This window comes from Mirounga leonina, unplaced genomic scaffold (assembly GCF_011800145.1).
Source record: "Mirounga leonina isolate KUSES-001 unplaced genomic scaffold, KU_Mleo_1.0 Mir_353, whole genome shotgun sequence".
Lineage (NCBI taxonomy): Eukaryota > Metazoa > Chordata > Mammalia > Carnivora > Phocidae > Mirounga > Mirounga leonina.
In genome coordinates, this window is record NW_023270699.1 from 1603221 (window position 1) to 1673053 (window position 69833).

Genomic DNA, 69833 nt, shown 5'->3' on the forward strand with positions numbered 1-69833 from the left:
CGGAGCTCAGAGAGAGCTCGGGAGAAGGATGGGCATGCGTTCCCGGGTTCGGGGCCTGTGGCGTCGAGGTGGCCATGCCACACTGGCCTGGAGCCACACGCGGGCCTGCCCCCCCCACGTCTGCGGGACCGGCATGGGTGAGCAGGACGGACACGGCTCCTGCTTTCTCTGTGGCATCGCAAGGAAGCAGCTGGGGCCGCTGGGGGGGGCGAAATACCTGGAAAACACAGACCTGCTCGGTGCTGTGGAGTCTGCAAACATCACGGTGGAACCAGAGATGATCCCGGCCTGGAAAACACTTGGCACCACAGACCCACTAGCCAAGAGGTGTGGAGCGAGGACAGCAGGTGCAAGTCCGGCCGGGTGCTCTCAAACCCTCAGAACCACGAGGCAGACGTGGCCCGACTCCTGCGGGTGGAAAGCACAGGTGGCTCTGGGCCGGGCCGCTAACGGGCAGTCCCCGGTCTGCCAGTGGCCCCTCTCCACACACCCCTGCCTGCTGGCTGGCGGGGGCGTCGCCCAGGACCGGGGGCAGAGCAGGCCTGCCGCACACGGGGCAACGGGAGACAGAAGCTGGGGGCCCTTCACTGTCACCGGGGCTCCCAGCGCTCTGCCCAGGGTGACACACTCGCTCCCCATCTCAGCAGCCAAGCCAGGCCCCCGGCCGCACCCTGGCAGCAGATGCAGCCCGTCCGCGTGCCCAGGAGGAGGGACGCTGGGTGGCCGTGTAGACCGCTACTAGCCCTACTCGCTCCCCGTGGAGACCTCGGGGGGGCGGGCAGCAGGGTCTGGACTCTGCCCGGCGGGACCGCACGGAGTGGCAGAGGTGGGGGCCCACAGGCCCGTGGGTGCCTGGAAACCGCTGCAGGTGCCACGGGGCACCTGGCCCCCCCCCGGGCGCTGTCCTGGCCCTTGCCCTCCCTGGAAAGCCTGGGCCTCCCCCGCCACCCACAGGGCAGGGGAGTCTTGAAAGTGAGGTCGCCGGGGACCCCGAGTGCCCGGACTGTCCCGTTCTGCCTTTTTACCTCCTGCCATCTGCAGCTTCCGGCGAAGGGAGACAAGCCTGGCCCACCTCCTGCCCGCGGGGACACGGCTCCCGTACCCACAGCAGGGTGAGGTCTCCACCGAGCAGCCTGGCGCTCACAGCGCCCTGAGCACAGCCCAGCCCTGAAGCTGGCGCCGGCCAACGTCCGGAGACCCCCCTGCCCACCGGCCTGCAAAGGGCCCACACGGAACCCCAGCACGCGAGGCCCACGCACAGTGGTCTACACCCACACGGACTCCACCAGCCCAGCTCGGGACACGCCCACGATCCGACCAGTAAGGAAACTGGGTGAAATCTGACTTTTTAAAAGAAAAAAGGCATTTGAGGTTTTCAGAGTGAAAGGGAGAGTGAACAGCATCCTCACCGGTGGGAAGATAAATCAGAGCCAGTGAGTGACCCGGGAGAGCCTCTAGGACACGGCCCGAGCGCAGGCTGGCCACTTCCCCAGGGGGCAAAGGCCCTCCTGCAGGTGAGAGGTGAGCCCCGAATGAGACTCTCCATGAAAATCGGAACACTGACTGGTTTGGGACCCTCTGCAGCGTCAGAGGTCACACAGCCCATTAGAGGCTCTGGTAAGTCCTGCTGCAAACCAATCTGCAACCCTGCCTAACGCTGCGTCTCCCAGACTGCTTTGCCCAAAGAAGCCCCTTTTCATTTCACGGCTGACCCCGTGCGGGGCTGCTGCAGGGCAGCCGCTCAGAGGGAGGCAGGATCTGGCCTGACGGCAGGGGTCCCTTTGAGGCCCTCCCTCACACGGGGGCTGTGCCTGGGCGAGGCGCCTCAGCTCCAGGGGGGATGGCACCCCGCGCCCGCAGCAGAGGAGGGGCTCGGCGGCAGCGAAGGCCAAGCTCTGAAACGCAGTCAGGGGCGATCAGAGGTGCAGATTCCTGCCCAGCAGCAATGGGCAGCAGGTGGGAGGCAACAGCCTACAGGTGGGCCGCCCGGGGAAGGGGACAGGACGCCGTGGCCCCGCCCCGGGCTGAGGGCCCCAAGGACGTGGCAGCTGTGAGGCCCACAGGGCGGGCAGGGCTCCCAGACGGAGCTGGCCCTACAGAGGACACGGCTCTCCTCACAGACAGGAGGGCGCAGGGACCCAGTGACAGGCCTGCAGGGTCCATGTGGATCCGGCCCAGGACAGGCCCCACAGTCGATGGCCCCACAGCCTGGCCATCTTCAGATCAGAGGCTCGGCCTCCACACAGGTGCGACCCCCCGAGTACCCCCAGAACCCAGAGATGCCAGCAGCCAGATGGGTGAGCAGCCAGGGCACCCTAGACCCAAGGACGCTAATGCCCTGTCCTGGGCTGAGCTGTGCCCCTCAAAGTGTATGCTGAAGCCCTGACCCCAGCACCCCACAATGTGACTACAGAGACGAGTCTACACAGAGGGGATTAAGGTAGAATGAGGTCACTGAGGTGGCCCCCATGCAATCTGACCCGTGTCCCCAGGAGAGGAGGAGATCAGGACACAAACACGCACCGAGGGCGACTGTGTGAGGACACGGGGAGAGCACGGCGTCCACGCGCCCGGGAGACAGGCCTCGGGAGGATCCAGCCCTGCACACACTTGGACCCCGGACGTGCGGCCCCCGGCCCTGGGAGAGCACCTTCCTGTTGACGCCCCCGGGGATGCTATGTGTTACAGTCACAGACCACTCGCCTGAGCAAAAACACTCAGGGGGCCTGATTCTCATCATGACAAACACAGAGCACCCCACCCCCCAGGGAGGCTGAGCCGCGGCTGACGGGAACCGGGCCAGGGGCAGCAGGAGGGGCTGGTGGCCCCCACATCCTGAGAGCACAAGCAGGCTACCCAGGAGCCTTGAAAGATCGGGACAAGGTTAGTCCCCGCCCCGGGTCACGGGGCCCATCTCTGGGGGCTGTGGAGGAGTAGGGCCGTGCCAGCACCTGGGGCCATGCCTCTCTCTGCATGCCAGGACCCTTCCAGCTTGCCAGGAGGTGCCCACCGAGAGGCCAGGCCCCTGCTGCCCGCTAGAGCCGGTCGCCCCTCCCTTCCCAGCTCCCAGGGCCTGCAGACCTCAGGGTAGGCCCTGCGTCCGGGGGGCTTGGGGACAGAGTGTGGCAAGAGGGAGGGGCCCACTTCCTGACGTCTCCTGCCCTGGGCAGGGAATTAGGGTTGCTGGAGAGTCCTGTGGGCGCCTGCCTGCGGCCTCCCAGAGGCAACTGCTGAGCGGGGGGAGACTGCCGGGCCAGGCAGCACCGTCCCGGGGGCCCGGGGTCTCTCCTGTGGGGTTTTGTCTGGTTCCCGTCCCATCATCCACCACGGACTCTGCCACGGACTGCTCACAGCCCACGCCCTGCCCGCCTTGTCCCTTGGGGAGCAGATGGCCCCCCGATTCCCAGGCCTGCAGGGAGGCTCCAGCTCAGGGCCGAGGGGGTTGCAGGGGCTGCCTGCCGCGGCACCTAAGGGGCTTGCCAAAAAGCTCAAAATGCACTGAAGATAAAAGGTGTTTCTCCTGCGGGCACCAAGCTACACAGCAAGCTCCGCCCCTCGGCACAAAGGGCGCCAGGCTGAGGAGCTCCAGGGACAAGGAACCTCGGATCTGACGCTGGGGGTGGGTGGACCCCACTGCCCGCGGGGCCCACAGTCCAGCCTCTGCCAGGCGCACAGCTTGGGGGCCTTTCCCTCCGCCGCACCTTGGCCCTGCTGCACAGAAGAATCACCTGGGAAGAGCAGTTCAGATCTGGATTTCCGTCCCCACTCAAGCCCCAGGGGATCAGGACCTCTGGGCTGGGCCAGGCAGCCTGTGTGCAGCTGGTGGGCCTTGACCCTCTCCTCCTTCCCCACGAGTGCGGGACTCAGCCCAGAGGCCGGGGCAGCGAGGAGACAGGCTGATGCCCAGCACCCCCGCCCCAGACAGGGCAGCCCCTCCCCCTTCCCTCCCTGCTGCGCCAGGAGGTCCCCTCAGCAATGCCCCCCTGGGGACTGTGTGCGTGCAGAACACCCACCGTTTGCAGAGCCTACCCAGGGCCCCCCTGGCTCATTCTTCACGCCTCTGCGGTGCGAGAAGAAGAGCTGCACCTGATGCCAGGCAGGACAGGCAAGGGTCCTAAGCTCACCTCTCTCGCGGGGCCAAACGGACCTCCCTCACTTCTCCCCCGGGGCTGCACGGACACGGACCTCCCTAACCTCTCTCCCGGGGCTGCCCCGCACGGACCTCCCTCACCTCTCCCGTGGGGCTGCCCGGACACGGACCTCCCTCACCTCTCCTGCAGAGCTGAGTACTGAGGAGAAACCTCGTGGTTTTCAAAATATATCCCACGTGAGTCCTTTCAGGGCTCAGGCCAGGATGCTCCTGCTGCCTGCAGGACATCAGCTTCCTCTGGGGGACCACCAGCCCTTCCCCGCAATGAGGCCAGGTCCAGGGAGGGGCCACAGACCCATTTCTGAGGGGCAAAACCACCTCATCCCCCACCCACCCACCAGGGCCTAGGCTTGGAGGGACGATGGAGGCAGAGTCCTCTCTAATGAGCCGGTTTGGGGAGCAGGTGCCTGAGACAGGCTGAGACTCTGGGCAAGTGGAGCCCCAAGTCCACCAGAGCCTGCCTGCAGGCCCCTGGGCACACCCTGTGGCCCCGGCCCTGCCCCGCCAGGCTCCAGGCCCCAGAAGCAGAGCTTGGCACCTGTCTATTTCCAGGGGTCATCTCATGACCCTGCCCTTCCTCCGTCTGGCCCCAGCTGCTCCTAGGCCTGGCCACAGGGAGGCCCTTGGTGCCCAGACAGTCCTGAGCGTGCAGGCTGGTCTCCTGCACAGCAGCTGCCAAGCTCAGCACCCCCACCCCACCCGCACATGGGTGGCCTCCAGCTGTCCCGGTGTGGCCACCAGCAGCTTCTTGTTTCCATTCCCTCCTGGGAGATGGGCTACTCCTGTTGCTTCCAGAAGGCATGTTTGTTACGTGGCTCCTGGAAACACCATCTAAGTAAGGAGACTTGACCCTGGGCTGCCAGTCAGAGGCACCCAGGACCCACCAGCAGGCAGGAGGGGGAGGCCACTCAGCTCTGTCCCCAGGCTGGGACCTGGCCCTAAATGGGGAAAAGGAAGAACTTGGGGAGCTGTCTCTCGGAGCAGATGGCTTCCCCAGCGCCAAGCTGCCGCACGGCTGAACTCCGCAGGGCATCGCCCCTGACGCAGATGGACACATCGAGCGCAGGAGCCCAAGAACAAGAGAGCTGCCTTTCGCACACTCGTGTGCACACACAACCCACGTGCTTGAACACATGCGTGTGTGTACATGTACGCACAAGGCGCACACAGGCACGTGCACGCAGTGTGTCCGCGCACTCCGACACAATGCAGTGCAACGTGTTTGGAAAACACGTGCATTCACACACGAGGCGCACACTCGCACACACACCCAGGACGTGGGTGTACACACATGACGGGCATGTCTGAACACACACACGTGCACAGAGGCACACACATGCAGGCCCTTGTCACGGCACCGTGGTGTGGTTTAGAAATATCGGCTGAACACCTAGTAAATAAAAAGCTGAACAAAAATGTAAATCATTGATAACGTCTCATAAACTAAAGTCCGTGGAATTTAGCTTCCTACGTGCAGGAATGCAGAATACTTTAACAGAACCCCATCACCAACCCTTCTTCCTCCCAGACGCCCTGAGCCCTCCCACTCCGCAGCCCACAGCTTTGGGGACACAGGCCAAGATGGGGACCACCGTGCTGGGGTCGACAAGACTCCTGAGGGAGGGCCCTAGTGCTCCCCGGGGCCAGTGCCGCCCAGCTGGCCAAGGCTCCCGTGGACAGTGCCTGGGGGTCTCCCAGACCCCAGGTCATCACACATGAGGTCATCGGACCTCATCCCGGCCCCAGGGTCCTCCTCCGAAGCACTGCTGTGGGTGGAGTCCAGTGCATGGGCCTCCCTGACAGCACACAACCTCGTGCCTTCTCAGAGGACAGGGCCAGCTCATTCCCCGGTAGCTCTTGGGGCTGCAGTTCCACTCCCACTGTACCTGCCACTCCATCGCCTGCCCCACGGCTCAGGGACACGGACAATTAGGGTTTTGTCACCTGGATGGTAGCTACCGAGGGTAGGCACCTGACATGTTCACTGGGGCTAGGACAGGTGTGTGGGACTAGGTTTGGGGGATGGAACAGTGTCAGAGAAGAGAGAGGTGTGGGGGATGGGACAGGTGTCGGGGATGAGAGAGGTGTGGGGAATGGGGCAGGTGTGGGGAATAGGACAGGTGTCAGGGATGAGACAGGTGTGGGGGATGGGACAGGTGTGGGGGATGAGACAGGTGTGGGGATGGGACAGATGTGGGGATGGGACAGGTGGGGATGGGACAGGTGTGCGGGATGGGACAGGTGTCAGGAATGAATCAGGTGTGGGAGATGGGGCAGGTGTGGGGGATGGGGCAGGTGTGGGGATGGGACAGGTGTCAGGGATGAGACAGGTGTGAACGATGGAACAGGTATGGGGCATGGGACAGGTGTCAGGGATGAGACAGGTGTGGGGATGGGAAGGTCGGAGGGGAGGAGTACACGCAGCCTGCATGGGTTCTGGACACTCCAGGCAGGGCTGGGATTCAGGAAAACTTCCTCCAGTCCCAGGACAGGTGCAGAGGCGGTTGGGGTGGGGTGGGGATGGGGGCAGGGGGACCAGTGAGGGCAGGACGGAGTCCCAGGGACATCAGGGAGGAAAAGATGGGGTGGGGCTAGCTGGGCAGGAGGGGGGCTGGGGCACAGGAGAGAGAGTCCGGCCTGCAGGGACAGCAGGCCCTGGGAAGGGCCAGGCCGGCCTCCACTGCGTGGGCCTGGGGCCTGTGTCCTCAGAGAAGCTCCAAGCCATGTGGGAAGGGTGACCCCGGGAGGTGGAGGCGGCAGCGGGGCCATCTTGGGCCTCAGGCTCTGCTCCATGGGTGAGGAGACCCAGGGTGCCCTGCCTCAATTTCCTCCTCCACACTCCTTGGCGGGGTTGGGAGGGCTCCGTGCGCGGACGCGTGCACTGCCCGAGGCCGGGACTGGCATGCCCTACCATCGTCCTGAACACGCCTAGCCACGGCTGGACAGCGCGGCCATGGAGGACGCCCCAGTCGTGTCCCCCTTTCCAGTAGGGACGGCCTTCGGAATTTGGGGCCCAGGAGCTGTGCTTGTGGAATGTGCTGCTGGGTCGGGCTGCGGCCACGCTCACGTTTCTCTGGGGGAGCACACTGCAGACAAAACCCAGACGCCGCCACAAGGCTCAGCCCTGCGGTGCGGCCGCCTGGGCTGCAGGGCCATCTTGTTCTTTTCTTTTCTTTTTTTTAAAGATCTTATTTATTTATTTGAGACAGAGAGAATGAGAGACAGAGAGCATGAGAGGGAGGAGGGTCAGAGGGAGAAGCAGACTCCCTGCCGAGCAGGGAGCCCGATGCCGGACTCGATCCCGGGACTCCAGGATCATGACCTGAGCCGAAGGCAGTCGCTTAACCGACTGAGCCACCCAGGCGCCCCCATCTTGTTATTTTCATCAAACAGCTCTGCTTCATCTCCAGCGGCTGCTTGTCTTTCTGCTCACAGCCTTGAGCTGGACAGAATGAAGGAGAAGGCGCTCTGAGGCCACCCGTCCAGCTGGGAGAGGGGCCACGTGCACAGACAGGATCCCTCAGCCAGCGTCACCCCAACAACACTTCACAGGGCCCCGCTTTCTCTTGAGGAAGGGGACTTGGCAGAGCAAGCTCAGTTCTTGGGGTTGGGTGGGAGGAGAGGCATGCTGGGGGTCCCCAGGCCGCTCCCCAGGACTCACCCTGGCATGGCTGAGCTGGGTGCTCTTGGGCACCGGCCCCTGGCCTCGGAACCCCCCCCCGTCGGCCCTGGACAGGGGTGCACAGGGCACCTTCCCGGCCCGCAGGCCCCACTGGGGCTCCTTAAGCTCAAGCACTCCAGCACCAGGGGCTCTGGCTCTCTTCCCAGATTGCCACGAGATCGCTTGGGCCATGAGAAACGATCCCTTTGGCAGCCAGAGTCTTTGACCCCCTGTACCATCCTGGGAGCCCAGCTCCCTGTGGCTCAGTCCAGAATCCTTCCCCTTGGTAGGAAGGGCAGGAGGCAAGAAACCAGGGCCCCACTGTCTGCCCCCAAGGGCATCTCAGAGACCAGAGCAGAGAGCTCCTGGCTAGTACACGGTCTGCAGGGAAGGGAGTAGGGGGAGAGGGCAGAGGGGACAGGGGATGGAGGGGAGGGCAGGGCAGGGGCGGGGAGGTAAAGGGGGACAGGGACGGGGGAAGGGAGGCCAGGCCTGTGATCCCGGTGCCATCCTCAGAGGCAACGGCAGACCACGGGGCCTGTCGCTGTCGGTGGGGTGGGGCGGGGCTTGCTGGGTGAGGCACAGGCCAGGCCGAGGGGCACCAGCCCAGGGCTGCCCTGACAGCGCAGGGGGGAGTCTTCCTGATGGCCACCCAACTCCCAAAGCTCATGCCCCCAGATTCCTCCCAGGGGACGTTCGTGGACTTGGTGTCTCTGTTCCGATGTCTGCTGTTGGCCAAACCAGCCACTCCTCTTATCTTTGTTCACATGTTCCTCCCACTTCCTTGGGTTTTATCTTATTTTTCTTTTCTACAGTCTGGAATTGAACGTTTAATTCACATTTTATTTTAGTTCTTTTTTTTAAGGACTCTTCACGCCCTGCATGGAGCCCAACACGGGGCCTGAACTCATGACCCTGAGATCGAGACCTGAGCTGAGATCAGGAGTTGGACACTCAACGGACGGAGCTGCCCAGGCGCCCCTATTTTAATTCTCCCTTGATTATATCAAGGCCCTTTAAGATGGTAAGCTTTCCTCCGAGCGCATTTTTGGCCGCCTTCTAGAAGCCTCACTGGGCAATGTCTTCTGCACTCGGCAGTTGCCGCCTCTTGGACTCAAGTCAGGTGCAGAGCATCGGTGTTGTTTCTCGCTGTCCCGCCACCCTCAGTGGGGCTTTCCTCAGAGGTGGATTTCCGGCCCCACTGCGCTCGAGAGAGAACTCTGCATTCGCGGGAGGGTGTGCGGCTCATTGCTGCAGACACCCGTCGTTTCCCGGTGTTTCTGGCCTGGCTTGGGCAGGGCACCAGCTCCCGACCTCAGGAGCCAGAGTAGCGCTCTCTGTTCACTCCTCGGTCTTCTCGGTGGGAACCAGAAAGCAGGTGCGTCCGTCACAGGAAGGAACATTCCCAAATAGCCAGTGGCTTCCACCCCGCTGTGGGTGGGCCGGAGCTCTGGTCCCTGTGGTGCACACAGTGGGAGCCCAGGCTGCCGGACAGGCCACGGTCTGCAGCCCTGCCGGTCACCACACCAGCACGGTGCACCACGCGCGGACTCCAGAAGCATCCCCCAAAGTGGCACGTGTCCCTCACACCCGAGGCCAGATCAAGTCCACGGCTGTGCCCAAATCCAGAGGAGGGAGTGCAGGCCCAACACAAGCTGGGGACGGTGGGGCAGGGTTAGGACAGGGTCTCCCCGCCCCAGCGGCCTTGACATCGGGGACCCCTGATGCCACTTGGCCCCAAGTGCCCCTGGCAGAGCCAACACAGTCAATACGCACCCAGGCTTCTGAAAATCGGTCACCGGGTCCCTAGGCCTCCCCAGGAGGCGGCCGTGGGCACACGGTCCTCTGTGGGCCCCTCCGGGCTCCCCTCCTGAGGCTGCCCGTCCCCCATGACTCTCACCTTCCACATCCCCTGAGATCAAGCCCCCCACTCCTGAGCGGACACCTCACTTTGAGCGCGTTTACAGTCAAGACCAAGGGAAGGGTCGAGGGTGGCACGGGGGCTGGCCGTGCCTTCTAGTTATTCGGCGCAGACAGGCTGGGAGGCCCCGTGCAGCTGGCTGGGAAGGAGAATGTGACTGACTAATGGAGACGTTCCTTATGCGGCGGGTTTTTGTCACAGATGACAAGGAGACCCCCGCAGGCTTCAGGGGCCAGGGAGGAGGGCGGGCCCTGTCCAGTAGGGACTGTGAGGGGAAGACCCACGGCAAGACCCGAGAGAGGTGCTGACCGCCACACAGTGACCTGCTCCTTCTGGAATGCTGGGAGCAGGACATCCGTGGGGCAGGCCAGGCCAGGGTCCCGCTGGGCCCACAGTGGCCTCTGCAGAACCTCAGGGCTCCCTCCCCAGGAGGAAGGCGGGGATGGAGGCTGCATTGGGCCACCCCACACACACACCGGGGCTTCAGCACGAGGCCTGTGTCCTGACTTCCACCTGGGGGCTGGGCATGGGGCTGGTGAGAGCCCGGCGGGCAGGTGGGCTCCTGCCTCGGGGATCCACGGGCTCCGCGCAGGGCAAAGGCAGGCACATCTGCCTCCTCCCCACCACCCCTCCCCCCTCCAGAGGGTGGCAGCTCAGAGACACCGTGTGGAAAGCTCCCTGGAGACCCGCGGGTTTCAAAGGCGATGCCCAAGCTGCCCCTCTCAGCAGCCCCCGCTCAGGAAACCCCAGCAACCAAAACACAACCCGAGCCAAGCCCGTGACCCCAGGAATGCAAAGCCGAGCAGCATGAGGGAAAGTAATCCCACCATTCGCCCCCCAGCGGGAAAAATAATAACAAAATAACAAAACACATGACTTTCTCAACAGGAACCAAGAAGGAATTCAGTAAAATTCATCTCTTCTTGATACGAGCGCTCCTGAATTGGAATGAGAGCTTTCGCCCCATTCTGATAGGAAGTCATGCGCGTAACGCAAACGCCTACGGAGCATGTCTGAGTTTGCACCTGCAAGCTCGTATACCGTCCGCGCACACACACACACGCTCACAGTCCCACGCGTGTGCCCCACGACAGTTATGTCCTTCCAAGTGGGACCAGGTGTTCCAGAGGTCGGCCGGGCCCCGCGTGGGGCTAGGGTGAGGACTTCCCCAGTTCTCCCAGGCCAGTGTCCTGTCTATTCCCCACCCCCGCCTGGCCCCCCCACAGGGTGTGACCCCAGCCAGCAGCAGCATCTCCTGGGTCAAAAGATGTGCCCCAGTGCTGCCTCCTGTCCAAATCTGGACTCACCAGCGCGCCCCCCCCCCCACAGGGGATAACTGACCGAGGAGTTTAGGGCACCTCATCCTAGGGCGGGAACGGCCAAGGGTCAGCGCTGTTACTGCCCCTCACCCCCAGCCAAGGTCATGCACTCGTCAGGACCCTCAACCAAGCAGGACCAGGGTCACAGGGTCCTCTGAGGGCTTCTGGCCAAGCCCAGGTTAAGTCCGCAGTGCTGACCGCTAAACCCAGAGGCCTTGCAGCTGAGCTGTCCCCAAAGCAGCCCCGAGTGTCCCCAGGCCCTGCGCTCTTCTGGAAGAGGGGGCCCCACCTGCTCCCAGGGTTGGGCCTATCCACAACGTGGGGCCCTAGCCCGCCCTTGGTGCCAAGAGATGGTCCCCACCCGAGCCTGTGCTGTCAGGGACGGCAGCCACCTCAGGCTCCAGGCAGCTCCGAGAGAAGGTGTCCCTTGGCGCTGGGAGAGGGGGACAGCGGGCCGGCCCCTCCCTGCGGCACTGACAACGATGTGGGGCTGCAGCCGACAGCTCCGGCCCTCCGCTCCCCCCTCCAGTAGCAGTCCTCCTGTGTTGTCCAGGCCTGTCCCACCATGGCAGCCGGGGCCTTGGGGCGGGTAAGGCGAACGTCCCAGGCGCGCGGGAGCCAGGCAGCATGGTAGGGATTCCTACAGGCCTCCCCAGAATGTGCATTTATCCACGCGTGTACACCCACGTCCGTCCACACCCGTGTATTCCCGTGTGCGTGCACTTAGCCACACTGTGCTACTCCGTGTGAGACGTCATGGTACACGCGAGTGTCTGAAGACCAGGGGCCTGGACCCTGCATCCGTCTGCACAACCCCTACCCGAACTCAGGCGCTGTCGGCAGGGGCCTGGTCCGCGAGCACCTGAGCCCAGCAGGGCCGCCCCTGTGGCCAAGTTGTGCCGTGTCCGGCCGCCCCCCCCCGCCCCAGGTAAAGCCGGAGCCGAGGCCTGGGACTTGAGGGCCGCCGGGTCTCTAGCAACCCACCAGCCTCAGGCACCAGGAAGGTCCCGCTGCACTGTCAGGACAGGTCTTCTCGTCAGGCAAGACACAAGCAGAGGCAGCGTGACCGCAAACCACCGACGCCCCGTTAAAAGGCCCAGGTCCTGGCTGCCCCCAAACCCAGGCTGGGGCCCCAGAATTTACTTGGATGCAGCTCTGGCCCTCCCTGCCTGCAGAGCACCCCACAGTACTCCTCCCGCTGGTTCTCGGGGCGCCTCCCTCCATCCCTTGCCCCCATCTGAAGGGCCAGAGGGATCTGTGCAGGCTGACCAGCGCAGGACCGCCGGCCACCTCCTTCTCAGGGGGCACCTTCTCGTCCTGCCTTTGGACGTCTGACCTGGGCCCAGGGACGAGGAGTCAGGCGTCCAGGGGCACCTTCCTGATCACCCTGCTGCCACCACCCCCCCACTGGCCCTTCCTCTGCACTGCTGTGCGTCCAGTTATCGACAAAAGTGCTCACCGTGGCCCCAGGTCAGAGGACAGCTTGGACCCCCTGGCAGCAGGGTCAGCAGTACCGAGGACCTGGCGAGAGTTCTCACTGCACACATGATGCTGAGATACAACACCCACCCGGCTCGCTGGGGGCCGTGGTGGACAGTGGTGTGGACGGCTCTGCTGAGGAAGCCCAGGCCTTGCCCTGCCCTACTGCAACAGAAACCACCACCCACCCTTGGCCCTCCCCCTTTTCCCGCCTGGAATGTGGACGTGATGGCTGGGGTGCTAGCAGCTGCTTTAGCAACAGAAGGAATAAGAGACCGGGCTGCTGACAGCAACCTGCATCCAGGCTCTCATTCTGGGAGGGGCAACCCACCCCATTTCAACATAATCAGCCCCCACGACTTGGGTTTTCAGTCACAAGCACTACAGCGAACTGGCAGATGACCAGCGCACCCCTCTCCTCAGGCCTCCCACCAGATGGCATCCCCAGGGTGCTCTGCAGTAATGCTGGGTCAGCCCCAAGCCAACCTCCCGTGTGCCTCTCACCCACCCGCCCAGGGCCTCCACCACCAGTCTGTTTGGGACGGGAGTTCAGCCGGCAGGAGCTGACATCTTCCTAACTCACACTTGCCAGTCCCCTCCCCTAGAGACCTCCTGGTGGGGCCCAGGGCGCCCACTGAGTTTACGGGCTGCACACAGCTGTGCCTGCCTGCCCCACCAGAACGAGCTTTCCTGATGTGCTGGGTGTGGTGTGAGGCCCAGCTACAGACTGGGGCAGAAAGGCTGCCTGGGAATGGGGGGGGGGGGGTGCACCCTGCCAGGTGGCAGGCCAGAGGATGGGGCACATTAGCCTGTCGGGTGGGGGGACGTGGGTTGGCCAGCCAGGGCCAGGTCCATCAGACCCAGGGGCGTGCGTCTGCAGGAGGCAGAAGAAAGGCTGTTCACACAGGCGCCCAGAGCCCGGGGGCTGACCAGGATAGATTCTCTAATTACACACCGTGATGTAATTAGAATCTGCTCCCAACTCAGGAGACTGGAGGCTGGAATAATTACCACTGTGCAAGAACCCTGGGCACCAAAGCAGGGAGAACAACACCCCAACCCTGTACTGTGGCTTCAGGCACTGCCCTGAACCTGAACCTGCAGAGGGCAGAGGCCAGGGCATACATGGGGGTCCCGGGGTACCTGGAAGCTCTGCATTCCTGAGGACCTCAGCCTCAGCAGGAAAGGCACCAGATACTCCAGCTCCAGCCCCAGCCCGGGGGCTGGGGGGGGCTCTCCCCTCTCCAGGCTCTTGGGTTCCCCCGCTGCAGAGAAGGTCCTAGCCAGGGCTCAGCAGGCCCAGCCCCCAGGCCCCCTCTTCTGCCAGCAGAGCCCAGGAGAACAGGAAGGGAAAAGGCTTCAGCCTGGCAGGAGGCCCCGCAGCCTCTGTGGCACCAGAGGACGTGTGAATTCAAAGACACGAGTAATCACTGATTTTTTCCCCAGAATCTGAAAAATAACATTTCCCAATCTTAACAAAGCCTTAAGAAACACAAGCCAACATCGGGAACACGTCTATAATTATCACTGTAACCCGTGTTATTTTAACACCTTTAGAAGAAAATGCAATTTATTGAGTCTGTTTGACCTCAAAATAAGGAAGTCGTCCACACAGGCCGAGGGTCTCAGGTCCCGAAGCAGGGGACCAGCTGGCCCGGGAACAGGACATCAGAGAAAGTCCCGGAAGGCTGGCGTCTTGCTATCTCCAGGAGCCGGCTGGCTCTCCCGATATCCTGGAGACATGCAGTGATAGCAGCACCCTGGAGCCCGGGTCATGGGGTGGTGGCCAAGGACCCACAGGGGCCAGGCGGGGGCTGGGCTCCAGCATCTCAGCCCAAGCAGCGGTCACGGGCCGGTGTGACCACCGCCCGAAGAGCATTCCAGGAGCAGTCTGGACGACACCGGACTTCCAAGCAACACGGGACCAACAGGCACGGCTGCCTGTGCCTGACTCACCACCCAGCTGAGGCTGCCCTCACTGATGTCCGTCTCTGCCCAGAACAAGGGCTCTGAAGCAGCAAGGGAGCCCGAGTCCGCGTGAAGGCCGGCACGCTGAGGCTGTGGGGCTGCATGAGGCTCACGCGTCACCATCCGCCTGGCACCAGGGCCAGGCCCCCGTCGACAAAGCTCCATACAGACAGGGTGCAGCCATCATCAGCCCAATGACCCAGACACCTGAGAGAATAACCCAAACATGGGCCAGCCCTGCCAGCCGGCCTCGAACACCTACGGCCTGCAGGCGCACCCAGAACCAGAACGGACCCCGAGGGCTGTGAGTTCATACCGACTCCTTCCTCCCCTCCAGGCGCCTGAGTCCGCACCCCCAGGAACCCTCTCCCCACTGGACACCGCGTGCAGACACGAGGCCACCCCACCTGGGCCCTGGGCTTGGTCACCTGGGCCCACGCAGCCCACTGTTTCCTGCCTCTGGTTCATTCATTCATTCACTGCCACGTGGGGCTGCTGACCCCCCAGCAGCGCAAAGCACACCCTGCCCTCAATCGTTTCCGTCCTAGGGGAAGCAAGCCAGCCTGGAGAACATGTTAACACCGGGCAGGACAAGGGCAGACGTGCCAGAAAGAAGGGCTGGGGTGCCGTCTGGGGGAGCGCAGGAAGGGGTGGGGCACCAGGAGGCCCTCGTCACCACGAGGGGACCCCAGCCCACCACCCAAAGCCCCAGTGCAGTGCTCTGCTGTCCACGACTGCCCCATGCCTTCCAGTCCTTCGCCTGTGTCAACGTCCCACCCCATGAAGCCTCCCAACACCCAGCGCTTTGCCCTGTAGGCGAGTTCACCTCCTCCCCGCCCCACTTGGCGAGTGGTAGCCGACTCTGGATGTGCATCTTCGGTTCACCTGGGGGCTTCCAAGGATCCCGCTGCCCCGACCGCCCCCCAGACCCAGGGCATCGCCCAAGATGCACATCTACGTGGAACCTCAGAACGCAACTGTACCTGGAAATAGGATCTTTGCAATGGAATTAATTAAGGGGAGGTCGTCCTGCAGGAGAGCGGGCCCTGACCCAATGACTCACAGGAGGCAGGGGGAAGGACAGGAGTGATGCAGCCACCAGCCAGGGGACACGAGAGGGGCTGGCAAACAGGACTGCCCCTGTCTGGAGGCCTCCGGAGACGGCATGGGCCTGCCAGCATGACCAGACTCCATGACAGAATGCATTCCCAGTGTTTGAAGTCACCCCGTCTGCTGATCTGTTACCCAAGAAACAAATTCAGTGGGTGCCTCAAGCAAGAGTCCGGCCTGGCCCAGACTTGTGGGGAGAACACGTGGCTGCACGTTTGGGGGATGTCTGTCACACAGGTACCACGGCAGCTGATAACCGATGCACACGTCCACCAAAAGAATGCGACAGCATTTGTACCAACCAGGGGCTCCAGTAGGGAAGAGGAGGAGAGGGGTGTTTCATGGGGAAGGAGGATCCACGTGGGTTGCTGGAGTACTTTTAAAAAGGGGTCTTGAAGATTTCCGGCTGGGGCAGGGGACCTTCAGAGGTGACCCTGCAGGCAGGTGCCAGAGACACAGACCCACGCACCCCTGCACAGCAGGAGTGCACAGGGTTTAAGAGGCACCAACACCAGGAACTGTTCCACTTCACCACGTACACCTGCCACCAAGGCAGCCACGCCCATGGCACACACATCAGAAACCACACACACGCCCACTCAGCGGCAGGCATCCGGCCGCAGCCAGGGGACACCCAGGGGATGGCCTCTCCTATAAGCTGTCACTGGGGCCCGGCACTCTGCTCTGGCTCGGAGGTCCCCACACGTCTGAGGCTTCTCTGGTGACCCTCCTGGGGTGAGATCTGAGGCCTCAAGAGCAGCCCGCCCCTCCCCCGTGCGGCCCCTCCCTCTCCCACAGCACACATGCTCCCGGGCAGCCGGGACACAAGGGGAGCCCAGCTGGCCGGCCAGGGTCACACTGGAGTCGCTGGAGGCCGGGAAGTACATTTTCCCTCCAGATGACACACACCAGCCTTGCACTCAGTCACCAAACTCATTCGGAAAAACATGACGGAGGAACATCAAGGGGCCTGCATCACCTTCCGGGCAGCCTGTACCCCAGTTTCTCCCAGCACTTATTTATTGCAAAAATGAGTTTGTCACAAATACCACTTTGTAAACAACTCATCTCCCTTATCGAGAACTGGTTTCTGTGCTGAGGACAAGAGTGCACACCGTCACTTAGGGGCTGGCAGTCCTGGCGAGACGGCCGTGCTGACCTCCGGCCCAGGGGACTCAGGCTCCCACCTGCAGCCTCGGTGGTCCCATCTGTCCCTTTCTGTGTCCCATTCCTGGGAGGCGGCCACACCGTGTGCTCTTGTGCAGAGAAGGGGCCCAGGATGCCCAATGGGGGCGGGGCATGGGCTCGGATCCCTTCAGCCACCCACGCCCAGATAGCCTTGGTAGATGCTGCCCAGGTGTCCATGAGTCGCGAGCACACCAGCCAGGGCACCAGAGGTCAGGGACATACCTGGAGCTCACGCCGGCTCAGCCACAAAGCCTAGAGTGCCTGGCGCCTGGACACACTGGTACCCACCCCCACACCACAGCCTGTGAAGGGGTGCTCGGTATCCTGGCCCCGGCCCCAAGAGTGATGGGGCGCTCACTGGGTCCAGAGCTGCTGCCGTGGGTGCCCAGGCCTCCGGGCCACGCATCCACCACCACTGACCCCGCAGGACATGGGCGGTGAGTCCCCACACAGCACACACTCCCAACTCCCACTCCCCAGGCAAGCCCAGGCCCTTAGGGTTGAAGTCTATTCCTGCAGTCTGGCCCCCAAGCCCCAGGTTTCTAACAGTAGACACCATCCTGCTCCCGGGTCAGCTGTGTCACTCCAGGACGGGACCAGGCCTGCTCCCAGTCTCTGGACTGCTAGACTACGGCAGCCCGGCTCACCTCAATCACAAGGGCAGGTGGGGAGCAACCTGGGCTCGGAGCCAAAGGGACACACGGTGGGGAGCGGGTTGGGGAGGAGCACAGGGACCACAACCCAAGAAGGGCAGACAGGAGCCCTGGGAACCGGGAGGGCAGCAAGCGCCCACAGAACCCACCATGACCGCGTCTTGGGGTTGCAGAGGAGCTGGGCATCCCCAGAGCCTGCCGCGTGGTGGCCCGCCTAGAGAAACCCAAGAGCAGTCTGGAAGGAAGCCCAGGGGGCCGCGGGGGCACAGAGGAACTGCCCCCCCATCCCAACGCCTCACAGTGGGCTCTCCTGCCAGGCTCAGGGCAAGGACAGCAAGCGGTGGATCCTTGGAGCTCACGGCACGTCTCCAGGCTGCATCAGAGATCAGAGCTGGCTGCCGCCGTCCAGCTGCATCTGCTGGGCCAGCTGCTGCCCGATGGCCAGCAAGGGGCTGGCCCTGTAGGCTGGACTGGCCAGCAGCTCCCGAAACCGAGCCCTTTCTTCCTCCCTGAAAGAAAGGAGATCAGCACAGGTCAGCAAACCCCACAACCCTGTGTAGGGAGGGGTGGGGATGAGCACCAGCACCGCCCCAGCCCGGCCATCCCATCCCTGGGCACCTCAGGGCGGGCTAGCCACTGGAGTGGGCAGGCCAGGGGTTACACAGGGCAGAGCACCTGGGGCCTAAGGGTCACCAGGGGGCAGTGGGCGGGGGCAGTGGCAGTATGGGGGAGGGATGAGGAAGGCAGCAGGGCAGGGAGCGGGCTTAGGAGTGGCCTTGCTGGGTCAGGCCCAGTGGGGATGAGGGGGGCTATGAGAGCTAACAGGCACTTTGGGCAGGAAGGGACTGGCTGCCCTGGGGCCAGCCTCCTCACGATCACACACAGGCTCTGGAGCCACCAGACCCACCCGTGGGTCTGGGGGACTAGCACCCCTGCCCTCCCCCAGGAAGTGGGCTCTGGGCCCCCCATCCCCAACTCTGATGCGGAGCTGCTATTCAAAGCAGGAAGAAGCGGACACACGTGGGGAGGCAGACACGCGGGCTTACGTAAGAGGCGCCCTCCCGCCAGCGCTGCCAAAGCCGAGCGCTGCCGCCCCACGGGCCCGAGACCGGCCCTGCCCGCAACAGGGTGCCCCGGCCACAGAGGGGCAGCGGCTGCCTCTGATGGGAGCTGGAGGGCTTCCTCCCGGGGGAGGACCTGAGCCCCCAGTCCACAGCGGTGGCTGCCACTCTCTGCACGTGGGTGTCTAAGCCCAGCCAGCCCCGGGGGAGCCGGCACTCATGCCGCGCCTCAGAAGCACGGGGGCCAGCTGGACGTTTGCAGGTGCCTTGGCGAGGCGCCCCTGAGGGAGGAAAGCTCGGGACGGCGGTTCCAGGACACGTGCGGGCAGGGCCACGGTGGCACCCGTGGCACCATGCTGGGGAAGGTGCTGCAGCAGGAGCAGCCCTGGCCCAGGGGCGGTGGAGTGGAGCCGAGCCGGTGCTCTGCCCTGTGTGTGCGTGACAGAGGGCAGGGCCGAACCGCGAGGTGCCCGGCTTTCCTGGCTGTTGACAGGGAGACTGAACCCCTGGACCGACTGCCCAAGCCAGGGGTCCACACCCAAGATGCCTGGGAGCGCAGCGGGCTCTGGGCTCCCAGAGTGATCCCCTAAGAGCCGGCATGTCTTGTTCCGGCAGCTTCTTCTCCCCTCGCTGCCTGGGCAAAGGGGCTCCCCGGCCCGGCTACCAACCGGCTGCTTCATGCCCACGAGAGGCGCCACTGGCCAAGCTGTCCGCGGTGCCCGAGTGGACCAGTGCGGGGGGCGCTCGGCCAGAGGCCGGACGGTACTGGGGTGAGGTGGGAGGAAAGGAGGTGGGCGCACTGGAGTCTCATTTTGGTGGCAGGGCCTACTCACAGGAGCTCGAGCCTCTGCGCGGCGCTCATGCGGCTCAACTCGGTGGGCCGGGGCCTGCTGCTCACCCTGCGAGGGACAGAGAAGCAAGTCAGCACAGGCTCCCCTGTGGGGCCCCACGGTAGCCTGGGGAGCTGTCCCCCGGAGGCACGCGCGTCTACACGCCAGCAGCAGGAAGGGCGAGAAAACCAGAGCCCAGGCCAACACCTAAATTTAGCCTCCGGACCAGGAGACCTCATCCTTTATTCATGGTTTCTGTTAAAATATGAATGAAAGACCTGTCTCGTGCGTCCGAGATGGTTCCCACCGCAGCTCTGCTCCTCTCACTGCTGACCCTCCATGTTCACCCCAGAGCAGGCCCCTCGCAGAACTGACTGGCATGCCCAGGACACTGTGCCGGCAGGTCAGGGAGCCTAAGCCCTGGATCTGATCCAACCTCCACACCCCAACACCCCTGCACCCCCATCTATAAACAGGTAAAATTGGGGCGCCTGGGTGGCTCAGTCAGTTAAGCATCATCTGACTCTTGATTTCAGTTCAGGTCATGATCTCAGGGTCGTGAGATCGAGCCCCACGTCAGACTCCGCACTCGGCAGGAAGTCTGCTTGAGATTCCCTCTCTCTTCCCCTCTCTTAAAAAAAATAAATAAATAAAAGATAAAAAAAATAAAAATAAAAACGTAAAATCCACTGAGGCCACCCACGGCCTTCCAGCTCTGATAGCAGTGCCCGTGTAGACGCATCTGAGAGTCCCCTCGGTGCCCAGGGGCCAGGTGCAGTCTCTTGTGGCTTAAACCCCCCAGCACGGTGGGTGGCCAGGGCGTGCACGGAGCCTCAGGGCGTGGCTAGGACCTGGTGAGCAGCTTCCAGGGGGAGGCTCCCGTCCTGTGGGCAAAGGCAGGCTGTCTGGGTGAGCATAGCCAACCCCTCAGTCCTGTCACCTCCGTCTAGACAGGCCCAGGCTTTGACTTCAAGTCTCTCAGGTGGAGAGCCCCTGGAAGGCGGAGACTCACTTGGTTCTGGCTGCAGGCAGAGCAGGGTCAGTGGTGGGCTGAGACCTCCAGCCAGGAACGATGTGCAGCTCAGAGCCCACAGCCCGCTTGCTGCTTAAGTACCGCAGACGTGACCCCAGCCCCAAAAGCCCTGGAGGGAGTGGCTCTGGACACTGGCTGACCGGGGATGAATCTTGGGAAAACCACTGTACCCTGAAGCCTCAGTTTCCCCGTCAAACAGGCAAATGCTTTCCTGGCAAACTTGCATTAGCGGGCCTGCAGTCCAAGAAAGTGAGTGCGCAGGTGCACCCCGGTAACTCCCAGCTTTGTTGCTCTCCTGCAGGCGGTGGGGCCCAGCCCTGTCACTCACCTGCTGATGGGAGTGAGCCCACATGGCATGTCCCAGCCCCAGGGGCCAAGGAAACCAAGTGGGTGTAAGAAACCCCAAACAATACGGACTCTTGTCCAAATCCAGAGCCCCGGTGGGCGAAGCCCTAAAGTCCACCCAGGGCGGCCCAGTGGGTTCCACGGTGCTATTCCCAGCCCACTATTCCCAGCGCCTGCTGGCCTGTAAGATCCGGGAGGGCTGAGCCGGCAGGAAGCACCCCGACCCTGGCTGCCGCCCAGGGGCTCTCCGAGTATCTGTGGCAGCAGCCTCGAGACGTGGCCAAGGTCACCAGGACCACATGAGGTCCAAGGGGTGGCTGGCCTGGTGGCTCAGCTGCACAAAGCTCAGCAGGAAGGACAAGGCGACCTTCGCCTGACGCTCTTCTGCCAAGTTCCTAGAGACTCTAACCTTCCACCGACGAGCAGCATCACTGTGTACAACCGTGCGGTGTTGTGCCCACCCAGACGGCCAGGGACACAGTACGGGAAGGCGTGTTCCGATGGCTCCGAGACCACCGCCCTGTGAGGCCACATCACGGATGTGGGACGAGCTTGGAAAAGGGCCCAGGGCCTTGGTCAGGGTGTCCTGGTAGGTGACTGGAGACCCTTGCACTCAGGTTCAGGTGCCCAGGGCCACAAGGTTTAAACCCCCCAGCACGGTTTAAGCACATCCTGTCCCACCCCAACCCCAGGACATGCCTAGAGGAGGGGGGGACAACACACACTGATTAGCAGAGCCATCTGTACCGTCTGCATGCTTTCAAGAGTCAGCCCCTGGTGTGACCCCCTCCAGCGCAGAAGCCACCTGAAGGGGCTCCCAGTGGCCAGAGCTGGACCAGTCCCAGCAACAGAGTGAAGTCCTGTTGGATCATAGCCCACAGTATAAAATAAATATCCACGAGTCCATACGGACATCCATAAATGATTCACTCATGCGCTGATACGGAAACGGTATTTATCTCCTCCTCCGAAGGAGAATCCCGCAGTGTCTGCTCAGCCGCTCCGTCCTTGGGGAGCGGAGCGCACCTCCCCACTCCTTAGGTGTGGGCTGGGCGTGGCGACTCCCTTCCCCGGGGGACAGGGCAGGAAAGGGAAGGAGCCACGTGGGGTGGGGACACCGGAGACACACACCTCTGCCAGGTGACCACGGCCAACATGAGCAGTGGGACAAGTCATGTTGACGGTAGGCACCTGGGCCGGATGGGATGAGAGGGACACTTCCCTGTGTGGTCTTCCCCCCGACAAACCCTGACCCCAGTCCACTCATGAGAAACCACATCATGCTAATCCCAATGAGGGGCATCCCCCCAAACGCCTGACTGGTCCTCCTCCCAATGAGGGGCATCCCCCAAACGCCTGACTGATCCTCCTCCCAATGAGGGGCATCCCCCAAACACCTGACTGGTCCTCCTCCCAACGAGGGGCATCCCCCAAATGCCTGACTGGTCCTCCTACCAACAAGGGGTATCCCCCCAAACGCCTGACCGGTCCTCCTCCAAACAAGTGGCATCCCCCAAACGCCTGACTGGTCCTCCTCCCAATGAGAGGCATCCCCCCAAATGCCTGACTGCTCCTCCTCCCAATGGTCAGGGTCATCAGAGAAACTGTCATGGCCAAGAGAAGATGTAAAGGGACATGATCAGTGTCACGTGGTATCCTCACGGTGTCCCCACCCCACGTGGCTCCTTCCCTTTCCTGCCCTGTCCCCTGGGGAAGGGAGTCGCCACGCCCAGCCCACACCTAAGGGATCCTGGGACAGAAGGGGGATGTTAGGGGAAACTGAGGAAATCTGAATAACCCAGGGACTTTATTCAATCACTATTATTTACATATCAATACTGATTCCTTACGGGCCCTGGGGGCCCCACGTTGACAGGGGGAGCTGGATGTGAAGGACGTGGGAACTCTCAGTATCCTCTCATCGCTTTCTGTAAATCTAAAACTGTTCTAAAATAACATTTATTCAAACAAACAGCTCCCCAGTGCCAGACGCACTTGAGGAGGGACGGTGACCCCCCGTCCCTAGGAGACCAGCTAGGTGACGGTGACCGCCCAGCTAGGAGACCAGCTGGGAACCTTCCCGCACCCAGAGAGCCGGAAGCAACCTCAGCTACAGCCCAGCTCAGCAGCCCAGGCCACCCGAGGCCACACACATTCCTCCTCAGACTGCCAACCGGGTGTTTACGCAGCAATTCCCCCCTCAGGGAGCCCTGAGCACATTTTTCAGATGAGAAAACTGAAAGCGGGGAAGGACACTTGACGGGGGTCACATTTTTTATCAAGGATCGGGGGGGAATTTGCATCTCAGGCTCTGGCTCGATCACCAATCTCAACTGTGAAGGCCACTCCTTGATTCTTTGTCCAGACCAAAGGCTCTGGGTGCTCCCACCTGGAGAGCTGGCCTGGGATGTTCTGGCTCTGCAGCCAAGTGGCCCTGAGCAGGTCGCTGGACACCCCCAACCTCCAAGCTGATGAAGGGGCACAGGGAGCGTCAGCAGAGGGACTGGCTTCTCTAGAGCACGCATGTCCCAGGGAGGCAGGAAGGGCTACAAGAACGTGTACTTCTGGGAGAGGGTGCTGAAGGCAGCAGGTACGGTGGCAGGCCGTGTCCCTGGGGGGTGAAGCCCGGCGGCTGGAAGGACCCACCACACCGCAGCCCCCCTGGCTAAGCTGCTCCGAGGCCCACTCTGGAGAGGACCAACAGGTGCCCCTCGTCAACATGCTGGACAGGCCATTTGCCTGCACAGGCCCCAGCGAGGGAGTCAGCACACCACCTGCCTACCTCAAGGCTTGGACCACGGAAGCAAGGGTTTCTGCATCAACAAGGAGGTCGGGGACCTCTGCGGCCTTTGCCTGCCCCCCTCCCCTCCCCTGCTGGTTCCTCTCGGGGCTCCAGACACAGGTCAGCAGCTGCCACTCTGGAAGAGCCGGCCCTTTCCTGGCCTCCCATTCCCAAGGCAGCCACAGACGGACACTCACCCTCTGGCACGTGGCCGCCGACCACCAGCCTCCAGCTCCAGCAGCTCGGGGAGGGCGTCTCTCAGGGGCTGCAGGTCCCCCACCACCACTGTGGCCCTCCGTCTCCGCTCTGCCTTGCGCTTCTGCTCGGCCAGCTTTATGGTTTCGATTTCTGAGGGTGGGTAGGGGAGGGTGGGCGTGGGGGGGAGGACAATGGGTTAGTGAGAGGAGCAGAGAGCAAGGGATGAGCACACAAGCAACCAGCTTCCTTCCTGAGCAGGGCCGGCAGGTGGCACCTACATTCGCCCTGGGAACCCGGGAGGCAGGCCGGCACCCTAATCGCGGGATGCCGAGACTGAGCTGCAGGCGCTGAGGCTTTCTCTTTCTGAAAAGGGACGCTGGCTCGGGGGCCTGTGCACGTGGAGGGCGCGGGCTGCGCAGTCAGTGGGCAAGGGGAGAACGATGTAAACGGTGAGTCACTGAGCGGCAGGGTCATGCTCTCCTGTGCTCCCCAAGTTCCACCTGAGATGCACCAGGAGGGAGAAAGTGGGCCCCCACATACAGCAGTTGATCATGGGGCTCCCAGAAAGCTCTGCACAGTGGTCCAGGCCTCGGAAGGGGCAGCACAGCCACTGGGAAGGGGGCACAGGGGTAGGCCGGGGGCCAGCGCGGCTGAGAGGAGCACAGGGAGCTGGAGGATGAGGGACGGGGGCACGACCTGCGTGGGGGGCACGGCCTTGGGAATTGTTAAGATTTATTTATTCATGTGAGAGCACGTGGGCGCGAGTGGGGGCGCAGCAGAGGAAGAGAGAGTCTCAGGCAGATTCCCCACTGAGCAAGGAGCCCGACACAGGGCCCGATCCCAGGATTCTGAGACCATGACCTGAGCCAAAATTGAAAGGCAGACACTTAAATGACGGAGCCTCCCAGGCGACCCAAAGCCTGGGGATCTGATTTTCACTTAGAAATGTTTTTATTTCACAGTTGTTAATAAAATATGTATTTAAATGCAGTATTTCCAGTGTAGCTGGTGGGCAACGCCAGCTCAGCTCTTACCCGGGGAGACAGCGGGCGGGCCCAGGGCCCGTTGTACGTGAAAGACGCGCAGACTCCACGCTCACAGATTTTGTTCCTTTGCTCGGTCAGGCTCTCACTGAAAAGCTGGGACAGGACAGCGGCTGTGGGACGACCAGACCTGAGCCCATCCTGCCCCACTGGAACGGCCAGCCACACGAGGAATCACACCTCAAAGGCTGCGACACGCCGCTTTCCTGACACAGCGCCCGGTGGGTCCACAGCCAGAGGCGCCACCAGCCAGCGGCCTGCACGTGGCAGGTACGGGACCCCTGACTCCGCGAGCTGGGTCCTTCAGAATGCTGTGGCCGTCCATCACCCCGCAGAAGGGCAGTGACCACAGGCACAGGACAGGCCAGGAGGGGAACCCCACACCAAGCCCCAGGAAGCACACGTGAAAGGGGAGTCATACGTGGTGACCCCAACAGGCATTTTCAAGAGGGGAGTTTCCAGAAACTGCAACTATTCACCTACCGGGGAGAAGCACCGAGGAAGGCTTCCCAGAGGCAAGAGCCGCTCAACAAGCCTGCAGTGCTAGGCCAGGGCCACCCACCCAAACCCCTCGGCTGCCCAGGGCAAGCTCTGAAAAGCCCACCCTGTGTGGCCCAAAGTCAGGGACACCCATGCTGCCCCCAACCACAGCCCCTAAGAGAGTCCCAGAGGGCCCCTGGGGAGTGAGGTTGCCCCCCTTGCCCCAAAGAGTGGAGCTCAAGGGGACGAGGACAGCTCCACTCGTCAGCTCCTTGTGCGTGGAGCAAGCCTTCAAGGCTCTGGATTATCAGGACTTAGAAGGGGACAATTCAGTGCTCTCCCTCCTGCCAATAAGAGGATCAACAACTTACTGAGCATCTCCTCAAACCAGATGCCTCTTCCCTGAGAGCCGAGCATCCTGGGAGGGCGGCAAAGGCCAGGGCAGGTGCTCTGAGACCCCTGCCCCTTCAGTGGCCAGCAGACCGGCACTGGGACCAAGCACAGCAAAGCACAGGCTCCTGGGAGACACAGGAACACGGCCACACAAATGTCCGCAAATCCAAGCTGGAAGTGCTTTAAGTTAGTAACACATGCCACCTAGCGGGAGTGTAACCGAGGCACGTGAGGACAGTTCAACGTGGGGACATCTGCCAGGCACCCCATTGGGGGTCTGTTTAAACACAAAGGCCACCATGGCCACAAGAAGTGCCAAACGGAACACCACAGAATTCACTATCCACTCACCGTAAAAATGACAACACAGCCATGAATGGAGGCCAATTCCTTAATGTGACAAGAGATTATCTACCAGAAACATCATGTTCTCTAGCAAAACATCACAAGACCCCACAGCAACCCAGGGAGGGCAGACGGTGCTGGGCTGGTGACCCTGAGAACCCGCAAAGCTCACACAGCCTCAAACTTCAACAGGATTTTCACCTGAACCTGTGAAGCTAATTCCAAGTTCTACTTTGAAAAAAAGACTCAACGTGTAAGAGTAACCACCAGAACATGTTTAAGAGAACACGCAACAAGGAAGTGGGCCTACTGGACGCTGAAGCAAATAAGGAAGTGACAGAAATCCCAACAGGGCAGCGTCCCGGGCAGGTGTGGAGGGCAGGCTCCCAACATCCTTCTGGGGAGAGGGGCTCCCTGCTGCCTGCCCTAAAAGCGAAGAATTAAACACCACAAATACAACAAATAGCAATCAAAAGCCACAAAACGCAGGCGTGCATGCACGCACACACGCACACCATGAGTTTCTAAAGCTCCACATCCCCAGGAGAAAGGGGAAAGGTCTGCAAGTTCAATCCTGCACAAGCAACCAGCTTGCTAGTGAACAGAGTCTTCAGCTCTGTCCGTCTTACCTAAATAGGTTTATAACTTTTTTTACGTGGGACTGAAACATTAACATGTCCTCAGATTTGGGTGCCTTTCATTCCAGCCTGGAGAGTTGGGGGGACATGCGAACAGTGAATTTAAAGTGGTGTAGTTCTGTGCCACTGGGCTCAGCACGGGGGCTCCAGGCTGGCCACCCTCCGCAGAGGACAACTGCGCCGTCACCACGGGCCCCACCCACTCTCCCCTTTCTGCCCCAGAGCCACTCCAAAGCCTTCTAGCCAGAGACAGGGGCTCAGGGGGAGGGGGTGCCCACCTGGAGTGTCCTCTGAGGCCAGGACCCTGCTACACCGTCTTCTGGCAATGAAGTCTCCCTTCTACCCTCCAGGCCAGATAGAGGTAGGGGGCCTCCCCTCCACATCCTTGTACCTGGGCTGGAAATCACCCCCTTCATCGACTCCTCTCCAGGTAAACCTTTCTTGGGGTGCTAGGACCAGACAGACCACACACCGATGTTTCTCCCCGGGGAGAATCTCATGGCCAGCCCACTTGTAAGCAAGGGGAGGGGCAGTGAAAGGTCCCTTCTACCAACTGTGTGTTCTAGAGCAACAGATTCTGAGCATTTTGGGGGCGGGGAGGCTCCTCCTGCCCCTACCACTCCCCCTCCCCTGGCTCTGGAAGTTTCCCAGGGACTGACACTCCTTCATTCTAAATGGCTTAATTTAAAACTAGCTTGAGGTGTAACCAAGAAAGCATTCCACATGCTAATTGGGCCTCCAACAACAACTTCACCGGCTACCTGGGATGCTGACCGTGGGAGGGTCTTAAGGGCTGGGTTCCCTGAAGGCCAGTCCACATCCCGCTGACAGAAGTCAGGAGGAGGGGGCAAGGCATGTGCCCCCGTCACTGTCCTTACTTCCGTGCCCACATCTGCCCATTGATGAGAAGCCTAAGGGAAGTTCCTCAGAAACGGGGCCTGAAGCGGAGAGCACGTGACGGCTCCTGGTGATGTGCACTGGTGCCGCTGGGTCCCAACCCCTGGCCCCGGGCTGGGAACCCTTCGCACCCCTTCCATCACCGCCCACCAGAGGCTCGAGGCCCTGCCCAACGACAAGAAGACATGAAAACATGAGCTTGGAGAGGAAGATGAAACTGTATCCATTTTAGGTGGCGTGATTTTTTATGTAGAAAGTTCTGAAGAATCTACAGAGTAACTATCAGAATACATGATTTTAGCGCTGTCAAAGGATACAGTATTCTTAAAAATCCATCCTTTATAAACTACTAGAAAAACGAAGCTTTCGAGAATCTCACTTATAACAGCTCCAAAAACTATGAAACTATTAGCAATAGGCGTAACAAAAACAAAAAACCCATGGAAGACCTCTACTCTGAAAACTATACAATGCTGACAAGAGAAATTAAAGAAAATCCACATAAAATGGAGAAATATACCGTATTCATGGACTTGAAGATTCAATACTGTTAACACGGCAATTTTCCCCAAACTGATCACTCAAGGCAACCGCAGTCGTAAGCCTGCCAAGGTTCCGTTGGTGGGAGCGGGCCTCTGGTAAAACCTACACGGAAGCGCCACGGACGTGGCCTTCCCACAGAAGAACCGAGGAGGGGAGGGCGCCCGCTGTGTACCACGGCCTCCTCCGGAGCTGCCGGCACGTGTGAGGACAGTTACAGCAGCCAACAGAAGACGCCCCCAAACAGAACCACACTCAGGAGGCCGTGCGATGTTTCGCCAAGACACCGCAACAAGCAAACGAGGGGAGAAAAGTCTTTAGGACAAACAGTGCCGGAGTAAGCGAACATCCACCCTGAGGGGGAAAGAGCCTCAGCCAGGACCACAAGCCACCGACAAAGACCAACCAAGACGGACCAGAAACCTAACTGACCTAACCACACAGCTCTTAGAAAAGCAGAACAGCACCTTGAGGACTTGAGATGGGGCAAAGTTTTCCTAGACAAGACATAAACGTGTACAAAATAACCATATAAAAAAAGATAAATCGGATGCCTCAAAATCAAACTTCTGCTCGTCAAAAACACATTGTTCAGAAAATGAACAGGCAAGTCACGGTCTGGAAGAAAATGTGCAAGCACGCACGTGACACAGGGCTGGCCTCCGGGACGTCAGAACCATTCTTGGAGCGAGGTTAACGGAAAGGCAGGGCCCCCGCGAAACCACACCCAACTGGGGCACACACACCGTGCTCGGCGGTGGTTGAGAGCCGACGCCACGGGGACCTGCCGACGCCCTGCCCTGCGGGGAGCCGTGGCTGGTGGTAGTGTGAACACAGGACCACTCTAGGGAAACGTCTGGCAGCTGCTTATAAAACTAAACATGAACCTGCCCTATGACCCAGCGCTCCACTCCCAACCATTCCTCCAAAATGACGACATTCTCCACAAAAAGACCTGAAGAGAATGTTTGTAGCAGCCTTTCTCATAGTAGCTAGAAAGAGAAAAAAGACCAGGTGTCCATCAATAGGAAAGGGGGTAGCAGTCGGTCTGTCCACATAAACCCTTCTCAGCGAGAGAAGGGCCCGGGCCACAGCGACACACACAGGGCAGACTTTCAGACTTCCTGCGAAGCAAAGAAATCCAGACACAAACAGAACACATCCTACACGATTCCACTCATAAGACGTCTAGAGCAGTAAAATCTAAACTGTGACTCTGAGGGGAGGAAACAGTGGCCGCGCCTCGGTGCTGGGGCTACTCCGTCCCTCCCAGGGACTCTGGTCGCCCCTGTGTGCAACGGCACCCAGACTGGTACATCGTAGGCCGGCCTTACCTCAAAACGAAGGAGAACCATCTGCAGATGCCGAACTGCAGCAGAATCGTTTGGGAGAAAGCGTCCTGACGTCTGCCACTCACTCGGCAATGGGTGGATGGAACACAGGGTGGTGGACAGACGGACAGGAATGGACAGAGGAACAGATGTGGTAAACAACAGTGTCCACATCAAATCTAGGTGTTCACGGTCAGGTCCTCCCTGCTTTTCCATGGGACACTTTCCATGATAAGATATTAGGTAAGCCCGAGCGGGGCCCTCCATTCCTAAACAAAACTGTAAAAACTATGAGCCAGGTAACTCAAACCTAAAGAAAGCAAGAATAGGGTATTAAAAAAACCAGAAACTAATAATTTAGGGCATAAGAAAGTAGAATTGACAAATACAAGGCTTAATTCTTGGAATGGAAAAGAAAATAAAGAGAAGTTCAAGAAAGGGATGCAAATAAAGGACAACAAACAGGGTATCGATGATGAGAGGCCAGGAGCCCTTTGCCAATGAGGGTGGAGATCTCATCAGAGTAGATGCCTTTATGGGAAAATAGGAGTGGCCACGCCAGGCTCAAGGAGAGACGACGAAAGACCAACCAGCACGGAGCGAGGAGCGAGTTTTAAGTATCTCGGCACACAGCAGCGCAGAGAAGCGCAAGGCCCCAGAGGCCAGTCTGTCTGCTTCCCCAAGTCCAGCTTACAGAGAACGTTCCGCACAACCCCACGCAGGGACTGTGTGAAAGAAAATGCACGAATGAGTCACTTCTGTAAGAAACACCCACAGAGCAACAAAACATAAAATAACTGTGGAAGAAGTTGACAAATTTCTCTAGGAAATTAAAAACATACATTTTCTTTAAAACCTTAAAGGAAATAAAGAATTTTAACCATGACAGAACATACCACATAACACAAATTAATTTTAAAAAGTCAAGAGAACCAGAAAATTATAATAAATAAAAGTGAGCAGAATCACACTAAAATGAGAATAAGAAAAAAATTGCAAAGCAAGCCTCACAGGACAATCCTTAGAAAACCATCAGTGCATATTCAGCATCATGAACACTAACTCTAGGGAGCGAGGCACCGGGCGCGGGGAGGCGTCTGCTGGAGGCCCGGGATGAAGCGCCCCTCAGACAGGCCCTGAGAAGGAAGGAGCAGGGGCCCTGCCGCACCCAGAGCGCCCGGGGAAAGTTCTGCTATAAATCCCTCACAACAGCACGGTTGCCTATGTGCTGATGAGCCAGCCCTGCACACGAGGCGCCCAGAGCCGTGGCGCTCGGGGAAGACAGGGTCAGGGCCCTGCCCCAGGCCACTGCGGGTGTTGGGGGGGCGGTGCACGGGGGCCGAACTTACTCTGCAGCCACCTCTCACGCCGCAGCTTCAGTTTCTCCTTCTTGGGCAAAACAGCCCTGGCCTCCGCACCTGAGGAAGAGAACACATGGGGGTGAGTGGGGCGCTCCGTGCCCACAGGGAGGAGCCGGGAACTGTGCCCCAGGCCAGGCCGCTGCCAGGTGCATGGTGGCCCAGCATCAGGAGGGGTCCCTGAGCACTTCCTACGGGGATGCCCCGGGACACCTGACCCCAGGACGACCTCCAGAACAGGCTGCAGGGTGACCAGGCAGCCCAGAGATGCCACATAACTCACCAGGAGGAAGCGCACGCTCTCTGACTGGGAGAAGCCTGGTGGCACCAAGGGGGAAGGCCCATGCCCCAAGCCTGGGACCTGGGGACCTGGAGCCCTGGAGCCCTGGAGCTGAGGCTCACGGTCCCCACCTGTTGGCAATTTCTCTGCACAGGCGCAGCCCAAAGCCGAGGGTCTCAGGTGAGTCCAGTCGAAGCAAGAGATGGTCCCAGATCTTGTCACTGATTCCACCAAGGCACTAAGAAAAACCTACTTGTCTTCACATGGTGCCTTCCGTGAGGGGCCGCTGTCCAACCTCGCCTGCCAGCATCGGAACGTGTCTCCAACGTTCCCAGCCTAACCCTAACCCAAGGTCAGGGCAAAGAGTGCAACACATGCCCTCTCCTCTGTCTCTAGAACATCTCCGTCATCAGAATGCAGGCCACCGGCTGACCCTCCCACCACCCTCCCTGCTCCCCCCAGCTCAGTGGGTGAGTGGCCTCCCCTCCCTCATAAGCCTGCCCTCACCCCCATTTTACGGACTAAACTGTGTCCCCCAAATGCACATGCTCAAGTCCTAATCACCAGGCCCTCAGAATGCAACTGTATTTGAAGACATGGTCTTTAATGAGGGCACAACGGTGGCCCTGATCCAACGGGACTGGTGTCCTCATAAGAAGAAATCACAACACAGACGTTCACGGGGATGATGATACGAGGACGACAGCCGTCTACACACCCACGAGAGAGGCCTCAGGAGGAACCAAGCCTGCCAGCATCCTGACCTCAGAGGCCTGGCCTCCAGACCGTGAGGGATACAGGACAGGTGTGGTGTTCGTGCCGGCCGCCCGAGTGGGCCCCCACATCCATCTTCTCGGGAATAAGGCAAAGCCCTGTGCTTCTGCCATCAGCCAGACAGCAGGCCAGTGTGGCCCTGCCTGCCCAGCCCCCACGTGGACTGCGGTTACCAGACACCAACATGGCATCACCCATCGCCCACCAAGGAAAGGGCACCCGTTAACACTCATTCACGAATGACCTGAAGAAACCTGCTAACCTTTAGGAGCACTAGGCACCTTTCTGTCAGTGACCCTACGAACTAGCCCAACAGAGGGGGCCGTAACCCCCCCAAGTCATGGGAACTGCTAGGGACCGGGACCGGAAAGGAGCTGCCTTGGGACCACACTGCTGGAGGGGAAACGGAGACACGAGACTTGAAGTAAAGCCTGAACCACGTAGGCACAAAAATCACACACGGCCCTGGCCGCAGGACACGGGGCTTCTCTCCTCAGCGGGCGGACGGGATGGGAGCGAGACAGAGGAGCCCCTGCCCCCAGGAGGCACACAGAGTGGGAGGACTAAGCCTGACGTCACTGACCAGATGCTGACTCCCAGCTGGACAAAGCCGGTCAGCCTGTGTCAGCAGAAGCCATCTACAGCCCCAAGGATGCTCAGGCAGGGCCTGCTGGTGCATCAGATGGCACTGGGCCTCCCCTTCTCCAGGCCCTTCCTTCTCCAAGAGCAGGATGCTGGCACGGGGCCTGAACTACACCCTGGGCAGTGGGACAACCACAAAAGGAGGGACCCCTCACGAGTCACTGAGCCTCTCAGAGCCTCTGCATTCGAGGGTAAACACGTGGGACAGAGAGCAGGGTAACTTTGGGCATGATCTATAAATTTACGATACAAACCCTGGGAGATCGTCGTCACCCCTTCGGAGTTCTTCCAGCTGGGGAGCTACCATGGGTGAAACATGCAGGTGTCCCCTGGGCTCTGTGCACGGGAGCCCGGCCTGACCTGGGGGCAGGGAGCATAGCGTCGCTGCCAGGCTCGGGGAGCACAAAGACGGAGTAGACCGACTGCTATCTGCCCCACGTCAGGGCTGTGGCATGTGGGAACACAGGCTGGGAGGGCGCTGGGCCAGGAGACGCTGGACGCTGCGGACAGTGTCTCTGCCTCCAGTTTGCTCTACAAACAGAGCGGTCTCCAGGCTGGCTCCAATTTCTTGGCCTTAACCGGTTTCCCCAGAGACCAAGTGGCCTAAGCCCAGGGCATAGCCCACCCGAGCACAGGCTACGAGACACTCGCATCTCCCGACGTGTCTTTTCTTCACGCCGATTTTCCCAGCTCCTACGGGAGATCCATGATGTCTACACAACAGAGCGGAAACAAGTTCCATCAAGAGAAAGGGGGTGCGCCTGTTAAACTCTTCAGCTCAGGAACGTGCATAAAACCCTGTAATCCGGGACTCCCAGGAGGATTAATCCCTTATCCAAAAGTAAGACCCTGCAAGCTGTGGCCTCGCGTTGAAACTTCCAGATGTGCTGGAGCTGACCTACTCTCCTCCTCGCGGCCCTGACCTCTCACTGCCCCCCCCCCACCCGCCCAGAGAGCGGAGACCTTGTGTCTTTCCAGTCACCCTCAGCTGCTCAGAACGGGGGCGGGTGTGAGAGGGTGGACAGAAGGGGCTGCAGGGTGCGGGCCCCCAGGGTAACCCTGCTCCTCCAGCTGCTCCAGCTCCCGCCCCCCTGCGCCTGGCACCACACCCACCATGCTATCCGGCCGCCAGGTGCCAGCCTGATACAGGCGGGGAGGGCATCTCTGCAGCCTCGTGCAGGCGCGAGAGGCCTCTGGGGGTTGGGGTGGGGGTGAATGTCCACGTGTCCTGGTGCCATGTCAAGCCACAGCTGGGTGATGACAGTGCCCGCTATGGGGTCAGGGGGCATCTGACTGAGGTGACAGTCTGGGAAATGGAGGCCAGTGACAGGAACACAGCTGACCCACATGTCCAGCAGGTGAATGCAGGAGGGTGCCCTCCCAGGGAAGCATCCGACAGGAGGACGTGAAGGCGGCTCACAAAGTTCAGGGAGACCCCACCCCTGGGGGCCTCTGCCCAGTAGCCTGTCCCCACGGCACTGGGGAAACAGGAACCAAACATGCCGTCCCTGTGAGACAGACGAGCACCCGGAGAGTGAGGTCCCCCAGAAGCTGCCTGGAAGCGTGGGCCCCACAGGCCGCAGGCGGCAAACACGCGGCCCACCCCGGGCACCATAAGCCCTGCTCACCTCAGTGTCCCTGACGGGGGTCCCCAGCACATCTGGAGGGTTCCAAAAGCCCAAACCCCCAAGGACCAGGCAAAGCCCTCACTCTGCACTGAGGCTACAGCCTCGAATGAGACAGACAAGAGGGCAAGAGGGGCGTGGTGGCCAGTGGGCCAGGTGGACAGGCCCTACAGACAAGCCATGTAAACACAGGCTTCAGAGAAGGTGGTCTCTGGGAGTGCCGGGATGGTCTGGGCAGCCAGAGCCTGAGGCTGAGCGAGGCAAGACAGCTGCCCAGGCGCACCTCGCTGTCCCCGGACAGCGTCAGACCCGGAGCGGAGGCAGCCTCGGAAGAAAGAGAAGCACAGATCCCGGCAGGGGGAGGGCTCCATGGCAGCCTTCTATGGGAGATTTTCACGCACGTGCAGGAGAGGGCAGGCGGTCAAGAGCCCTCGAGCGCCTCCAGCTGCACCCACTCCGAGCCCCCACTCCACTCTAGAGCGCCCGTCCGACGCCCGCTCTCGTGACCTCCGCCCCCAGGCCCCTTGCTGCGCCCGTGTCTGCTCACCAGAGTGCCCGGGCTGTCCTGAGCCAAGTCCTGTGAAGGGGGCCCCGCCCTCAGCACTGGCGCCAGGAGCACGGCCTGAGATGGGTCAGGAGATGCTCGGGGGCGCACGGAGGTGGCCTGGCCAGCCGTAGCACCAAGCCTCAGCCCTGGGCAGGCCACCCTCAGGACCCCAAGTGAGGACACCTTCCCAGGTGGACGGGAATCCCAGCAGCACTGCCCGACTGCGGTTTCTCCACCACGGCCGACGGGGCTCTGCCACAGGGGCCAGCAACCGGGCGGCACCAGCTCACATCCTACCCAGGAGCGCCCCCCCGAATCCTGCTCTGGCTCTCAGTTACTCCCACCCCACCTTGTGGGCTTCCCTCCTGTGGCCGCTGGTCCCACAGGCCCTGTTCCTCCTGACGCCCCGCACGTGGCTGTGCCACACCACAAAGGAGGCACGGAGGCCCAGAGCAGAACCTACCCAGAGCCAGGCAGTTCAGCGCAAGCGACACCGCCCGCACGGAGGCCGACAGACCCCCGTGCGGTGTCAGCGCGGGCTGTCCCAGTTCTCGCATGTACAGCAAAGAAGCACACCCAATCTCCAGTCGCCGCCTCCGGGCAGCAAGCTCCACGTGACCCACGACAGCAGAAACGCCGGCCTCGGAAAACCGGGGCCGGGCACCATGACGCTGGCCTCTCTGGTCCCAGGCAGGAGGCTCAAGAGTGCCGCATGCAAACCTGGGTCCTAGTCCCTCCCAGGGACGCTGTCCTGGGTGTGCCCTCACCTCCAGGACCCCCCAAGTCGACACCACAGCCCTGCCGCCTGGGGGAGCGGAACGAGAGGTGTCCAGCAGCATTTCCGACAAGTGACAAAGTGACAGCAACTGCGCACTCCGGGGCGCGTCATCCCAACCCGAGTGCCCAGCCAGAACTCAGGGCAGGTGCCAGGAACGCCAACCTGGGGTGTCCACGTGACCCAGCGAGCAGCGTATTCTCACCTTCAGGATCAGAAAAATTCTCCAGAACCTAAGAACAGTCAACCCAGTGACCACGCTGAGCACAGGAGGCCACGTGGCCTCCCACCCTCGCCGTGCCTGCACCCCACCAACCCACCCACTTCCGAGCCCCACCCTCCAGCCGGCCTGAGGCACCTCCGCAGCCCCGGGGCAGTGACCTCAGCCACAGGCCAACGGGCTCTGGGCATCCCAGGGAGGACGGATGGGCACGAGCTCAGGTATAGGCTGCTCCAACCAGAAAAGCTGACGCTAAGACGCAGCTTCCTGCGGCAAGACAGCAAGCTCTGGGCCTTCGGCGGTAGAGACTCAACAGTCTTCCCAGCCATGTAAGCGGAATGCCGGTGCACAGTGCGAGGTCCAGGGCCCCGCACTGGCACCCCAGCGGCCCGCCTCCCATGCGGTCTACAGCCTGAGCAGGACGTGCAAAGGACAGGACATGAGTAATGCCTCATCACAGGACGTACATCCTAACGAAACTGGAAGAATTAATACGTAATTAGCTTTTCCATAAATGACACCAAGAACCTGCTCTCCTTTCATCAACAAAGATGTGCAAAAACCAAGCACAAGTAACAGAAGGAGGTAGCCTCAGGTTTCAGAGCGGCTTCAGGAGCAGGCTGACGTGATTAAAGCCTCGCACAAAGGCATCCCGGGACACTGACGCTCACACCTCAGCTCCTCAGTAAATGCTACCAAAGACAGAGATTTGCAGGAATAAAGCGAGAGTCCTTCCCATCCCTCTGTGCATCAAAATAAGGTCCCAATGCATAAAATATGTAAAACAAAACCGTAAAAGTACTACAAAAAACACAAACGAGTTGCAAAATAGAAAGAAAACAGCAATTTGACTATGTACGAGAACTGTAGTAAAAAAGTTATGTGAACAAACTCAAAAGGCATCACTGATGGGGACGCCTGCAGGCAACAAAAAAGCGCTTCTGAATCAATAGGAAAGGCAAACATCATAAAGGAATAAGAAAGGCGCAAAAACGGACTGCCTCCAGAGAAACATGGCTAATGGAACTTCTAAGGAAGCGCACGTCTTACGAACCGGCCCGCACTGGCCGCCCCCGACATCAGCAGAGACCTAGGCAGCACCAGCCGGCTCAGACCAGAGGCAGAGGCGGACTCTCACACGCACAGCAAGGGCTCCCACAGGGCAGCATCTTGAGAAGGCAATTAGGCACTGTCTACTGACTTTCGTCGTTGTTTTATGGGCTTCTCGTGTTCGGTCCCCAGTCAGAGGCATGTACTAATACCCTGGGCCACAGGTGGGGACTTGTGATGCAAACCCAGGGCCAAAGGGGCCATCTGGCTCCCAAAACCATCTATGGATTTTTTAAATGTCTGCACATCTGACTCAGCAATTCCACCTCTACATTTCTGTGTACAGAGGTGTTTACTAGCATCCACAAAGATGGGCGGACACGACAAGCCCTGCAGCGTAGGTCCCATCATACGACAAACCCCAAGAGCCTTGCAGAGGAGCGAGGTCACCCTGTGCTGACGGGCAACCATACCCAGCACTCACGGAAGCACGGGGCCAGCACCAGCCAGGTATGCAGACTGTGGAAACGGAGAAGCCTGCAGGGGGGACAGCTGCACCAGAGTCCCTGCACAGAGTCTCCACGCTCGTGTACGCCACGCTAACGAGAGGGCAGTGGTGTGCCACGGGGGGGCGAGCACTGTGGGCTCTCCAGGACGGAGAGGACAGGCCCGATGGCCGGAGATGCAGCTAGAACAAGGAGGGCCCGAGCCCCCTACCTCGGCAAGCCTGAGACAGGTGGTCGCCTACAGGCGGTGCAGCTAGATTTTGTTCCCTTCATTTTTCCATTTAATTATTTATGCTGCACCCTGCAAGCAGACAGCCATTTAGAAATTTTTATAAAAGCAAAGATATAAAAAAACACAGGGACAAACTTCCCTAGTCAGAGACCGTGTCTGGGAAAAAAAATAACAAGATTATTAACCAAAGAAGCCACATCAACATATTCTCAAAAACACCCACCGAGTTCTACTGCTAAAGTACCCTTTTTGTTGATGAAAACCTCTCCCATGATGAACTCCCAGACGCCCCAAACTGTTGCATATGTCAAAAGGACAGACTCAAAACCCTTGGGACCAACTTCTAACATAAAGACGCATGGTGACGTGGCTGTTGGTGCAGCTTTCGGAGCGGAAGGCTGACAGGGCCACCGGTGGTTCTGGTTCTGCAGCCGCAGAGCTGCTCCTCTTTCAGAGGTGGCCCTACAGGCCCAACAGACTGATGGGAGGGAACGAGGAGCAGCACCCATGGGCAGAGGGGAGGGGCTCGTGGGGGGCTCGGGCCAACCTGCGGTGCTCCCCTCGGGACAGACTGGCCTGCCGGCGCCTGGGCCCCCGTCCCCAGCACGACACGAGTAACCCCTGCCTGCTCCTCCTGTAACCCCTCGTCCCACCCCCGCCAACCTGGCCCATCTCCATCGCCTTCTGCAGGCCACTGCCAGGAGAGACCAGGTGGGGGAACCCTCTAGGTAACAAGGCGCCAGAGGGACAGCGAGCAGCACGGCTGCACTCCAAGGATGGAGGCAAAGAGTTCATCCTTACAGGCTCCTTTCTCTCAGGGAAGGAAGCCTGCAGGCGGCGCCTCCACCCGGAGACGCTCAAGCCAAGCTCAGCCTCCCCCCTCCAGGGGCCTCTACATCTGCCAGGGAGAAAGGGGACACTGGGCGAGGTGCCCCGAGGGTCCCCCAAGCAGCATGTACTCAACATGCTCTGGGGGTGTCCCCTCCTCACCTCCTCTCCACAATCTACGGAGCGCCCAGGATGAGCCCACAGGGGGTAAGGCTAAGCCCTGCTCAAGGCTCCTTGCCGGACAGGCCACACACACCCCTCCCTGACCGTGGTGAGCAGCAAGCCGGCAGAGGGAGGGGAAAGTCACAGGCAGACAGGAAAGCGCAGGTGATGCTCAGGTTCAGCGGTCACAGCACCTTCACTGGACAGTGCCTCCCTCTGAGTGGTAGGGATGTGAGGACCCTTCGTCCACAAGAGGCCAGGAGGGCCCCTACCTCACAGATTCTGCCTGAGCATCTTGAGGTGGGCTTTGGAAAACCCACCAGCGTGCAGGTGCCCAAAGGGGGACGGCTGCCAGACCCGCGGGCACCGAGCACCGAGAGGGCCGGACGGCCTGCATGAGCAGAGACCGCACACAGGCCTCCGGCCCCCCTCAGCCACCGGGGACATGAGTGACAGCAGACGGCCTCGGCGGGGTGCAGCTGCCAGGCTCCACAAGCAGCAGAAACGCGCCGAGAACCTGAAATAGCTGCTTGCCGCCAAGTCCAGAGCGCCAGGTTTAGAAATAGCAAGCCGCGTGCCCAGACAGCACCTCCCCACCCCGTCTTCTCCAGCATGTGACACAGTCGTGCCCAAGGAGCAGCACCCCTCGCAAAGGGAATGACCCCCAAACGGCCCTATAACCCCACCTGCCCCCTCGGGTCCAGAGGCCGCTGCTGGTGGATGGCGCTGTAAAGACAGCGTCCCCCCTTGGAAGGAAGGTTCTGGAGCGGCGGGAGAGGGGAGAAGGCTCTCAGGTGGTATCTGGTGACGGAGGAGCACCCGAGGACCTGCCCGCAACCAGACCCAACTCCGCTGACGGAGGAGCTCCGGGAGCTGAGGCGGCGCACCGTCCCTCCACACCGGCCCGCCACCTCTCTGCGTGCCCAGGGAGGCCTCCCGCTCAGGTGTGCAGAAGCAGACAGAGGCACTCCGCGAGCCTTGCAGGAGGCAGCCAGGGCTCTGCCCAGAGGGACATTCCCCCAGGCAGGGCCAGCGGCTCCACCCAGCCCGCCACGGGCTGGGGGCCCGTCTGCACGAAGGGCAGCGAGCCGCGCTGGGCCGAGGAGCCCGCCGGCCGCTTCCAGGAACGGGGCAGGTGGCATCCGCTCTGACCAGGTCAGTCTGTGGGCACAGCCCGGTCACAAATGCAAAATCCCACACAGGGACACAGGGACTGCAGTCTCTGGGTAGAGAAGGAGGCTTTGTCTTTTCTCTACTGTGCACATGCTTTTCCAATTGCCAAGTGTTACCTTTCACAAAAGCGGTTTTAGAGGGAGGCCAGTCCCTGACTTCCGAGCCTCCGCCAGGGCTGAGCCTGGTCGTTCAGGGTTGAGGACTTGGGGCACCCATTCATGCGTCAGCTCAGCTTCATGGAGCCAAGACCTGGAACAGCACAGAGCGAAGGGGCTTCTTCCACAGCCTGGCCCCTCCTGCTCCCCCCAGATTCCAGAGGGAACCCAGATCTTTCTCCCCCTGCCGGCTCTCCACGCCCCCCACCTCCTGTGCATGGAAAGGTCCGCTGCAGCGAGACGCTGGCCCCCCGAATGGCTGCATGTTCTCCCCCATGCATGTGTCAACCATTCCTAAGACAGTCACATCCAACAAGCTACTTCAATCGCAGGGAACACTCAGCCTGCCATGCTGCCAGGAAGGGGGCCGCCGTCACAGGCTCCAGGACAGAGGAGGGGGTCGCCATGAGCCTCCCTGTCACCTGCTTGGGCCACGCTCTGCCATCAGAGCTCTGCAAGGATGACCTCACAGAGCCCCCCAGCAGCCCTTCTTGCAGATGAGGGAGCCAATCACAGAAAGCCTCAGGCCACCAGCAAGAAAACGGTGGGCAGCACATGACCCAGCAGGCTGGCTCCCGACTGCCCGCCAGCACAGCAGAGGGGGTCACTGAAGCGCGTAGGGCCTGGGACAAGCGCAGCAGCACTACAGATGGCTGCCGAGAGGAAGACAGACAGCAGAGCCCGGACTGGGAGCCCGGCCCGCCCGCCCCACTCCAGCGTCTCCATGGCATGTCACTCACGAGAGCACCAGGCTAAAAGGACAGCATCTCACTGCTTCCTGAGCAGAAGAGCTCGGCCTCCCAGGTCCCCAAGGAAGTGAACAGAACATCCGACTACAGGCACATCCTCGCACCAGCCAATGCCCACTGCGGCAGGAGGCGGCTCGGGCACAGGTCGGGGTGGGACGGATGCCCAGAGCTATCTAGCAGCACAAACATGAGCACCCCCAGGGTTTGAGCCTGATCCAGACCTAGACCTGGGGCCTCAGCCAACAGGCACACTGAGGCCCTGCAGTGTGGCACCCCAGCGGCCTGGCTGCAGAGTGGGGTACGGTCCTCCCAGTCCCAATTCTGGTCCTCTTTCCCACTGCCAGGCGGGATCTTGGACCTTAGTCCTGCGGGGTGGCTGCCTGGCTCACCCCGATGGTCCCCTTCATTCTCCTGAGGGTGGACACAGGTAGACACGGACTCCCAAGTCTACCCTGAGCCAAGCCAGGGACCACTGATGGGAGGAAGGAGGGGCCCCTTGCTCAAAGGGGCTGTGACCACTGTGGAGGCCCTGGACCCGGTGAGCATGGGGCCTACACCTTGTTGTGGCTCACACTGATTCTGGGAGCCCCGCTGTGCTGGGCGTGTCCCATCTGTCCCCCACCCCCCACATGGGCTGTGTAGCCCCGCTGGCATCTGGGTCACCAGGGCTGGGCAACAGCGCAGGTACAGGGCTTGGGCTGGGGCTCTCAGAGAGGGGCACCCGAGAGAGAGAGAGAGGGCTTAGAACTGGGCAGGGAGGTCCCGGCCGGAGGGCTGCCCCAGCCACCTGCAGGGTACACCTAGGGGCTGGCCAGGCCCTGCCTGCTGCACACCCTGAGCCCAGGCCTGCAGGCGTGGGTGTTCAGCAGACTTTCACCACACCACACCCTACCCTCTTTGGCCCAGCAAAGACACCTCCTAAAGCCACCAGGCCTCCTCCAGCATGGATTTCAGCCCCCACACCGCACTCAGGGCTGCCGGGATGGGCACAGAGGCTCTGGCTGGTCAGCCTACCACAGGCAGGCCCCCAGCATAAGAGCTCAGTGGGCAGAGGGCAAGCTGCGGCCACTCCGGGGTGCTCCCGCTCCACACCTCATCCCTCTCAGTACAGACTACATATGCCAAGTCCTCCCGCGGCCAGGCTGCAGCGCCCGTGGGCATCAGCCAGGTCCTCCCATGCTTCACCTCCCACAAAGAGCCGTCTAGAGGCTGGAAGAAGGTCCTGGAAATGAAGTGGCCATGGCTTGTTCCAAAGTGGGGAGGAAGGGGAATTCAAGCATGGGACCAAGTACTCCCACATTCCTCCTCCCAAAGCCCTGATGACAGAGGGAGCGGGATGCAGGCCCCATACCCCACAGCCTCACGCCCACACCCTCTCCAAACCATCCAAGCAGGGCTGTTCCAGGCTGCCTCCTTGACCTTGCCCTTCCCTGCTTCCTGTTGTTAAAAAGAACGGGCTGGAGGCAGACCAAGGCGCGAGCAGCCAGGCAGTGGGCCCCTTCCTGCCCTGGCACCGCGCGACCGCGAGGCCAGATGCCATCAGCATTCCAGCTCAGCGGCCCCACGGCTGCCAGCAGGCCCAGAGCAGAAGCCCCCGCCTTCCAACCCTCCGCCTGGTCAGGAGCACAGACCTTCGGGCCCTGCGAGCCAGGCTGCCTCTGGAGGCACTGGGTGCCCCTCCCTGGGGCTGGGCAGAGGCGCTCCTGCCCACGGCCTACCCCCCAGCAAGGAACCAAATAAATGCCCAGGCAGCAGCAGAGGCTGCAGTCACAGGAGACGCGGCCACCTCCAGCGGGCGGGCACTAGGCACCGCAGTGAGGAGGCAGGAAGGCTCTCTGGCTCCCCAGCCTGATAAACACCACCAGCCACTACAGACCTCCGGGAGTTCCCTGCAACAGCCTTCAAGAGGGCCAGAAGGCCACGGGGGGCCTCAAACACTCCCTCAGCCAACGCAGTCCCAGGCAGCTACCGGCAAGGCCCCTGGCCTGGCCCAGAGAGCAGTAATCCCCTCTCCTTGCTCATTTCACACTCGGGGTGGCTTGCGGGTAAGTGCTGAAAACCTTCTGGGTGCGTTGTGTCTCACCCCTACCTCACAGCTGGAGGAAAAGCTGTGAAATGTCTCTGAAGGGGGAGCTTTACAAAATCCCTGAAGACAACCGCCAGAAAGCCCTCAGAATCCGTGCTGCCGAGCTCCTCTCCCTAAGGCGGGGCCGGCCTCTCCAAAGCCAGGCTTGGCCTCCCGGGAGACGCAGCTTTGCCGCCCTCTGCTGAACACACTGCGCACCTGCAGCTGCTCCAGACTGAAGGCGAAGGTCAGAGTCCAGCCCCGGAGCCAGGCCGAGGAGGGCAGGCCCCCACGCTCTGCTCCTGGAGTCCCTGCGGCCTGGAGGCTGGCCTGGGCCGCTCACCACCGCCACCTCCTTACCCTCTCGGCCACAGCCTCATCAGCCCCCAGAGCACCTCCTGGCAGCCTCCACACTGCCCAGCGTGCTGGCCATCCAGTGTGTTGACCATGCTCTTTGGTCATCCCTAGGGACTCCCTCCCTAACCAGGCCTGTCCTCTTCCAGGCCTGCCCTCAGGTGCCTGCTTCTCTGGGCTTGAGTCCGGCGGCCAGCACTGCGCAGCCCAGGCCACAGGAATGAGTACTGGCCCAATGCCCTGCGTGTTTACGTGACAACAGACGGGGCTTGTTATCTGCAACTTTCCGGCACGGACGAGCACGGAACTAGACACCCAGAACTGGCAGAGCGGTGTCCCTTGCAGGGGAAGGACACAGAAGCCACATACTCACCCTGGACCGGCCGTGTGCCCCCCAAGACCGATGCAGAGGAGCTTCAAAGCCACTTCACATGCAGGTCCCCCCACAGACCCTGACCTTCGCGGCAAAGCCGAGTTCTGCTGCTGGGGTGGGGGGGCGTCTGCAGCGGGAACTGGGGGCGACCTTTGTCCCTACACCACAGCCGCGTGCCCCCAGGGTGGGAGGTGAAGCTACAGCATCACAGGAGCCCCACAACCCACCGCACAGAGTCCAGCGGCCCGCACGCACTGGAATCAGAAGGTGGGCCCAAGGAGGCAGACTGGGCTCACCGGCCAGCAGGATTCTCAAAGGCTCTGTGCAGACTCAGGGAAGATGCCAGCAGCAAAGCACCCACAAGGTAAAACAGGCCCCTTGGGCGTGAGCACGAGCTGACACGGGGAGGAGCACGTGTGTGCGTGTTGGGGCAGGGTAGCCACATGCGTGCACGTGGCAGGGACGTACAACGGGCCAGGGCCCCCCCCAACCGTACCCGCTGTGTGGCGCGGTACAGCGGCCAGAGGAAGGCAGTGGTTCTGTGACTCAGCCCAGGGCAAGGACTCTGGGACGGCCATGTCCGCGCTAATCCAGGCCGACAGGCACCCTCGCCTTCATGTCCCAGCGGGTGACTGAGCAGCAGCTGAGTCCTCAGATGCCACCTTCCACAGGACCTGCCCCAGGCCACCAGCCCCCGCTCAAACCTGGGAAGCCACAAAGTGCGACGTCTCCTGTAGGACCCAGGGCACTGGCCCGTCGGGAGATGATGCGGGCCAAGATGGAAGAGCTGCTGGCCGAGAGGGAGGCACAGCATGGGAGGAAGGCTGAAGCCCCAACACCTGAGCTGTCTGGACACGTCAAGCCACCAGGAGAGGGGCCACGGCTTCTGCAGCCCCAGCTGGGTGCTGACGAAAATCAAGCACCGGGTCCAACACTTCCCATCTACTAACCCACCTTCACCAAAACATGCCTCAGACTCAATTCGAAGGCAAGAGGTAACTGAGTTCTGCCCACTGAGCAGAGACACGAGTGTGAGGCCCCAGATCTGCTGGCAGACCGGCTGATGCACCAAGGTGCTGCCACGCCGGGGGCTCCCACAGGACCGCAGTGGCTGCTAGGACCCGATCAGGTCAGGAAGGACGTGGTCATGCAGAGCTAAGAACCCAGAGGTCCGGGCTGGGGTCTAGGATCTTCAAGAGGACCCGAGAAAAGATGGGAGAGGCTTCTGTACTCCTGTAGCTGCCAAACAGGACCCACTAGACTCCTGGCCCGTATCCTGATGTGGCAGCATCAGAGACCACTGGACGGTGGTGGCAACAAGGTTCAGCAGGTCTGGGTGGGGTCCCAGTGATGCTGGTGCTGGCTGGGGACCACCCTAAAGGAGGCGTACAGCCTCAGAGGCTCTCTGCGAAGGAGACGCGGGGAGGGGAGGGGAGATGTGGGGGGAGAGGCGACTGTGACCGTGCTCTGCAGGGAACAGTGGCAGAGGGAGGCCCCGCTGTCACTCCCACTGAGCTCAGCAAAGGGAGGGTCCAACCCCTACACCGCCAGCTGACCTCCATCCGTGAAGGGGGACAAAGTACGCCAGCCCCTCACAGACATGGGAGCGCTGCCTGGCCACCACAGCCAGAGGAGTCCCAAACAACTCCCAGGCAGGCCACATGGCACACCTACCCAGCAGATGTGACGCTCACCTGACAGCCGAAGTTAAACAGATGCTCCAAACTCCAGCAGACCCAACACTGTATCACCAGTGGTCCAACACAGGTCCTATAACTGCACACGAAGGCTCTGTCCCCTCCACTCCCTCCAGACTATCCGGGGACACCAAAGCACAGGCGGCTTCTCCCGCTCTTTGCCCTGGGTCCTCATCTGAAGCCAGCCCCTCACAGAGGCCCCACTACAGGCAGGCCAAAGGCGGGCGCAGGACTAGGGGCCCCGGCGCCCATGGACAGCCCAGCTGACCTCTCCCCTGCAGGGCTCATCCTCTCAGGTAAATGGGAATCTGTGTGCACGTCCACGGACAGGGCTACTACTGAGAGCTGTTTGTCAGCTGCCACAGGAACAAAAGCCACACTCTAGTACCTCCACCACGCCCCTGGATGGAGGGGACAAGTGCCCAGCGCACATCACCGTGGCAACGGGTTTGGATGGGCTCAGTCGCTCCAGGCTGAGCACCCCTGCTGCCTCGGGCCGCACCGCTCCAGCTGTTAGCCACAGACGGGATGCTCACGCAGGACAACCGTGAGGAGCACACGAGAAGGTGAGAGCACGCGCCAAGCAGTCCCATCTCCTGCCTGGCGGCCCGCCAACCCTGCAGATGCCCGCCCTGCGGAGGGCTCAGCCTGTGGGGGCCAGACCGGGGCCAGACCAGTATGCCAGAGCCCGTCCCATGGGCAGAAGGCAAACAGCCCCACAGCCACCAGGGAGGCAGGAGGAGTAGGGGAGAGGCCACAGGGTGGCACGCAGAAGGGGGACACTGTCAGAGACAGCCTCTGACAGCTCTCTGAAGGAGTAACTTACGCGGCAATTTAAAAACCCTAGCAGAGCTGACCTGTACAACACAGAAAGCTCTCATCCAAGGCTGAGAGAAGCGGAAAACCGTCTGCTGGTCAACAAAGAAGCCTGAGTGCCCGTGGCCTCCAGGCACAGCCCTGCCCCGGCCCCTGGGTCCCTGCGGGAGCACAGGGACTCACACCAGGGCAGGACACAGCCCGAGCTGCAATCTGCTTTGCAATGTGCATCCGCAGAAACAGTCGCAGGAGGGTCCATGAGGGACGAGAACACGCTACCCCCAAACATGCCACTCTGGCCACCATGAGGATTCCTCGGAGCTGGAGGCAAATGGGATCAACAGATGCGGAAGGCAGCCCTCCCAGAGCTTCCCTTATCTGACTAAAAGCAGAAAATTCTGAAAATGTCTGCCTGGGTCCCTGTCCTGTGACATCTTCCGGCCTTGAAGACGACGGGAAATCAGCACCTGGATGCACCTGCGCCAGCAAACTTTCCTCCGGTAAGTTCCCCCCAGATTTACCTTGTCTGTGCCCCTGGAAGCCTACAGAACTAGCCTTCTATGTTAGATTCCAGAGAAGCCTCGGTTCCAACAGCTCCTTGGAGTTACCTCTCACTGAGGTTTCTCCCGGAAGATACATTGTTTTTCTCTTGACTGTCTTTTGTTGGTTTACTTAGCAGGCTCCTGGCCAAGAACCCGGGGGGGGGGGGTCCCCCTACAGGTTTCAATGTACTAAGAAGTGCAAGGAGACTGGAATGGGCACATCTCCCCTATGAAACAATAAAAACCCCAAAGCGCCGTGTAAACAACATAACCCCAAGCAAAGGGCTTGATACAAATCACAGCTGTGAAATACTTACAACTTACAACACTTAAGGATGGCTTACAAACAGGAGATGCAACCTGGAACAATATTAAAAACCTGGAAGCCACATAATTACCCAACAAGAGAACAGTTCAGAACAGGTCAACTGGACGGGGTACCGTGGGGCCACAGAGATCAGTGCTTACAGCAGCACGACGACGAGAAGGCCGCTACTTACAACTTTCAAGCCCGAAAGGCAGAGCAGGATTCAAGCAAGGTAAAAAGATGGGCAGGTCTCAGCAGAGCAGGATTGCGGACCGGCACAGACAGCCCGGCCCCGCACAGGCCCACACGCCGCCATCGCCCCAACCTCTCACCTGTGAGCGCGGCTCCCGGGGCAGCAGAGGCCTCCCCTCAGGCGGCGGGCACGGCAGCGGCAGCGTGCCCTGTCCAGGCCAGAGCCCACCGCACACGAGTGCTGGTGACCGGCAGCAGCCCGTCAGAGAAACAACCAGCAGAGTCCCAAGTGGGGGAAGTACACTGGGGAAAATGACCTGCCCCACATCGTAAGACATGAAGGAAAAAGGGGGGCAGGAGCTGCAACGGAACAGGTGGCCCCAAGTGCACCCTGATTTCTACAAAGAAATTTTCAGGTGATCACGAAGATATGAGCACCGTGTGCTTATCTGATGATAAGGACTACTAAATGATTTAGGCGTGACAATGGTATTGCACATTTATGTTTTAAGAACTCCGCACATATGTATTAAAAGAATTTATGAGTAAAACACTTTGCTTCAAAATAATCCAGTGTGTTAAAAGAGGGTGACGGATACATGGGGTACCTTTACACCATTCTTTCTACTTTAGTACACCTTAAAATTTTTCCACTGGATAAAAAAACCTCTGAAACACGTACAGGTTAGCTGAAACTTGCCCTGGCCCGCACATGAGTATGTCAGACCCGGCCTGGGGCCAGGGCTATAAACACCCGGACCTTAGCCGCACATTCTCACCTCTCCTGACAGAAGCAACGCTCCTCGTGTCTGGGTCCAGCTTCTGCACCAAGGCGCTGGGGTCTATCTTAGTCCCAGCAAAAACATCAGTGTTCATGAAAGCCCATTCCTAAAAAGGAAAGAAGACATAAGATTTTTCCATTACTGCAGAGTACAACTCAAGGCCAGTCATGAAGCAGGGAGAGCCCCTGACGGGCCCTCCGGATGAGCCAGGCCGGACCAGCTCCTCCGCGGAGAGCCTGGGGGGGGGGGGTAACCCTCGCCCCCCAGAGCTCAGCCCAGGGCCCCAGGAACCTAAGGCAGCACTCCCTCCCACCTGCCTCAAACCACCAAACAGGCTTTGCTCCTGTTGTGGGGACCATCTTAGACCAGACTCAGGATAGGTAGTGATTATGAACCAGAAACACTGGGACAGGAACAAGATTTCCTCCCGAACCTGCACCATCTTCTTCTTCCCACAGCACTCTGCCGTCTCATGACCACTGTTCCGCCTCAGCAGTGTCTCCCCAGGCCTGCTTCCGACAGTGAGACTCCAGAACCCTCCCAGTCACAGTGCCAATCACACTGCGCTGAGCCAGAGCCCACCTCCCAGACCCACCTGGCTCATTCTAGGCCCAACCGCGGAGGGACCGCAGCATCGACCCACAGGGGGGTCACAGACCAAGACAGGACTGCGGTTCGCAGAAACTAGCCTGAGTGCCTGCAGCCCAGAGCACCTGAACAAGAAGCCCACGCTCCTCAGGAGTTCGCAGAATTGGAGGAAAAGTCAGTCAGCAAGAGACATCAGAAAATTCACAAGGGACAGTGCTGGACGGGAGGCAGCTGGGAGGACCAAGCAGGGAAGGCCACCCAGCTGAGCCCTCCCGCCAAGGAGGAGCCACAGGAGAGGAGGGGCAGCGTGCAGACCCAGGTTGCCCAGGGCAGTGTGCACACAGCCAATCCTCACTTCTTTTCATGGCCACTCGGACACTGTCCACAGGGTGCTTTACATCTCAGTACTTCAAATTTCTGGAACTTACTGTAACAGGTATTGACGCATTTTGCTGCGAGTGTCTTTCGAGGTCTGCAGTGTCATGTGACGAGCAACCAGTGGTCTGTCTGACTGCCTATATTCCGTGTCAGAGCGCAGCAACCGTAATCTTCGTCTCCACGAGGTCCGTCTGCTGCTCTTCTCTTCCAAGTCTGCCTACTCTCCTCAAGGTTTTCTTCTGCTTCCTTCTCTTCTACGTCCTGGACATTCTTATTCCACATCTCCGTCCAATAATTCAACTTTCTGCCCTCACAGCATCTAACTGTGATGCCGACGCTCGTTCACGGCGGGCTCTTTCCTTCTAATTTGGCTGCAGTCCTGAGATCAGCAGGATTTTTCCCTCGTGGGACTCCCACCTGGCCTGGTCAGCACAGGGATGGACAGCCAGGGCTGCACGGGAGCCCTGGTCAGATGGGCAGGAGAGGGTGCGGCACACCACCCCCCAGCACCATTTAGCTGGAGCTAAAGAACCCCAAGAACCTATGGCTTCGGCGCTCTGCCCTGTTCTCCAACCCCCCCTTTACAGAAACTCCCTCGGGAGCGCCACTCCTGGGCCCCAGCGGCCAACGATCCCCCCACCATCCCCCACCACGTGCCAGGGCTCTAGTCCAAGCGGAGCCAGACGATGGGGCTCCCTTCCCCCACCGCGCCCCCACCTGTCGAGCAGGGGAGGCTGGACAGCAGTCTCCCCGCTCCCCGCAGCTTCTGTGGGGCGGAGGTACTAACGAGCCAGGAAGAGGGGCCACCCCCTCGGGGCCAGGGCTCCTCTTTAGAGCGATGGAAACTTCTGAAAGGTGTGGCGTCGACTGCACTCCTCGGTGAATATACTTAAAAATGCCCGCTGAATCGCACACTCCAATGAGCGCATTTTATGACACGCAAACGGCACTTCAAGCAAACCGCGGATGTCCCAAGAGCAGGGCTTGTGAGAGCCCGGGCCCCGGTGCCAGACGTCGCGTTACAACAGCAGCTCCGCCAGCAGCAGCGCGGCGCTCCCCCCGGCCCGCGCGGCCCGGGCCGCGTCCGCTCGCCGGCCCCCGGCCCACGGGCACAGGTACACGCCCGCAGCGCTGGAACGCGCTGTGCCCGCACCGGGGGAAGTCGGCCCCCGCGAAACGGCGAGGCGCCGATCCCGGGATCCCGGGCGCACCCCCGCCCCGACCCCGGGAGCAGCCGGGGAGCGCGGCCCCGCGGAGGGAGGGACAGACCGACGAACGCGCGCGCACACACGGAGCGGCGGCTGCGGACCCCGGCCTCTGTCCGCTCCGCCGCCCGCCGCCCGGACCCCGCGCGGCCCCCACGCCCAGGGGCGCCCACCCACCGCCGCTCACCTTCGCGCCGACCCCGCGGGCCGCGGCAGGCGCAGGGGCCGCCTCCCGGCTCGGCGGCGCGGGGCCGGCCGGGGCCTGCCCCGCGGGCCTCACCGCCGCCTGGTGCACGCGGGCCCGCAGGCCCCTCACCTTCCCCATGCTCCCGCCAACCCGCCGCCCGCCGGAAGCCGCCCGGGCGCGCCGCCCGGCCGGCCGGAAGCTGCTCCTGCGCGCTGGCGGCCCGGGCGGAAACAGGAGCCGGGCGGCTGGGATCCGCCCTCCTCCCGCGCCCGCCGCGCAGGCGCCCGGACGGGGGCGGGGCCAGGGCGCGCGGCCCCGCCCTGGCCCCGCCCCGCCGCCTTCGGCCCGGCAGGGGGTGGTAATCGCTGTGGTCCGGGCGGCCCTCCTGCGATCCGGGGAATGATGGATGGATACGGCCTGCACGGAGACCAAGCATGTTGGAAACACTCCAGTGTGTTAGCCACACGGCCTCGTGCCTTTCAGAAACGCCCCCGGGGGAGGGGTGGAGAACAGGAATCAGAGGGCTGGGGCGTGCGGGCCTGTGCGTGCTGAGAAGTGGAGTCCCGTCTGCAGTGGGACACCCTGACACTAAGGGCAACCCCAACAGCCCTTGATCCACCTAGTCCGTTGCTTTCGTTAACTTTGGTCGAACATTTACACTGTTCATTTAGTCCTCTGAACGATTCCTGGAAACTGGTGTTAACTCGCGAATTTCAGCCTTAAAGCGGTGCAGGGTCGCAGTCTGGAAGCCCTGCTCTTGGGACATCCGCGCTTTGCTTTCTGTGCATCCAGTCCGGACGGGTGCGTTCAGGAAAGCAACCTGGGGGTGGGTGTAATTCCCATCCTCAGGGAGCCCGTTGTGCTGCTGGGGACAAAAAGCTGACGGATCTAGAACAATGTACAGCATGAAACGGGCAGTGGCTGGGGCCACGCAGGAGTCCAGACTCAGCCAGGGCACTAGCCACACTGTGTCCCCCCACACACACTGGGTGCCAGCACCCACGTCTCAACCACGTCCAGGAGCCGGGTGGAAGCCCACCTACACAGATGAGTTTTGGAGAGGAAGAGCCAGCTGCAGGCAGAGCTGGGTGCCACTTCTCAGGAGGGACACAGAGGTGCTCCCCGGCGGGAGATCGGACAGATGACCACATCAACCGCTTAAGGCCAAGGTGACAGGATCTGTGATTGACTCAAGGCCACATAACCAGCTGGAATTTGTGTCCACTTATATATTTAAGGCTTTACTGAGGATGTGATATTCTAGAAAAGGCAAGACTATGGCTAGTCAACACATCCTACTTGGGTTGATAGCAGGTTTGTTCAGGGTATCTTTGGCCGGGCTGTGCAGGAGCTGACCTATCCAGTTCCAGAATGTCCCAACAGGGAATGAGGCCATTTGTAGATGAAGAAGGCAGCTCAGAGACATCAGGCCAGAACATACAGGGGTGACTTCACAGAACAGATCTAGGCTGAAGCCACAGAGAAATGTCCCTGGAAGAAACCCCAGAAGACCCTCTCAGGCTTGACATCCCCACGCTTTAAGAGCTGCCAGCGTGGATGTCCGACCAGCATCTGCCAGACCAGGTTGGTCAAAAGGAGAGACCAGCTTCCTCTGGCTAGAACCTCCTGCAAGTCTGTGAGCAGCACTGGTTGTACTTAGTACCGGGTCAGCTCAAGGCCTGTCACAGCTTCAGTTTTAGGGTCTGCTTTTTGCCTCTTCTGTGCAGTGCAAGTTTTCTCAGTAAAGGGAAAACAATGTCCAACAAAATGGATCAGCTAGGAGTTTTCGAAAGTCCTGGGGCCTCTCCTCTCTCCATCTGTCCCATGGTCCGCCTGGGTGACCTCGTCCTACCCACGCTTTCCATGTCCTACCCTGCTATCCTGACATTTCCATCTGCAGCTGGATCTCTCCAGCTCCACCTGAAAATTTAGTGAAAATCTCAAAACAGAATTCTTGGTTCTGATCCCAATCTGTCCCACTGCCCCAGCAGCATATTTGCCTTCCAAAATGGCACGGTTACCCATGCAGCTGCCCAAGCCAAACACCGAGGCGTCATCTTCGCTGGCTCCCCCTCTCCCTGTCGTATTCAACCCAAGAGCCCCGTATCTCCACCCCCAAACTCCCCCACCCCCACCCCCACCGCCACCCGGGGGCTCCTGCCTTGGCCTCCTCACTGGTCTCCCTGCCCTCTAGCTACCCTTGGCCCTCCGGGAGTCCCTCTCTGCTTACAGCACCCGATGACCCCAGAGGAGAGGCCTGGAAAGGCGACCCCGGCGCTGCTCTCCCCGGGAGGCTCCGCCCCATCCGCTCTGCCCTTCCCAACGCTAAACCACGCCTCGGTGCGTCCCCTCCCTGCGGGACCTGGAGTCTTGGCTTTTCTCTGATTCATTGTTTTGTCGCCCGAGGGCGCTCGCGGCCCGCTGTGCGCGCACCCTGGGCTCCTGGGTTTCCGGGCGGAGCTGGGCTGGCCGCGGGGCTGCGGGAGAATCCGCTTCCCCGGGGAGGGCCTGGAGCCCCTGCGGTCTCTGGCCGCGCGGACCGCGCACAGGCCGTCTCAAGACCGCCGCGCGCCGAGGCCTGGGGTCCCACGCAGCCGCGGAAGGATGGCCTCCAGGAGGTGCAGGCTCCGCCGCTGCTCTTCACGGTCCCCGGGGCCCTCAGTGGGGGACTTCCTAGTGAAGAGCCCTGTTGCGCAGACCCCACCAAGCTGCGCATGGGAGCGGCCAGCGACCGCTCCCCGGAGGGCAGCGCCTTGCAGCCCCGACGCCGTCCGCGCCCAGTCACAGTCCTGGGATCGGGACTCCCAACGCGGCCTGGCCCTGGGCCGCTGCTCCAACCCTGCACTCGCCAAGCGCTCAGTGCCAGGACTTACTTCCTGGGGTCGTCACGGGGCGGGGGGCACCAGCTTCCCCGGTGCAGCGCCCAGCCTGGCGAACCGGGCTCCAGATAAATTCTCCCCAGCGCTCCTCCCTCAGCCCTGGGAAAGTGTCCTCTCAGCCCGCCTCCGCCCCTCTCCCTGCGCACTCTGCTCCTTTCAACCCCTTCCTGGCCTGAGTCTGGGCCTCAGGGTACCCCCAGGCCTCGCTCTGAGAAGGAAGGCCCGTGCCCGAGGCGGGCCAGGCTTGGGGTTGACTTGGGCCAGGCAGTGATGCAGTTTTGGAATATAGGTGAGGTTCCGTGGGGTGGAGTGTGGAGCCCACGACCAAGAAAGAATTCTTGAGGCATCTTTGGTGCAAAATGGTGGCTTATTAAAGCACGGGGACAGAATCTGTGGGCAGGAAGAGCTGCTACCCTGTGGTCTTGAGGAGTGGCCTGTTACATACTCAGGAGTTGAGGTGAGGACAAAGGGGGTGTCCAGAAGGACTGTCATATGCTAAAGACTCTCAGAGTACTGGAGGCCTGGTTATCGTCAAGCCAAGGTTGTTTTCCCCTCTAATGAGGCACTAACATGAAGACAGTTGGGAGTTTCCTGGAGGAATGTTACATTCCTCCTATCACACGTCCTTGTCAATGGGCTTCAGGTTCAAAAGAAATTCAGTTTTATTTATATTTCCTTCTGCCTCAGCCTCCCTTCATTTTATGGAGGGGAGGGTGATGTTAGGGCTTCAGGAAACTGAGTTATGGGTCCCTTGGAAGTTAGGTTATTGATGAGAAAGCTTCTTCCTTGTAAATCACTAGGACTCTTGTAAACCGAGGGAGACTCCTGTCCTGCAGGATTGTGATCTCTATCAGTTAACCATTTGTTTTTCCTTTAGGGCAGGCAGGAGTGCCTGAGGAATGTCACACATACCACATTGGGGGGGGGGGTAGGGTACCAGCTTCTGCTTTGTCCTCAGCTAGCCTTCTGTTCCCTCATCAGTAGGAATTTCTGGCCCTATTTCCCCATCCCTGCAATGGGGGTGCCACTGCGGGGTCCTTGAGGAGACAGAGGCCCAGGAGCGCCTGCAGGCAGCCCGCTCAGTAGATTCCAGGGGCCCCGAAAAGGGAGGCAGCAAATGCGGCCTGGTTCCTGGCTCAGGGTCGGTGTGGGGTTGGCAGGGTAAGAATCCTCAGCGCGACCCCAGCCCATCCTGCCCCGCCCAGGTGCTCAAGGGCGAAGGGATGGGAGGCCGTTTTCCCTCCCCCCTCTCCACCTTCTGGACCCTCTCTTGCGTGCTGGACCAAGCGACTCTGGGAAGGAGATCCACGGTGCAGGGCGAGCAGCTGAGACCTGCCCCACTCGGCGCGCAGGGGGCTCGATCCACTGGCTACAAATTGGGAGAGTAAGGCAGACGCCAAGTCCCGCCGTCCTCTGCCTGGCCTGGTTTCTGGGCGAGGGCGCCGAGGCCACGCCCAGAACCTTCACCGCCACCCAGAGGGCACAGCTGGAGAGGGGCTGCCCGCAGGGGGATGGGGGTGAGCAGCGCCGCGTAGACGCGTTGGCACCTGGGCGCAGCTGCCTCTCGGTCCTACCGCCCGACCAAGGCGACCCCGGCCCCCCGCGGATGGGGACGTGGCACGCTGGACCGACAGCAGCGAGCTGGGGTCGTGGTCGCCTCCACCCCCGTGAACTTCGGCTTTGCTTCAGTGACTTCTGGAGTTAAAAACGCTCGGTTTGAATTTCTGCAAGGCCGTTTGTCGTCCGAACAGCTCCATAACCAGACGAATTTCCGGGAATCGGGCACGCATGCCTCCCTCGTGGCTCCTGGACAGCGCGACAGGTCCCCAGCCTGTGCGCGCAGCTACCGCGGGGTGGACAGTCCGTGCCTGTCTGCGCCCAGGAATGCGACAGGAAGCTCAGATGCAAACTATTTGGGGCTGTGCGGTTCCCGAATTTGGAAACTTTCTGGGTAAAAATAATGTGTCCAACTCACTGCGTGATGCCGGGGGCGATTGGAGGAAGTGGCAAGGGTAGGGGTGGGAGGAAGAGGCCCAGAGAAGTCGAGATTTCGCCAGCGCGCTCTGCCCCGCAGGGGTGCCGGGTGGGGCCCCGAGGTCGCCCTCCGGGGGCGGTCCCAGAGCCCCAGGCTCCAAATTTCCAGCTTTGTTTCCCGCCATTCCTTCCAGCCCTCCCTCCCCAGAGCTAGCTAGAGAGCCGCTTCTGACATTTGACTGTCAGATTAACTTAGTTCATAGTTAACATCCTTTTCTGATTATAAAATTAATACATGGCTATCATAAACAATTTGGAAAATACAGAAAACTACTTTAAACAGCTAAAATCCCTTTGATCCCCTTGCTCAGAGGCGTCTGCAGTGAACAGCCAGTTCCTCCCAGCATCTTTTCCCCCCTCTGTCTGGGTCTTGCAGACTTTTTAAAAACTTGGAATTTTCATGTTGCTCAGGTGTGAGAAGGGTTAGGTCTCCCTGGCGCCCACCCAGCACACAGCCCTGGATCTCAGACCAGCCCCGCCTCCTACCCGTGTAACCTTAAGCAGGCAATTCCCTGCGTGGACGGGGTCACACCCAGATTAGGGCAAATGTTCCAACCCCCTGCTCAACCTCAGCCTCACCCCCGCTTAGCTAGCTCCTGGGTGCTTTGCCATCAGAATGGGGTTTTCCTCTCCTACCGCTCCTCTGTGTCTTATTCACCAGCCCTAGTGGGCTGGGCACTTGGCCCTGACCCCTGCCACCTCCACCTTTCCAGGCTCTGTTGAGAGCTTCAGGTTTTTCATCTCAGCGTCCTGAGAGGTGGACCCATCACCCCCACCTTTCAGGAACTGGGCTAAGGCCTTGCAGGTGTCTGGGACTGCAGTCCAGGGTTCCCAGGGCCCAGGCACGTGGCCCACCACTGCTCACCTGCCCTACTCCTCTGCGGCCCAGAAGCCAGACTGACCATGGGGCCCCGTGCTGGAAAGGTGCTGCTTTTCCCTTGAGAGAGAAAACAGGAAGAAGAAGACAGAGAAGACTGCCCCCCAGCCTGCAAGGGCTTCCCAGGTGAAGGAGGGTGAGATCTTTCTGGATAGATCCCTCTGGGCTGAGAGGCCAGCTCTGGACTAGGGCCCAGAACCAAGGCAGGGGACGGGAAGCAGGTGGGCAGAGCTGGAGCATTTCATGGGAGACTGGGAAAAGAGGCCCCTGGCCCCAGCTGGATGCCCGCAAGGGTGATGTGGACCCAGGTGGGACAGGCACAGAAACACCCACCTCTGGGGCTTGGGGTGGAGGGGGGACGACTGGGGAGCCAAATGAGATGCCTCTTTCTCCTCTGCAGGGGAGAAGGAGTCTTGAAACTGGTGCAGGAGGCCAAGAGAGAGAAAAGGCCCCTAGGGTCGACTTCAGCTCCAGGTGATTCCCGTTCTGTCCCGGGCTCTGAGGTCCTCCCCTTCCTCCCCAGCGCCAAGTGCCTTCTAGGTGCAGGCCCAGTGGGGCCTGGGGTTAAGACTCTGCTCTGGGGCTATGTCCCCTGCTGCCCGTCAGACCACCTGGAGTGTGTTGACCAGCCGCTCAGGCCCTACCCTGATCAGGCTCTGGGCTGGGCGTGGGCCAGTGGACCTGCATTCCTCACACACACCCTGACCAGCACTTAGGCCGGGATTTCCAGGTTCCTGGGTATACTTCCTTCTCTCCCACCCACCGTCCTCTGTCCCCAGAGAATCACTGGTCTACAGCAGGGCTCTGCCTTGTTTTGAGCACAGCTCAGCTCATTTACATAAGTTTATGTGCATTTGCATACGTTTACATACATTTACACACAGATGGCCCCTGCAGCCAGAGCCCCAGAGCTCTGTAGCTTCTGCAGCTGGCCTGTGACCAGCCAAGCCGAAAATACGCACTGCCTGTGGGTCATGCACTTTCCCTGTGCCAGGCACTGTTCTGGGTCCCCCATTGGCCCATAACCTCACCCCCACAGATGTCGGGCCAGTGATCAGACCAGCGAGGCCAGAAGTGGCTGTGTGCATGTCACCCCCGCCACGAGGCGAGGGAGCAGCGCAGGTCTTTGTCCCTCACCTCTACCTCCTGACACATTGGGGTATAAGGTGTCACCCGGAGGCCAAAAGAAGGGACGGCTCCTTACCAAGTACAGACGCAGCAGGGAGGCCCATGGGGAGACAGCATTTGGGTTGCACCTTTTATGATGGGAAATGCATGGGCAGGTTGGGGGGGCTTTAGAATTGGCCATTCAAGCAAGACAACACCAATGAGTTCAGGGATGAGGCAGTAATTAGATTTGGCCAAAGCACAGGATCCCTGGTGGGGGAGGGAAATTCAAAGTGTTTCTGTAGACATTCCCAGGGATCCTGGTTGGGAAGAGGCATGAGAACGTCTCTCACATATTCCTCCAAAAACTCAACCTGCCCTGAAACACACCTTCTGGGGATGGGCAGTGTACCACCCCCACCGACCCAGGAAGGCCTCAGACGCCATGCTTCCTGTGTGTCCTTCCTTCACGCTGTCAACATGCAGGGAAGCCAGGTTCTCATTTGCACTTCTGGGAGGGAAGGCAGGAAAGAATTTCATTCCTACCTATTATGTGCAAAGAAACAAATGCAGAAAAAGTAAATTGTTCTCCCAGGTTCAAAAGTTAAAAGGTAGAAGCAGAAAATTCAACAAGAAGAAATTTCTTTCTTTCTTTCTTTCTTTTTTTTTTTTTTTAGGGAGGGAGGAGTGGGGAGGGACAGAAGGAGAGGGAAAGAGAATCTCAAGCAGACCTTGCAGAGACCACAGAGCCTGACACAGGGCTCGATCTCATGACCCTGAGATCATGACCTGAGCCAAAATCAAGAGTCAGATGCTTAACCAACTGAGCTATCCAGGCGCCCCCAAAAGAAATTTCTCTATAAATCCAGGTATAGACAATCCCCTCAAAAAAAAAGTCTGCTTTAGTTTTATTGAAAGCTCCATGACCCCTGGGACCTTGTCTCTATCATCTTTTTATGATTTGTAACTTTACATTTATTGGGCACCTGCTGTGTGTGCCAGGCCCTTTGGAGGACCCTTTCATATATCTTCATTTGTCCTCACAATGGGGGGGGGGGTGAAGGAAACTGGGGCCCAGGGAAGAGAAGGGATTGAGTGTCTAGACGCTACTACTACTACCAGTGGGCCTCTCTGTTGGACCCCAAGTGCAAGCTCCTCTCTTAGCTCAGCATCCATGCCCTCAAACCATGCCCCTGGGGCAAGAGGAGCTTAGAAGGCAATCATGGAAACTGAGTTCCTTAATCCAGGGTTGGAAGGTATAAAGTTGCTTTGACAAAGGTAGCCCAGACTTTCAGTGGGCACACATCCCTAAAGATGTCCACAAGTGGCTCTATTTGGCATTGGTAGAAATGACAAACTGAACAGGAAATGGCAATTTCATAGGTACCTTAAGGAGAGAAACGACCCTGGGACCTGGGTTAGGGTTAGGTGACTCCCCTGACCTACTGGAGCCCCATGGTTCAGCCTGATCTTCATAGTGAAAGGAGAAATTAGATCCCAGGGGACTGGGAAGGCATTATGACCTTCCTGTTGTGGTAAAAGATGTTAGCTCCTCACACCCCCGCCCATTCCTCACATCTCTGTAGAACTATAAAACAGTTTCATTTTTAAATTATTTTTCTTTAAGTAGGTACCATGTTCAGCATGGAGCCCAAAATGGGGATTGAACTCATGACCCTGAGATCAAGACCTGAGCTGAGATCAAGAATCAGATGCTCAAGTGACTGAACCACCCAGATGACCCCCAAACAGTTTCATTTCTTTTTTTTTTTAAGATTTATTTATTTATTTGACAGAGAGAGAGAGAGCATGCGCACAAGTAGGCAGAGAGGCAGGCAGAGGGAGAAGGAGAAGCAGGCTCCCCGCAGAGCGGGGAGCCCGACGTGGGGCTCGATCCCAGGACTCTGGGATCGTGACCTGAGCCGAAGGCAGACGCTCAACTGACGGAGCCACCCAGGCGCCCAAACAGTTTTATTTCTAATCTGGGCTCAGTGCTTTTGTTATTCTGACAATGTAAATGTGCACTAATGAGCCAAGTGGACATTCTATAATTACATTTTCTTCCTTATACAACTTGTGGTTTTCCCCCAGAGTTGATAATTGCTTAACTTTTTCTGGCTCAATCTCCTTTGAATCCAGAGCCAAGGCTTCTGCCCTCCAACAGGTTCTCAGTGTGACCTTCCACAAAGTCAAATCTGTTGGTTAATCTTTCTGTTCTGATGAGGGTTGGGCCCTTGCCCAGCCTCCTCAGGGTGTCCTTCCTTCAGTTGAGTTGGAGGGAGGAAGCCAGAAAGAGGAAGACTAAGGAGAAAAGGCCCTCTGCTTGACATGAAGGCAGTAGTTGGGTAGTAAGTGGGGATGAGGATACATAGGCCAGCATCTAGGACAGTAGGTGGCTAGAAATGGCCCCAACCTCTCAAATATCTTCCTTACTTTCTATGCTCGCCTGGCTGCTCCAGCACCCATGTGGCCTGGATTACAGTAAGGATGTCCATTGCCCTGGCAGGGTGACTGTCTGCCTGTTGGTATGGATTTGTGGGAGATCCAGTGAGAGAAGTGTCTGGAGCCCTTGCCAGGGCAGACACTGTTTTCAGCTCTGTTCCGCCCACCCCCACTAGAGCGTGCTTACACCCACCTCTGCAGCTGCCTCTGCCAACTCCTCCACCCCCTTCCTCCCCCACAAAGGGAGCAACAGCTGAAGCAACATGGAGAAGGAAGTTACTGGTAGGAAGAAATTAAAAAGAAAATAAAAGCAAAGATGGGGGAGGGGTCATGAAAAGACAAGAATTGGGGCAGAAGGAAGTTGGCAAAGGGATGCAAGATAGGAGGGTGTGAGCTGGGAAAGTGCTGTCACAGCCTTGCTGTTGGCCCGAATGCCATCACTTCACGGCACCCTCTCAAAGGCCAAGTTTGTTCTCTGCCTCTTTTTTTTTTTTTTAAAGATTTATTTATTTATTTATTTATTTATTTATTTATTTATTTGAGAGAGATAGAGAGAGCACACACACCGCTGCTCAAGCAGAGGGAGGGGCAGAGGGAGAGAGAATCCCAAGCAGACTCCCAGCTGAGCACAGAGCCTGACATGGGGCTCGATCTCAGGACCCTGGGATCATGACCTGAGCCGAAATCAAGAGTCAGACGCCTAACAGACTGAACCACCCCGGCGCCCCTGTTTTCTGCTTTTTGAGTGCTGGGTTGTTTTTCCTCTGGTGCCTCCACTGATGAGTGGCCCCAGTTCTCGTGCCTTGCTCATCATACCCACTCAGCACCGTGGGCTGTACTGCCTGACTCTCCAGCCCCTTCCCCAGCATCGGCTAAGATGCTGCAGCCTTGCCTGGGATTTCTATAAAGGGAGCCTCACATTCTCCATCATTACAATATTTCTTAATCTTCAAACTCTCACAAAGGAGTCCTCTAGTCCTCTTGGTGTTGTGTATTGTGGGGATGTGACTGGGGGAGTGGAGTGGGACTGAGGGTGCCCAAGCCAGCATTCAGGACAGCCAGGGAATGGAACCAGCCTGCCTCTCGCATTTCTTCCTCCTTTCTACGTCACTTGGCTGCCCACTGCCCCTCACCCCACGCCCAGAATACTTTGAGGGACCCCCTGCTCATTCTGCCTTATGTCACTGTGACGTGCTTGTCCCTGAGGTGGGCCGTGACATCCTGGAGGGCACAGGCTGTCTGCTCTCTGGGCATCTAACACAGTGTTGGGCCAGGTACCATGTCCTCAATGAACACCTGATGAAATGAAGTTGATTTACTGGAGGGTTAGGTGAAAGCAACTGCAAATGGAATTTATTGGGCAACTTTGGGGAAAAGATTATTCCCAGAATTCTGTTCTTTCATCCCTGGCTTCAGCTTTCTTCAAAGCTCAAAGCCTTGTCTCTCGTGTCACTCCCCACAAAGGCCTCCACTGGTGGACCATCATGTCCTCTGTTTCACACCATTATTCCTGAATGGACAAACCCCTTGGCACACGCCCGAGGACCCCCTGCTCGCCACCTTGCTGTCAGAGTCGCTGGCACCAAGCCCTGGTCTCAGCTGCTCCATGGTGTTGGAGATTGGAGGTGCCATGGTCCATCTAGCCATTTCCCTGTCACTAGATGTAATTTAATTACATTGTATACTGATAATGCCCCAATAAAGACACAAACACTTTGTGGTCCTGGTCGTAGATACCAGGAAGAACAAATGGTGTGCACATTAACCATTTAAATATGCCAGTTGCCCCCCATTACCTCACAGTCTTTCCAAATTTGCCCCCGTGGGAAATGGTATCTTGTGTGGTTTTGATGTCTATCTTCCCAGTGTCCACTGAGCCTCTGTTTTGCTGGCTTTCTGTATTTCCTCCCAGCTTTCTTCACTTGGCATAATGCTTGGGATTCACTCATGTTGTTGAATCCTAATATGTGAATGTAATGCCATAAATTTCCCTCTAGGCGCTGCTTTACCTTCATCCTGTAGATATGATATGCAGCATTTCATTTCTTTCTGTTCTAAATATTTCCTAATTTACCTTGAGGCTTCCATTTGACCCATAGATTATTCAGAAGCGTGTTGTTTCTTTGGAGATTTCTCTCCATCTTCCTGTTGCTTATTTTCTGGTTTAATTCCACTCTGGCTACAGAACATACTGGGCATGATTTCAGTTCTCTTTGATGTGTGCAGGAGACAGTCCTCCTTGGTGAATGTGCCACGAGCACATCTGCGGCTGCTGGCTGACGTGTTTTCGGATCTTCCGTGCACTTGCTGCGCTTGTCTCCTTCTTTCTAAGAGACTGCTGAGAGGGGCGCCGACGTCTCCAGTTGTAAGTGTGTGTCTGCCTTGTTCTTTCAGCTCTTGTAGTGTTTGTATATTGTGAGCCCTGTTGTTAGATGTGTGCCCGTTTACAATCCTTACATCTCACGGAATCGGCGCATTAGGGTTAAGTAAAGCTCCATGGTACACTTGATGGTTTTCACTGCTGTGACGTCTACTTTGCTTGAAATTAACATAGTAAATCCCGTTTTCTGCTGATTAGCATTTCTGTGCTACATCTCCTCCTTCCTTCTTCTTCTATCCCTACATGTTACTCTGTCTTTATTCCTAAGTGGCCACATTTCCAGCATCATTTCCCTCTGAAATCTTAAGATTGCTTTTAGAGCTTATCTGCTGGAGACTAATTTTCTCACTTTGCCTCCATCTGAGAATGTCTTTACTTCTTCATTTGTGGGGAATAATTGTGCTGCAGTAGAATCCAAGACTGACAGCCCTTTCCTTTGAGCACTGTGCCACTGTCTTCAGCCTCTATGATTTCTTTTTTCTTTTTTTTAAGATTTATTTTTGAGAGAGAAAGTGGAGGGAGAGGCAGAGGGAGAGAATCTTCAAGCAGACTCCCCACTGAGCAGGGAGCCCGATGTGAGGCTCAATCTCATGACCCATGAGATCATGACCTGAGCTGAAACCAAGAGTCAGACGCTTAACCCACTGAGCCACCCAGGTGCCCCTGCCTCTATGGTTTCTGATGAGAATGCTTATTCCTCTGCATGTAATGTGTCATTTTTCTCTGCTTGGTTTCAAGAATTTTCTCTTTATTTGTTTCAACCATTTGAGTATGATGTGTATAGGCTTGATTTTCTTCAGGTTTATCCTGTTTGAAGTTCACTGAGCTTCTTGAACCCAAAAACTTACATTTTTTACCAAATTTGGGAAGTTTTCATCGATTATTTCTTCAAATGCTTTTTCTATCAACCTTTCACTCCTGTCCTTCTGGGATTCCAATGATGCAAATGTTGGACCTCTCAATGTTATCCTGCAGGTGCCCAGGCTCTGTCTTTGCCAATCTCTTTTTTTCTCTTTGTCATTCATAATGGTCTTTAAGTTCACTCACTTTCTTCTGTCTTCGCCATTCTCCCATTAAGCCCGTTCAGTGAATTTTTTTATTGCTGTTATTGTGTTTTTAATTTAAATACTCATTTTATTCTTTTTCATAGTTTTTTATCTCTGCTGAAATTTTTACCTTTGTATTTGTTTCAAGAGTGTTTTCCTTACTTAATGGAGCATATTTATGATAGCTGGTTTTAATGCTTCCTGTGATAATTCCAACATTGGGATCATCTCAGAGTTAGTATTGTTCATTATTTTTTCTCTTACAAATTCTTGAGATTTTCTTTGGTGTTACTGTTGTGTGAGTACTTTTGGATTGTATTTTGGACATTTTGAATATTACTTAATGAGTCTCTGGACCTTATCAAAATCTTCTCCAATGTTGCTCATCTTGTTTTTGCTGTCAGGTTGGCCAGATCAGGGGCAGACCACAAGTTCAGACCTGCTTCCTGTGGGCTGGGGTTCCCATGTGAATTCAATTTTCACAGTCTTCACAGTGCTATTTGGATCCATCTCACACTTGCATACCCCTGGGTCCAGTCTTTGACCTCGGCAGTGGTCTATACCATGATTCAATGCTCAAAGCCTCTCCATGCATGTCCAGCTCAGGGGTGAGTCTGGAACATCCTACTAAGCTTATGAGATCTTTTTCTTGACCTCCTTCTTATCCCCTATACTTTTTAAGCCCAGAGGCCTCCGTCCCTGCTCCTCTGGCTGTGAAGCGGAGTTGTAGTCCCCCACACACTCCTGAGTACCTCCTGTGACTGTGCACCCTGGGCCCCAGTGAGGATCGCAGGAGCTTCTGCTGCTATAGCTACTGCTACCAGCCTCTTGGGAGCACAGATTGGGGCAAGAATTGCCTCTGGGACAAGACTAAGACAAAGAAGACAAAGCAGGCACTTCTCCCTCTCTCTCCACACACTGGGGCGTCCCTCCCAGCTCAGGGTCCAGAAAGGAGGGCTTCTCTTGGCCATGTGCACCTGCTCTCCTGGAGTGAAGGCTACCTTGAACTAAGTCAGGGGTCTTGAGGGGGCAGGACACCCCCATATCAGCCTCTCATCAAGTTTTGATCTCTCGCCCCGATCTTTCAGAAAATTGCTCTGTTTCATTCTGTGTGATATTTTTAGTTGTGATCAGTGGTAGAGATGGAGTGCAGTGTGCTTGCTTGGTCTCAGCTAGGACTGGAAGCTGCTGGTGACATCTTTTTCCTCCTAAATATTCTTTATTTTGTTTCATTTGTTACAACTTCATTAAGGTAGAATTTACATGCCAATATTCACTAACTTTAAGTGTACCATTTAATGATTTTAGCAAATTTACAGAGCTGTGAAATCATCACCACAGCCCAATTTTAGCACATTTCCATCACCCCACACACTCCTCTTGCTCATTTGTAGTCACTCCCTGTCAGTTCCTTTTTTAAAAAAATAAAATATCTCAAGACTACAGAAAAGTGTGAAGACCAGCATCATCAACACCCACATACCCACCATCCTAGTCTGTCAGATCTTAACATTTTGCCTTACTTTGCCCAGAATTTCTTCTTCTTAAAATTATAAAATTGAAGGCCTCTGCACTCCTCTCCCAGGACCACCGTCCCCTCTGCCTTCAGAGGTGACCGCTGTCCTGAACTCAGGACTCATGAGCACGTGGGTGTCGCCTGCATCAAGCAGGCTGTGTGGTGTCACACCATACATCCTTCTGCAACTTGTGCATTAGAGAACCTCAGTGTCAAGGTTTTGAGATGTGTCCTGCGGATACATCCAACCCCAGATAAATACTTAAGTTGCTGTGTATTATCCCACTGTATTAACGTTCTTTGGTGTGTCCACCAATTCTACATTAGCTTTGCTGCCAGTGTCTCAGGATGCTGGTTTTTTTCTTTAACGTCACCCTTTGGTTAACATCTAATTTTCTTATACTGTGTCCGTGAATTTGGCCTCCTTGTGACTTTTGTGCTTTAGAACATTTGAGATTTCCTTTGTGGCTTAATACATGATCTGTTTCTCAGTTAGAGAGAAGAGGTCATATTCCTCAAATTCTCCATGGGCCTCATCTGCATTTCTGTTTGATGTGTTCATTTCTGAGAGAAGTACATTAAAGATGTTCACCGCATTTGTGGCTGTGTCCGTTGGCTTACGTATTTGTCAGTTTTTGTTCTATGTATTTTGTAGCTATTTTGTTCAGCACAGAAATACCCGTGACAGGCTCAGCTTTCTTTGTGGATTATAAATTCCATTACCTCTATCGTTCCTTAAGCATTTAATGCTTTTTGCCTTGAGTTATACCTTTCTTTTTTTTTTTTTTTTTTAAGAGAGGGAGAGGAGAGGGGAGGGGCAGAGGGAGAGAGAGAATCTTAAGCAGGTTCCATGCCCAGTGCAGAGCTCCACCCCAGGACCCTGAGATCATGACCTGAGCTGAAATCAAGAGTCGGAGGCTTCACCAACAGAGCCCCCCAGGCGCCCCTTGAGGTATACCTTTCAACATCATTTCTGCATAATTGTTAGTATTTCCCAGCACATAATACATCTGTCTTCCAGTCCTTTATTTTTGACCTTCAGTGTCTGTTTTAACAGTTTATCTGATAGACAGCATTTTTTTGCACTTTCCTTTTTAACTGTGGATAAAAAAAACAACAACAACACATAACAAAGGGCACCTGGGTGACTTAGTTGGTTAAGCTTCTGCTTTTGGCTCAGGTCATGATCCCAGGGTCCTGGGATTGAGCCCTGAGTTGGGCTCCCTGTTTAGTGAGGAGTCTGCTTCTCCCTCTCCCTCTGCTCCTTGCTCATGCTCGCTCGCTCTCTCAAATAAATAAATATTTTAAGTATCTTTTAAAAAGCACATAAATTTAACCATATAACCAACCATCTTTCCTATTTTTAAGTGTGCAGTTCAGATGTTATGTCCACACTGTGTACAATCTCCAGAACTTTCTCATCTTGCAAAACTGAAAGTACCCTCCTTAAGCAAATTTACACTTCTTTTTAAAGTTAAAAAATTTTTTTACTACAGAAAATTTTACACAGTTACAAAAGTAGACAGAATAGTTTCATGAATCCATATGTCCTCAACATCTGCTTCAACAATCTTCAACTCCTGGCCAATCTTGTTTTATTTGTACCCTTACCCACTGCTGATGCAAAATGAACAAAACTTTTAAAAAATTTTAAAGGGAAAAGAAAAGAGTTTTACTGGGGCCCAAGTGAGGACAGCTGCCCAGGCTCCACAGTGCTCACAAGGAAGACTGTGCTCAGGGAAGGAGCGTTTGGTGCAGAGTTGTGTATGTTTTTACAGAGAGTTACCAATCACCATGACAAAGTGCATTCCAGAAAACTACAGACTTCATCTTATGTTCTTAGTATGTGCGAGGCTATATAAGTTTAATCTTATGGGAGCCAAGGAGGTTTTTTTTGTTTTTCTTCTCTTTATGCTTAGAATGCTCCTTTTTGGTTGTGTTTGTTTTTTTTTTTTTTTAGATTTTATTTATTTATTTGACAGAGAGCGCGTGCACAGGCAGGGGGAGTGGCAGAAGAAGAGGGAGAAGCAGGGTTCCCGTCGAGCAGGGAGCTCAATGCAGGGCTCGATCCCAGGACCCTGAGATCATGACCTGAGCCGAAGGCAGGCGCCCAACCGACTGAGCCACCCAGGCGCCCCTGGTTATTATTATTATTATTTTTTAACAAAGCAGATGTACCATATGTGCTCAGGGCAGAAATAGAGCCCATGCTTTGAGATTTTGCTGAGTCATTTTGACCTTGGGTAAATGTTAAGGTACAGCTTCCCTGGGAGCCCAGAAGCAGGGCCCACATGCATGAAAAGGTGAACATCTCCTTAATTTTCCCACCCTTCCTCCATCATCCCTCCCCACCCCTTATTATTTGGCAGCAAATCCAGAGCATCATATCAAGTCATCTGTAGATATTTCAATGTATAACTCTTAAAGCTGACAACTCTTTAATATAATCACAAAATCTTTATCACACCTAAAAAAATTAACAGTAATTTCTTTTTTTTATTTTATTTTTTTTATTTTTATTTTTATTTTTTATTTATTTATTTGAGACAGAGAGAATGAGAGACAGAGAGCATGAGAGGGAGGAGGGTCAGAGGGAGAAGCAGACTCCCTGCCGAGCAGGGAGCCCGATGCAGGACTCGATCCCGGGACTCCAGGATCATGACCTGAGCTGAAGGCAGTCGCTTAACCAACTGAGCCACCCAGGCGCCCCTCTTTTTTTTTTTTTTTTTAAGATTTATTTATTTATTTGAGAGAGAGAGAGTGAGCACAGGGGGTGGTGGGACAGAGGGAGAGAGAATCTCAAGCAGACTCTGTGCTGAGCGCAGAGCCCAACGGGGGGCTCGACCCCAGGACTCTGAGATCACGACCTGAGCTGAGACCAAGAGTTGGAGGCTTAACCAACTGAGCCCGTCAGGTGCCCCAATGGTAGTTTCTTAATATCACCCAGTCCATGTGTTGTGATTGTTTGATTTTCTCCTAGATCTCTAATCTATGGGTTCCTGGGACATGTCTTCTTCCTCTCCCTCTGTCCCTTGCTGGTTGTTGTTACTCTTTTGGGGTTTTGTTGGTTGCATCCCTGTGGTGTCATTTAACACATCCCTCTATCCTCTGTTCTTCCTATAACCTGGTAGTTAGATCTAAAGTCTTGGTCGAATTGGGTTCAGTAGCAACAATTGTTATGTTTATTTTAATAGTATCTAAATTTGTACTGCTCTTTCACCCAGACTGCTCCATAAAAGGCATGTGCCCAGTATGGGGTATCTGTCTCCGTGGTGTGGTGGCTGGTGATAGCCATTGCTTTATCTAGTGAGCCAGCAGTTGGTGTGATATGGGGACATTCTCAGTCTACCCTTCTTTGTTATTCCCTGGAATCATTCTATAAAGAGCAGATTCCCTTGATAGAGAACATTTAATTGGAACTTACCTGTCTCTTTATTTTTAAAACCCAATGCAATAATTTGTTTATTCAAAGAGGGAGACTGTAACTCACTCCTAGGTGCTGTGATTCCTGAAATTCTGGAATATTCTAGAACATTTGAAATCATTCCTGGGTCGCCTGGGTGGCTCAGTCAGTTAAGCATCAGGCTCTTGGTTTCAGCTCAGGTCATGAGCTCAGGGGTCGTGGGATCAAGCCCCAAGTCAGGCTCTGTGCTCAGTGGGAGTCTGCTTGGGATTCTCTCTCTCCCTCTCCCTCTGCCCCTCCCCCCATTCATGCTCTGTCTGTCTCTCCCTCTCTCATAAATAAATAAAAGCTTTAGATAAAAAAAAATCATTCCTGATATTGTATGTTTTTAACTTGTAATCCTTTCTTATTTGTTCCATTTCTCTTGCCTTTTTTAAAACAAGAATTGTCATATTTTTTTTAGATGTATACATCCTATTTGTATCCTTAAGAAGGCTTTTTGATTGTTCTTACATATAATATTAAATACTTCCTATCAAAATGTCCACTGATGAGTATCAGAAACAACAACATGCTCCCCTGATCTCCTGTTCCAGGGATTTTTGTTTCAGATTCTTAGTATTTTTATCTCTGTTTTTAAAACCTGTAGTTACTTAGGCTTCCTCACTTCTGCTTATTCCCTTGCTCACCTTTGTGTCACCCACCCTCATGTCCCTGTTGGATCTATTTTTCTGTCTGTCTGCCTATTTCTGGAGAGCATCTTTCACACAGAGTGTAGGGAGCTAGGTGTCTGCGTCCTGGTTCATCTGGAGATGTCTGGTTTTGTTTCTTTGTGGACCTAATCAATCCATGTCTCCTCTCCTCCGTCTTCATCCCCCACCCGAATCCCCCCCACCTCGTGGTATTTTCTTGCTATCTGTTCTGTCCTGCCAGAGCATCGGAAGCCTCCCGAGGGCATGCATCGGCCTGTTCTGTCCCCTCTTCGGGATCTGGAGCCTCTCCCGTCACTGGGTGTCTGCTCCTCTCTGTCCACGGGTCTCTGCTCCCAGGCTCTGCTGGCCAGATGGGTGTGGGCATCGTGCATCTGCATCCATCTTGCGTCTTCCTGCCTCTGTGCTGGGGCCGATCCTGCCTGTTCACCAGCTCACGGTGTCATTCTGCTTTTTATTTCCATGACCAAAATCTTCACTGGGTGCAGTCTGCAGGCTGGGCGCCTGTCCCAGGGTGCAAGTCCGTGGTCCTCCGTCCCTGCAGGGCACGGCCACCTCCTCACACAGGGGTGAGTCCTTGTTGCCACCAGCGTACCTGGTCCGCCATACTCATCCCTCCTTTCGTGCTGCTCTGCTCCTCACCGGGAGGTGTGTAAGGAAAGGCAAGTCCCTCGTGTGCTTGTGGGGTCTCCCTCGGGTACCCCCGGGCGGGGAGCCCGGGCAGCGCGCAGGGCTGGCGTCTGACGGGCCACCCGTGGTGCAATCAGCCACATGTAAGTACTTCCTCCAAAGCAGCTTGGAACAGGAAGCGCCGTGCCCTCAGCATCGGGGCTCACTGGCCCATCGGCTCGCCTGGGCAGCAGCTCCACCGGATACCAACGGAGCTGCCGCCCCCTCCCTGCCCGGCCAGGACACCCACCGAGGTCGCCAGGGCATCAGCGGGGTGAGTGGACAGGGGCTCCTCTGGGTCCAGGCTTGTTTTCTAGCGGGAACAGGTGGGCCCTGCGGCTCTTCACCCGGGAGTGGCCCAGCCCTGGAGAGGGCCCGGCAGCCCTGGTCCCCGTTACCCGCCCTGGGCTTGTCCGCTCCAGGCCCCCTTTGACCAAGATCCAGCAAGGGGGAGTGCAGTGCCCACCGCGGGCAGGGCCACGCAGAGCAGTGTGAGTGTCTGCAACGGGGGGCAGGACCCAGCGTGGCAGGAGGACGGGGCATGGGCTCAGGCCTTGGCCACGGGGTCTAGGGTCTCTGGACAAGCCCCAGACACTTACTGAGCCCCCGACGTGGGGGCCGTGAGGCCCTGCAGAGCCCGCAGGAGGCCGGGGGGCAGGCAAGACCCTCCCGGAGGGGCCAGAGTGCGTGGAGCCAGGGCCATACGGGGAGTCTGGGGGCCCCAGCCCGCCTTCCTCTTCCTGTTTGAGACCCCGTCCTCTCCATGCTCTCCAAGGTTGGCTGTGGTGGTCTGTCCTCCCACAGAGTGTGTGTGCGTGAGTGTGTGTGCAGGTGTGAGAAGAT

General features: G+C 58.2%; 2 protein-coding genes across 3 annotated transcripts in view; one reads left to right on the forward strand and one right to left on the reverse strand.

Moving 5' to 3' along the window:
* Window positions 1–13978: 13978 nt before the first annotated feature.
* Window positions 13979–50104, reverse strand: FAM207A (family with sequence similarity 207 member A). Of its 2 annotated transcripts, none has more exons than XM_035030040.1 (6): window positions 49928–50104; window positions 47567–47675; window positions 30715–30783; window positions 23698–23848; window positions 19344–19409; window positions 13979–17958 (listed from the first exon to the last, which is right to left on the reverse strand). In XM_035030040.1, the coding sequence occupies exons 1-6, from the start codon at window positions 50063–50065 to the stop codon at window positions 17835–17837; spliced, it is 657 nt and encodes a 218-aa protein (XP_034885931.1). In that variant the 5' UTR covers window positions 50066–50104; the 3' UTR covers window positions 13979–17834. The 2 variants fall into 2 exon arrangements, with proteins under 2 accessions (XP_034885931.1, XP_034885932.1); XM_035030041.1 differs by lacking the exon at window positions 49928–50104 and adding an exon at window positions 48586–49023.
* A 19025-nt stretch (window positions 50105–69129) lies between these two features.
* The window catches only part of ITGB2 (integrin subunit beta 2), a 23688-nt gene continuing 22984 nt past the window's right edge, over window positions 69130–69833 (forward strand). The window contains exon 1 of the mRNA XM_035030043.1: window positions 69130–69264. The gene's annotated coding sequence lies outside the window, so the exon portion shown is untranslated. The remainder of the gene's footprint in view (window positions 69265–69833) is intronic.

What these genes read in the sequence shown, in the direction of transcription:
- FAM207A (XM_035030040.1), bottom strand. Translation starts at nt 50,065, where the DNA reads ATGGGGAAGGTGAGGGGCCTGCGGGCCCGCGTGCACCAGGCGGCGGTG. An exon ending in GCGTGAGAGGTGGCTGCAGA is followed by an intron (nt 23,849 to 30,714) that starts GTAAGTTCGGCC and finishes ACCCACCCTCAG; the next exon opens with AAATCGAAACCATAAAGCTG. An exon ending in GCGCAGAGGCTCGAGCTCCT is followed by an intron (nt 17,959 to 19,343) that starts GTGAGTAGGCCC and finishes CCTTTCTTTCAG; the next exon opens with GGAGGAAGAAAGGGCTCGGT.